Raw genomic sequence first — 54181 nt, forward strand, 5'->3', positions numbered from 1 at the left:
GGACAGAGAGAGAGAGACATAGAGAGACAGAGAGAGACAGACAGAGAGAGAGAGAGAGAGAGAGAGAGACAGAGAGAGACAGAGAGAGAGAGAGTCCCCACAGGAACAACTTTGACAAAACTGTCAACAAAAGCGGGCAGCAACTACTGCAGCTGTGCCGAACGCAGGGTCTGTACATTGTTAACGGTCGGCTTCGAGGGGACTCCTTTGGTCACTACACACACAGCTCTCTTCTTGGCAATAGTTCAGTAGATTATAGCATCACAGACCTCGACCCCTTCTGTCTGAGGGCATTCACAGTCAGCCCCCTAACACCCTTATCTGATCATAGTCAAATTACACTCTACATTAAAAAGACAGTAACAGACCCTCACGCAGCAGAACCCAGTAAACTGAACTATACAAAACAACCTTATAGATGGACAAACAATAGCAAGGACGACTACCAGAAAGCAATCAGACATCAAACAATTCAATCCCAATTAGACTATTTTCTATCCACCCCATATCCCCACAGTAATGATGGCCTGAATCAGGCTGTATGGGACATTAACAGCATCTTTGACAATGTGGCAGATTTATCCAATCTGAAAAAACCACAATATCATAAATCTAAAAAGTCAGCCAATGAAAAGTGATTTGATACAGACTGCAGACATCTGAGAAAAACCCTCAGAAGTTTATCAAATCAAAAACACAGACAACCTGACAATCCTGAGCTTCGCCTCCAATATTGGGAAACACTGAAACTATACAGAAGAACACTCAGAACTAAAAGGGAGCAACATGCGCAGCACCAACTTGAAATCATTGAAGAGTCCATTGACTCAAATCATTTCTGGAAGAGATGGCACTCTTTCAGCAAACCACACAAGGAAGAACTGGCTATTCAAAATGGGGACATTTGGAAAACACACTTTGAAAACCTGTATAGTAGCGTTACACTGAATTCGGCCCAAAATGATCTCAAACTACACATTCTAGAATCAGTCGTTAAAGACAACCAGAACCCTTTAGACTATGACATTACTGAGGAAGAGCTCCTGGCTAAAACCCAGGCCCTTCAACCAAGGAAGGCCAGCGGTCCTGATGGCATTTTAAATGAAATGCTGACATTTAGCAGCCATAAGTTCAACACTGCCATGTTGAAACTATTCAACCTGGTTCTGAGCATTGGACATTTCCCTGACATCTGGAGCAAAGGAATCATCACACCAATATTTAAAAATGGAAATAAATTTGACCCAAACAATTACCGAGGCATATGTGTCAGCAGCAACCTGGGGAAGTTATTCTGCACCATCCTAAACAGCCGACTGCAAGACTTCCTCAGTGAACATAATGTCCTGAGCAAGAGTCAGATTGGATTTACACCATCGGACTACAGACCATATATATACCCTCCACACCCTCATTCATAAACATGTCCACCAAAATAAGAAGATTTTCTCTTGTTTTGTAGATTTCAAAAAAGCATTCGACTCAATTTGGCATAACGGTCTGTTCCTGAAGTTGATTGAAAACGGTGTAGGGGGGAAACATATGATATCATTAAAACAATGTATACAAATAATAAATGTGCTGTGAAAATTGGCAATATGGAAACAGATTTCTTCCCCCAAATGTGAATGATTGAAATATATACAGTTCTGTTTCATCTGAGTGTTGAGAGCTGTATCCATACATCTCTTCATGTGGCCCTCAAAGTGCACCAGATTGATGCTTTAGCTTCAATGTAAAGAAACACATCAGGTTCACATGGAGAGGACACGAGATCAATCTGCACTCTCATCATATACACCACGACCCCTGTTTTGTGTCTTTATGACGTGTCTTCATTTGATCTTATCAAAGTTACAAACATTTAAAAAAACAACATGTACTTAAGCACATCACAACCACACCACACACACACATCAAGCACATCACAACCACACCACACACACACATCAAGCACATCACAACCACACCACACACACACACACACACACACACAGACACACACACACACACACACACACCACACACACACACACACACACACACACACACACACACACACACACACACACACACATCAAGCACATCACAACCACACCACACACACACACACACACACACACACACACACACACACACACACACACACACACACACACACACACACACACACACACACACACACATCACAATAAAATATGTATTTACTTATATTTATTCATCACTGCGTAGAGACACAGAAATAAAGAGCAGCATAGAAACCACGTTTGAAACACTGTGTGCACGGCAGCACGATCACTGGGAACACAGCACTCAGGAGCAAGGCACACATTCACAATAACTAAACATCTTTACTTGGGCCTTAAACTTGGGCAACCGCTGACCGAGCAGCAAACACAGAATACAGAGTAAGCACCAAGATGTTTATTCCACCTGCAAACCATCTCCCTGCTGCGTGATGCTTTTCAGGGTCCCACATTCTGCAGTGGAGACCCCGGAAGTTAAGGCAGACTTAAATGCCCCCATGACACTTGGCATGGCTACCAGGGTCTTGTGGAAGGTGGTGAGGAGTGTATTAATGGTCCATTTCCCATCACCTCGGGGCGTATAAAGCCTTCAATTGTGTGCAAAGAAACAGTTTGAACACAACATACTCGGCTTCTACAAGTTTAGTGCTGCTCAATTCCTGATTGGTCTGAATGTGGGCCAATCACAAATCACAAAAGTCTATTCAACACATGTAGAGTATTTGACGTAGGATATATTTAATACATTTGAATTACTATCTAAGATCACACACATCGTAGCATTAAAGTGCACCATGTCTGTGATGGTGCCGGGCCTGTGTGTGTGTGTGTGTGTGTGTGTGTGTGTGTGTGTGTGTGTGTGTGTGTGTGTGTGTGTGTGTGTGTGTGTGTGTGTGTGTGTGTGTGTGTGTGTGTGTGTGTGTATCTTGCTGTCAGTGTTTACGAGTAGTTTTTTCTTGACAGATCACAAAGATATTTGAATATAATAAATAATAAAGTGGATTATTACCTGAGCTACAGAGCAGTAGCATCAGCAGCAGCAGCAGGTGATCCATGTCTCTCTTCTGTCTCTCACGCTCTCTTTATTCTGAGCATCTCATGTTTTCTCCTCGCATTATATCAGCGTAAAGCGAGAGGTGGAGTCCCTCTGGAAACATATCTTATGGTATGTATATGGTATTGATATCTGATGGTATGTATATGGTATTGATATCTGATGGTATGTATATGGTATTGATATCTGATGGTATGTATATGGTATTGATATCTGATCGTCACTTCCCGCTCTCTTCTGTTTGTGATGTGATGTGTTTACATCCAATTGTTTGGTTGTGTTCATTTACAAACCCAGTAGCTCAGAGGGACTCCAGACCCCCGAACACCGGCTGAATAACAACGATATGAACGCCATCCAAGGGTTAAAGTGAACTCAGAGAAACAGGAACACTCTCAGGGGGCTCTAGAAGGTACAGCACCCCCCCCCTGTAGATACATATGTGCAAAGCGTGTAAATATAGAATGATGCAGCATATTTAACTGGTATTCTTAACCTGTATATAGCATGACATGTTGAAGCCTATATGATGATTGTATGTACGTGTCAGAGTCCTGTGAACAGTAAACTCAATCCTTTGAAACACTTCCTGCCTCCATAAGAAATGTGAGTGTGTCCTTAGAGAGTGTCTCAGTTGTGCAATACGCTGCATGTCCTTATCACTGGTGGTGTGTGTGTGAGTGTGAGTGTGAGTGTGAGTGTGAGTGTGTGTGTGTGTGTGTGTGTGTGTGTGTGTGTGTGTCTGTGTGTGTGTGTGTGTGTGTGTGTGTCTGTGTGTGTGTGTGTGTGTGTGTGTCTGTGTGTGTGTGTGTGTGTGTGTGTGTGTGTGTGTGTGTCTGTGTGTGTGTGTGTGTGTGTGTGTGTGTGTGTGTGTGTGTGTGTGTGTGTGTGTGTGTGTGTGTGATGAGCTTCTGCAGGCTTCTACAGTCTGCAAAAAGAATGGAAAATTACCAATCTGGTACCACTACATGTTTTTAAAGCTTGGTTGGATGCTACACAATCAGATGCTGTTGGTATGTGGATAGATATGTAAATTGTAATCCCTGTAATTGTTGCTGTATGGTGTCCTTTTGTAGTTCTGTTGTTTATGTTTTTATGTCTTCATGTGGAACCTACTGCTGCAGGTCTCCCTTGAAAAAGAGATCAATAATCTCAATGGGATTTCACCTGGATAAATAAAGGTTTTGAATTGAATTGAATTGAAGTACACCCTGTAGGGAGTAAAACTCTAACACAGAAAAGACCTGTCTATGCTGCCCCAGAACGCCTCGTTGAAGATTTTCTTTTTCTTCCTGGGTACAATGACGTATTTGGATATAGTGACGTAATGTAACTTAACGTAACGGCTCCGCGGATTGGTCCCAATCCGCGGACTTCCTCACACACACACACTCAATCTTTTCTCAGCTGCAGCTCCGCCGATTTCTCCGCCTGAGACGGTGGGACACGGCGAGGCTGGGAGTTTGTGTGTGAGCACACACACAAACTCCCAGCCAGGCTGCGGGTGTGTGTGTGTTCGGGCTGGTTTCGGGCTGGGTTTCGCAATGTCTCGCTGTCTCGCAGACGGCCACTGGGCTCATAGGGAGGGGGGGGCAGGATCTCCAACAAGCCGTGTAGGACAGAGAGTGAATACACGTAGTTTACAGAGATGCTGTATGAGAAACCAATGTGAGTTTGGAAAATTGCACAATATAAATATATTCTAGTAGACCTCAACAATTGAATTATGATCAGTAGAAATGGCCATGACATGGGACCTTTAAGGCAAGGCCGTATCCACCATTGTGGTCACTGAGGTCCGGACCTCGGTAATTTTCTCCGAGCTGTGCATATAACAAAACTTGTGAAATAATTGCACTAAACGGGGTTCTTTGTAGTACTTCCATTTACTGCCGATGGGGGCGCTGCATAACTACGTAGCCTCGATTAAAGCAAACAGAAGAAGACGACATGTATCAACAAACCACCGCAGCCCGGACTTGTATCGGAGCAGCGGAGGAGTGATGAGGTATCTAGAGATCTGAGTCCAGCGGGCTGCTTGTGTTTCTGTTCATCAGGACATCATATGACCAGCAGATCCTGTGTGAACGCTCTACGTTAGTCAGTGGACGTCCGACAACATGCACACTAACTTATATTGCAGCTATAGGCTATACTTTGGTTTAAATTGCGTGAATAAACTAGCTAGAGAGCTAAAGTTAATTACATTCATCCAATGTCAGAAGGATTACCTTTTAACAAACGTTTTAATGGTTTTCTTTCATTTCAATTTGAGTAAAACATTGAAGATATAACATTGTATTGTCTTCTTTTTACACTGACTCAGATATAATGAAAAGACTACGTCAGTCGAAGCTCAGCTTTGGTAAGGAAGAGACAGGACAGGCAGAGAGAAAGAGAGAGAGAGAAAGTGATGGAAGTCAGGGAGGAACTGCAGGTACAGTCACACAAAATAATGTAGGCTTAATAACCCCATCTATCTATATATCTATCTATCTATCTATCTATCTATCTATCTATAACAATAGTCTTCATTTACAATATAGACAATAGGCATAATTTTAAAACAACATATATCTATTGCAGTTATGATGTCATAATAACATACAATTGTATAAAACACAATTTGCTTACATTTTTGTTCTCTTTTGAGAATCAAACAAAACAGATTTAAATTAAAAAAATAATGCAAACTAGTGAAATGAACTAAATTGCTGAATTGCTTTTAATTCACTGGCAGGAGCGACAAGTGAGGAGGAGCTAAAAGTGAACAACGAGGGAGAGATTGAACAAAGAGAAAGAGTAGAGGAAAGAGAGAGTAATGAACAGGAAGAAGACGGAGAGACTAAAGAAGATGGAAGAGAGGCTGCAGGTTATGGAAAGGAGAGAGACATGGACAATGAATGTTGACAATGTTTTGTGATCATTTTAGCCTCTTCTGCATGTCCAGATCATTAATAATATCAATCAACTGATTCGTATGCATTACACTTTCAAAAATAATTTATGCTGCAGCCCACTGACATGGTTTGAAATCAATATATTATCCAATTTGTGACCCCCCACAGGACTTAAAAAGCACCTAACTAGATCATGAAAATCCCCAAAATCTCGGGGGGGTATACCCCCCGAACATGTTTGGACCTCGGTATTTAGGAAATCCTGGATACGGCCCTGCTTTAAGGTTTTTATTTTCAGAAGGAACCGATGTGCTGTGAAGTCAAAAAGCATTGGTAGACAGATATTTTTAAGAATTTTGAGAATACTATAAATACAGAACAACCCTAAAGTTTTAAAGCTGACATATTAATCAAACCAGTTTCTGCTTTCTGTCAGCCTCCATCATTCACCTGAGTGCATGCAGAGGTTCAGAGAGTGACCTGCAGCTGTGCTCTTTGGAAACACATTGTGTATTATATTTTTATTTTGAATTTGGGCGAAATGTTGTCAATACTTCATTGAATAATTCAAAAACGTTTATTTGATTCATCCACTATGAATGTTAAAGCCAGAGAATATTGTATTAAAAAAGTTCGGGAAGCACAGGCAGTCTTGTGATAGGTGACATAAGCTCCGGCTTCTGGCCAATCATCTATCCGCTGATGTCCTGCAGCATTCCCACTTAAATCAAGATACACACTGAGTTACGCTAGAAACTAACGGAAACCGTTCCGTTTGGCCTTCCAAGTAAAGTCGTTCGAGAAAAGGGCATTTCCTATGAAAGGAATTTATTTCATTTGCTGTAATTTTATTGAAGAATATTTAATGTTTCGCGCATAAAACAAGTTAAAAAAACACTAAATTCGACAGCACGGATATACTTCATGAGAATGTACCTCATAAATACAATACCGTATTATTTTGAAAATCCAAACCGGAAAAGGTTAGGATGACTTGGCACTCTTCACTTGTTCTCAGTGTCAACTCGTCATATATGATAATTAATTTAACAACGTTAACGCAGGGAAGGCTCATTTAACAAAAGGGGACATGTGCAGGTTTCCATGTGCTGCCACCATTGATGCATTTTACAGCGGCGTTTCAATGTGACTTGTATTCATTCTAAATATCATCGCATCCCTGAGTGTTCACGTTACCTTTCGGCCGCCCATAGTGTCAGGCTGAACTGTCCGACTGGTTGTCCGACTTTGACTGCAGAACTGTCCAGCCTCCAGCATCATGGCCTCTGCCACCTCCACCCCCGCTGCTGCCACCCCCGCTGCTGCCACTCCCGCTGCAGCTGCCTCCAGCGGCCGCTCCGCCGGCCGCCACAGCGCAGCCGGTGCTGGGCGCACGCAGCGCGGCCTGCCCGCCTCCAGCCCCAGCCCGACCCCGCCTGCTGCGCGGCCAGGAGAAGGAGGAGCTGCGACACCTCAACGATCGCCTCGCCAACTACATCCACCGGGTCCAAGAGCTGGAGAGTGAGAGGTCTTCAATACTGTTCCAGCTGGAGGAAAAGGATGAGTCGAAAAGCCGAGAGATGGGCAACGTGCGGCGGCTGTACGAGGAGGAGCTGGCCGATGTCCGGAAGTCCCTGGACGGCCTGGCCGGAGAGAGGGCCCGTCTGCAGATCGACTATGGAAATCTCTGCGTGGATTACAGAAAGATCCAAGCCAGGTAAAGCGTGAGAATGTAGGTGCACTCAGGTGCTGGAGCTGTATCAGCTCAGGATTCCACTCAGAAGTGATGTAATGCAGTCCTGATTGGAGTTGGAAGCAAGCAGCTGTAGAAAACAAATGAACATATTTCTACATGACTGTCCCTCTGTAGAATAAGATTCGGAAGCAGTGGTGTAACGTACTTTACTTGAGTATTTCATTATTTGCTACTTAATACTTCTACCCCCACTACAGTTCAGAGGTAAATTGTGTACTTTACTCCACTACATGTATTTAATACCTTTAGTTACTTTAGTTACTACAGATCTGGATTAATGATGTGAAATATAATCAAGTGTTAAATCAGACTTTAGTTCCACCTGGAGTAAATTCACAAGCTACCCTGCAGTATACAAAGTCATTCAAACTAGCTGCACCTTTACCAGCTTTGAGAACACTTTAATGATCAATCATTATAAAACATATCATATATATTATTCTCAAATGGACCAATCTGCACAATGACTACTTTACTTTTGCCACTTTAACTATATTTTGATGGGTACTTTTATAATGTGCTCCGCTGGGGGCCAAACATGTCGTTACACTTTACTAAGCTGAACATTGATCCTTAATCTGAATATGGTTTGAAATGTATACTTTGCTATTAGAGCAGATGCACAATACTTTAAGGCTATAACCATTTGTAAGGTACGTTTTGTTGAACATATTTTGTTTATCATATAAACTTTATATGGTCCAACACACACACGGAACTGAAGTTACGGAGCTGAAATTATGAAGCTTTTGACAGCGCGCTACTAGCATGGGGCCCCCTTAAGGGGGATTCATGTCATTGCAGTGTCTTGTACATGGCAAGAAATGAAAGGGGGTTTCATGTCGTCGTTGCTGTGTTGACCAATGTAATCAACCTTCTTTGTTCTCATGTTCTCCACCTTCAGGAACCAGAAGAAGGAGAGTGATCTGGCGAATGCGTTGGCCCAGTGGAGGAAAGTTGAAGCAACTTTAAGCTGCAAGGATGCAGAGTACAAGAATCTGCTGTCTGAGAACAGGAGACTCCACGACGACTTTGCTGATCTGCAGGGCCAGCTGGAAAACGTAGGAACTGATGCTAACTGACGTACAGGGCTAACTGCAGGTGTAATGATGTCCAAGTTTGAGTCCCAACTAGGATAATAAAAAAAAAAAAAGGTTTTACTCTTGGTAGTATAATCAAAATAACCTGCTTGTCTGTTTTCTAGAAAATGTTGTTGTCTGACCAGGTTACATTATGTTGATCGGTCAGCTAATTTGCCCTAAAAGGTATCCGAAATGATAAAATGCCCGAAGGATGATACTAGATGTCTGATGTGCTTAGCCTAGCGTTCCATAATGATTGAAATCAGAAAATAAATAGCTAGCTGGGCTCTGTTTAAAAATAAACAACTAAAAAAACACAAGAAACAAACAAACATAGTGGTATATCTCTGGAGCAGAGACAGGAGCTGTGGATTATTGTTATTGATGAATGCATCAGTGTTTCTTAGGGTCAAACACACTAAACTCACAACTTAAAATGAAAGTCAGTCGTTATCCGAGTCAAATCTGCAGGAAATAAACAAGTCAGACACTGAAACATGCACATCAATTGGATAAATAACATAAGTTTATTTAATAAAAGAGCACATGTTCAATGTGAAAAGTGACCGTACATAGATTACTTCAGTTGCAATTTGGTGCTATATATATATATATAAAAAACAACAAAAAAAACACATTGAATTTCAGGGGGGGTGCAGGGCTCCGTTGGCGGGGCGCTGCGCCTTAAAGGACAATGGTAGGGGAAACACTACCCATTTATCAGAATCTGTTGGATATGTATTCTCTCACTAAAATCATCTAAATTATGATTGAACAATTGTCTTAATACGCTTTGTAACCTTGGGTGAGAATTGTGGCACAGACTGACATGTCATCGGATTTTCAAAAGAAATGCTTAACTTAACTTGCTTAAAGGTAGGGTAGGTAAGTTTGAGAAACCGACTCGAGATTGCTAGAATTTGAAAATACACAACCGGAGAAAATCTGCCACTTCCTTACAGAGCCCCTCCTCCAACACACACGAACACGCACATGACCAATGAGGGCACGAGATAAGTTTGTGCACAGATGGAAGGCTGACAGGCAGGTAGGCCATCCAGTTATTTTAGCCGGGCCGGCTAAAATGATTGGTCGTACTTTTTACAGTACTACAGCTTCCACAGATGACATCTTTTTATGGATTTTTTGTCAAAGCACTTAAGATATTCATTGCTATCGGGATCTAAGAGCATTCCATGGAATATAACAAAAAGTGTATCTCGAGTCGGTTTTTCAAACTTACCTACCCTACCTTTAACATAGTAAACTATGATCCCTCCATTATAAATATTGGAGGTGGTGGTTGTTCCCATAAAGATACTGTTGGTTGGTTTAGACTCATTGTCAGTTTTGTAAGTTCAGTCAGACAATTCCCGTGTTTCTTTATATGTTTATTAGAAGCAGCATATAGTTTGAGTTTGGCATCTTGGCTCGGGCCTCATCACTCCACAGATTTACACAGAAAATTGAGTGATGATAATATAACGGCTCGGGGGATAGTAAGCTGGGGTGGTGGTGGGGCAGGCGAGCAGCAGCACTGCTGTTTCCTCTAAAACTTGAATGACCCATGCTTCTGACATGTATGCATTCAAGCACTATACTCCGGGAAACAAATGTGCATCACACCTTTTAAAAGCGATGACTTTAACAGAGATCAGGCTAATATTTCCAAATGTTCTAACTGTGTTTGTTGGGGGTGGGGGCTTTCACCAGGTAGAGGGGGTTCTGTCAGAGACAAAGAACCAGCTGAGCTCTGAGATCCTGTGGAGAGTGGACCTAGAAAACCAGATGCAGACACTCAAAGAACAGCTGGAGCTCCAGAGGAACATCACCGAGCTGGTAAGTAAAACACCTGCTGCTAAGCAGGCTAGCAATATTAAATTCCACCAATTCATGTCTTTCCTGATTTAATATGTTTATTTTTTGTATCAGCTCAGTTGTTAAGTGGATGTTTTGCAGGAGATCCTAGAGATCCGAAGCTGCCATGAGAGTCGTCTGGTGGAGGTGGACTCAGGCCGGCAGAGGGAGTTTGAGGGTAAACTGTCGGACACCATGCAGCAGCTCCGCCAGGACCATGAGACCCAGCTGCAGCAGTACAGAGAAGAGCTCCACCGGACCTTCACTTCCAAGGTTCAAAAACAGAAGCTAGGATGATGTGTTTCCAAAAGCTCCTTAATGACTTATATAGTATATATTCTGATATAGAATTCCGTCCTGTGCTACAGCTGCAGAATGCCCAGCAGGCTGCATTGGAGAAGAACAACATTGCGTCAGCCACTAAAGACGAGCTGGAAAGCAGCCGGCTCCGAGTGGAGAGCCTCAGTGCCCAGCTGCAGCAGGCCCAGAGAGACGTGGGTCAGAACACACACATCTGTTTACAGAACACACACATCTGTTTACAGAACACACGTCTGTTTACAGAACACACACAGAACACACACACATCTGTTTACAGCACACAAGTCTGTTTACAGAACACACACATCTGTTTACAGAAAACACGTCTGTTTACAGAACACACACAGAACACACACACATCTGTTTACAGAACACGCACATCTGTTTACAGAACACACGTCTGTTTACAGAACACGCACATTTGTTTACAGAACACACGTCTGTTTACAGAACATACACGTCTGTTTACAGAACACACACACATCTGTTTACAGAACACGCACATCTGTTTACAGAACACACACATCTGTTTACAGAACATACACATCTGTTTACAGAACACACGTCTGTTTACAGAACACACACATCTGTTTACAGAACACCATCTGTTTACAGAACACACGTCTGTTTACAGAACACACACAGAACACACACACATCTGTTTACAGAACACGCACATCTGTTTACAGAACACACACGTCTGTTTACAGAACACCATCTGTTTACAGAACACCATCTGTTTACAGAACACGCACATCTGTTTACAGAACACACACGTCTGTTTACAGAACACACGTCTGTTTACAGAACACACACATCTGTTTACAGAACACCATCTGTTTACAGAACACGCACATCTGTTTACAGAACACACACATCTGTTTACAGAACACCATCTGTTTACAGAACACACACATCTGTTTACAGAACACACACGTCTGTTTACAGAACACCATCTGTTTACAGAACACACACATCTGTTTACAGAACACACACGTCTGTTTACAGAACACCATCTGTTTACAGAACACACACATCTGTTTACAGAACACACGTCTGTTTACAGAACACACACGTCTGTTTACAGAACACACACATCTGTTTACAGAACACACGTCTGTTTACAGAACATACACGTCTGTTTACAGAACACACACGTCTGTTTACAGAACACACACGTCTGTTTACAGAACACACATGTCTGTTTACAGAACACACGTCTGTTTACAGAACACACATGTCTGTTTACAGAACACACACATCTGTTTACAGAACACGCACATCTGTTTACAGAACACACGTCTGTTTACAGAACACCATCTGTTTACAGAACACACATGTCTGTTTACAGAACACACACGTCTGTTTACAGAACACAGACGTCTGTTTACAGAACACACACGTCTGTTTACAGAACACACATGTCTGTTTACAGAACACACGTCTGTTTACAGAACACACATGTCTGTTTACAGAACACGCACATCTGTTTACAGAACACGCACATCTGTTTACAGAACACGCACATCTGTTTACAGAACCCGCACATCTGTTTACAGAACACACACATCTGTTTACAGAACACACATGTCTGTTTACAGAACACACGTCTGTTTACAGAACACACACATCTGTTTACAGAACACACACGTCTGTTTACAGAACACCATCTGTTTACAGAACACATGTCTGTTTATAGAACACACATCTGTTTACAGAACACGCACATCTGTTTACAGAACACGCACATCTGTTTACAGAACACGCACATCTGTTTACAGAACCCGCACGTCTGTTTACAGAACACACACGTCTGTTTACAGAACACCATCTGTTTACAGAACACACGTCTGTTTACAGAACACACACATCTGTTTACAGAACACACGTCTGTTTACAGAACACCATCTGTTTACAGAACACCATCTGTTTACAGAACACACACATCTGTTTACAGAACACCATCTGTTTACAGAACACACACATCTGTTTACAGAACACACACGTCTGTTTACAGAACACCATCTGTTTACAGAACACACACATCTGTTTACAGAACACGCACATCTGTTTACAGAACACACACGTCTGTTTACAGAACACACGTCTGTTTACAGAACACACACATCTGTTTACAGAACACACACGTCTGTTTACAGAACATACACGTCTGTTTACAGAACACCATCTGTTTACAGAACACACATGTCTGTTTACAGAACACACACGTCTGTTTACAGAACACACACATCTGTTTACAGAACACACGTCTGTTTACAGAACACACGTCTGTTTACAGAACACACACGTCTGTTTACAGAACACACATGTCTGTTTACAGAACACACACATCTGTTTACAGAACACACACATCTGTTTACAGAACACGCACATCTGTTTACAGAACACGCACATCTGTTTACAGAACCCGCACATCTGTTTACAGAACACACACATCTGTTTACAGAACACCATCTGTTTACAGAACACACACATCTGTTTACAGAACACACACGTCTGTTTACAGAACACCATCTGTTTACAGAACACACACATCTGTTTACAGAACACACGTCTGTTTACAGAACACACACGTCTGTTTACAGAACACACACATCTGTTTACAGAACACACGTCTGTTTACAGAACATACACGTCTGTTTACAGAACACCATCTGTTTACAGAACACACATGTCTGTTTACAGAACACACACGTCTGTTTACAGAACACAGACGTCTGTTTACAGAACACACACGTCTGTTTACAGAACACACATGTCTGTTTACAGAACACACACGTCTGTTTACAGAACACACACGTCTGTTTACAGAACACACGTCTGTTTACAGAACACACATGTCTGTTTACAGAACACACACATCTGTTTACAGAACACGCACATCTGTTTACAGAACACGCACATCTGTTTACAGAACACGCACATCTGTTTACAGAACCCGCACATCTGTTTACAGAACACACACGTCTGTTTACAGAACACACATGTCTGTTTACAGAACACACGTCTGTTTACAGAACACACACATCTGTTTACAGAACACACACGTCTGTTTACAGAACACCATCTGTTTACAGAACACATGTCTGTTTACAGAACACACATCTGTTTACAGAACACGCACATCTGTTTACAGAACACGCACATCTGTTTACAGAACACGCACATCTGTTTACAGAACCCGCACGTCTGTTTACAGAACACACACGTCTGTTTACAGAACACCATCTGTTTACAGAACACACGTCTGTTTACAGAACACACACATCTGTTTACAGAACACACACGTCTGTTTACAGAACACCATCTGTTTACAGAACACCATCTGTTTACAGAACACACACATCTGTTTACAGAACACACACGTCTGTTTACAGAACACCATCTGTTTACAGAACACACACATCTGTTTACAGAACACGCACATCTGTTTACAGAACACACACGTCTGTTTACAGAACACACGTCTGTTTACAGAACACACACATCTGTTTACAGAACACACATGTCTGTTTACAGAACACACGTCTGTTTACAGAACATACACGTCTGTTTACAGAACACCATCTGTTTACAGAACACACATGTCTGTTTACAGAACACACACGTCTGTTTACAGAACACACACGTCTGTTTACAGAACACACGTCTGTTTACAGAACACACGTCTGTTTACAGAACACACATGTCTGTTTACAGAACACACACATCTGTTTACAGAACACGCACATCTGTTTACAGAACACGCACATCTGTTTACAGAACACGCACATCTGTTTACAGAACCCGCACATCTGTTTACAGAACACACACATCTGTTTACAGAACACACATGTCTGTTTACAGAACACGCACATCTGTTTACAGAACCCGCACATCTGTTTACAGAACACGCACATCTGTTTACAGAACACGCACATCTGTTTACAGAACCCGCACATCTGTTTACAGAACACACACATCTGTTTACAGAACACACATGTCTGTTTACAGAACACACGTCTGTTTACAGAACACACACATCTGTTTACAGAACATACACATCTGTTTACAGAACACGCACGTCTGTTTACAGAACACGCACATCTGTTTACAGAACACGCACGTCTGTTTACAGAACACACGTCTGTTTACAGAACACACGTCTGTTTACAGAACACACGTCTGTTTACAGAACACACACGTCTGTTTACAGAACACGCACGTCTGTTTACAGAACACGCACGTCTGTTTACAGAACACACGTCTGTTTACAGAACACACGTCTGTTTACAGAACACACACGTCTGTTTACAGAACACACACGTCTGTTTACAGAACACCATCTGTTTACAGAACACGCACATCTGTTTACAGAACACGCACATCTGTTTACAGAACACACACGTCTGTTTACAGAACACACGTCTGTTTACAGAACACACACATCTGTTTACAGAACACACGTCTGTTTACAGAACATACACGTCTGTTTACAGAACACCATCTGTTTACAGAACACCATCTGTTTACAGAACACACATGTCTGTTTACAGAACACACACATCTGTTTACAGAACACACACGTCTGTTTACAGAACACACATCTGTTTACAGAACACACGTCTGTTTACAGAACACACGTCTGTTTACAGAACACACACATCTGTTTACAGAACACACACGTCTGTTTACAGAACACACACATCTGTTTACAGAACACACGTCTGTTTACAGAACACACATCTGTTTACAGAACACACACGTCTGTTTACAGAACACACATCTGTTTACAGAACACACGTCTGTTTACAGAACACACGTCTGTTTACAGAACACACACATCTGTTTACAGAACACACACGTCTGTTTACAGAACACGCACATCTGTTTACAGAACACGCACATCTGTTTACAGAACACGCACATCTGTTTACAGAACCCGCACATCTGTTTACAGAACACACACATCTGTTTACAGAACACACATGTCTGTTTACAGAACACACGTCTGTTTACAGAACACACACATCTGTTTACAGAACACAGACATCTGTTTACAGAACACACGTCTGTTTACAGAACACACACATCTGTTTACAGAACGCCATCTGTTTACAGAACACACGTCTGTTTACAGAACACACACATCGGTTTACAGAACACCATCTGTTTACAGAACACACACAGAACACACACACATCTGTTTACAGAACACGCACATCTGTTTACAGAACACACACGTCTGTTTACAGAACACACACGTCTGTTTACAGAACACACGTCTGTTTACAGAACACACATCTGTTTACAGAACACCATCTGTTTACAGAACACCATCTGTTTACAGAACACATGTCTGTTTACAGAACACACATCTGTTTACAGAACACGCACATCTGTTTACAGAACACGCACATCTGTTTACAGAACACGCACATCTGTTTACAGAACCCGCACGTCTGTTTACAGAACACACACGTCTGTTTACAGAACACCATCTGTTTACAGAACACACGTCTGTTTACAGAACACACACATCTGTTTACAGAACACACACGTCTGTTTACAGAACACCATCTGTTTACAGAACACCATCTGTTTACAGAACACACACATCTGTTTACAGAACACACACGTCTGTTTACAGAACACCATCTGTTTACAGAACACACACATCTGTTTACAGAACACGCACATCTGTTTACAGAACACACACGTCTGTTTACAGAACACACGTCTGTTTACAGAACACACACATCTGTTTACAGAACACACATGTCTGTTTACAGAACACACGTCTGTTTACAGAACATACACGTCTGTTTACAGAACACCATCTGTTTACAGAACACACATGTCTGTTTACAGAACACACATGTCTGTTTACAGAACACACACGTCTGTTTACAGAACACACACATCTGTTTACAGAACACACGTCTGTTTACAGAACACACACATCTGTTTACAGAACACACACGTCTGTTTACAGAACACACACGTCTGTTTACAGAACACACGTCTGTTTACAGAACACACACGTCTGTTTACAGAACACGCACATCTGTTTACAGAACCCGCACATCTGTTTACAGAAACACACACATCTTTTACAGAACACGCACATCTGTTTACAGAACACGCACAATCTGTTTACAGAACACCACACATCTGTTTACAGAACACGCACGTCTGTTTACAGAACACGCACATCTGTTTACAGAACACGCACGTCTGTTACAGAACACACGTCTGTTTACAGAACCACGTCTGTTTACAGAACACACGTCTGTTTACAGAAACACGCACGTCTGTTTACAGAACACGCACGTCTGTTTACAGAACACGCACATCTGTTTACAGAACACGCACGTCTGTTTACAGAACACACGTCTGTTTTACAGAACACACACGTCTGTTTACAGAACACACGTCTGTTTACAGAACACACACATCTGTTTACAGAACACACACATCTGTTTACAGAACACGCACGTCTGTTTACAGAACACGCACATCTGTTTACAGAACACGCACGTCTGTTTACAGAACACACGTCTGTTACAGAACACACGTCTGTTTACAGAACACGCACGTCTGTTTACAGAACACACGCACGTCTGTTTACAGAACACACGTCTGTTTACAGAACACACGTCTGTTTACAGAACACACGTCTGTTTACAGAACACACGTCTGTTTACAGAACACACACGTCTGTTTACAGAACACGCACATCTGTTTACAGAACACGCACGTCTGTTTACAGAACACACGTCTGTTTACAGAACACACGTCTGTTTACAGAACACACGTCTGTTTACAGAACACACGTCTGTTTACAGAACACACACGTCTGTTTGCAGAACACACACGTCTGTTTACAGAACACCATCTGTTTACAGAACACACATCTGTTTACAGAACACACGTCTGTTTACAGAACACACGTCTGTTTACAGAACACACACATCTGTTTACAGAACACACACGTCTGTTTACAGAACACGCACATCTGTTTACAGAACACGCACATCTGTTTACAGAACACGCACATCTGTTTACAGAACCCGCACATCTGTTTACAGAACACACACATCTGTTTACAGAACACACATGTCTGTTTACAGAACACACGTCTGTTTACAGAACACACACATCTGTTTACAGAACACAGACATCTGTTTACAGAACACACGTCTGTTTACAGAACACACACATCTGTTTACAGAACACCATCTGTTTACAGAACACACGTCTGTTTACAGAACACACACATCGGTTTACAGAACACCATCTGTTTACAGAACACACACAGAACACACACACATCTGTTTACAGAACACGCACATCTGTTTACAGAACACACACGTCTGTTTACAGAACACACACGTCTGTTTACAGAACACACGTCTGTTTACAGAACACACATCTGTTTACAGAACACCATCTGTTTACAGAACACCATCTGTTTACAGAACACATGTCTGTTTACAGAACACACATCTGTAAACAGAACACGCACATCTGTTTACAGAACACGCACATCTGTTTACAGAACACGCACATCTGTTTACAGAACCCGCACGTCTGTTTACAGAACACACACGTCTGTTTACAGAACACCATCTGTTTACAGAACACACGTCTGTTTACAGAACACACACATCTGTTTACAGAACACACACGTCTGTTTACAGAACACCATCTGTTTACAGAACACCATCTGTTTACAGAACACACACATCTGTTTACAGAACACACACGTCTGTTTACAGAACACCATCTGTTTACAGAACACACACATCTGTTTACAGAACACGCACATCTGTTTACAGAACACACACGTCTGTTTACAGAACACACGTCTGTTTACAGAACACACACATCTGTTTACAGAACACACATGTCTGTTTACAGAACACACGTCTGTTTACAGAACATACACGTCTGTTTACAGAACACCATCTGTTTACAGAACACACATGTCTGTTTACAGAACACACATGTCTGTTTACAGAACACACACGTCTGTTTACAGAACACACACATCTGTTTACAGAACACACGTCTGTTTACAGAACACACACATCTGTTTACAGAACACACACGTCTGTTTACAGAACACACACGTCTGTTTACAGAACACACGTCTGTTTACAGAACACACACGTCTGTTTACAGAACACGCACATCTGTTTACAGAACCCGCACATCTGTTTACAGAACACACACATCTGTTTACAGAACACGCACATCTGTTTACAGAACACGCACATCTGTTTACAGAACACACACATCTGTTTACAGAACACGCACGTCTGTTTACAGAACACGCACATCTGTTTACAGAACACGCACGTCTGTTTACAGAACACACGTCTGTTTACAGAACACACGTCTGTTTACAGAACACACGTCTGTTTACAGAACACGCACGTCTGTTTACAGAACACGCACATCTGTTTACAGAACACGCACGTCTGTTTACAGAACACACGTCTGTTTACAGAACACACATGTCTGTTTACAGAACACACGTCTGTTTACAGAACACACACATCTGTTTACAGAACACACACATCTGTTTACAGAACACGCACGTCTGTTTACAGAACACGCACATCTGTTTACAGAACACGCACGTCTGTTTACAGAACACACGTCTGTTTACAGAACACACGTCTGTTTACAGAACACGCACGTCTGTTTACAGAACACGCACGTCTGTTTACAGAACACACGTCTGTTTACAGAACACACGTCTGTTTACAGAACACACGTCTGTTTACAGAACACACGTCTGTTTACAGAACACACACGTCTGTTTACAGAACACGCACATCTGTTTACAGAACACGCACGTCTGTTTACAGAACACACGTCTGTTTACAGAACACACGTCTGTTTACAGAACACACGTCTGTTTACAGAACACACGTCTGTTTACAGAACACACACGTCTGTTTACAGAACACACACGTCTGTTTACAGAACACCATCTGTTTACAGAACACGCACATCTGTTTACAGAACACGCACATCTGTTTACAGAACACACACGTCTGTTTACAGAACACACGTCTGTTTACAGAACACACGTCTGTTTACAGAACACACACATCTGTTTACAGAACACACGTCTGTTTACAGAACATACACGTCTGTTTACAGAACACCATCTGTTTACAGAACACCATCTGTTTACAGAACACACATGTCTGTTTACAGAACACACACATCTGTTTACAGAACACACACGTCTGTTTACAGAACACACATCTGTTTACAGAACACACGTCTGTTTACAGAACACACGTCTGTTTACAGAACACACGTCTGTTTACAGAACACACGTCTGTTTACAGAACACACACATCTGTTTACAGAACACACACGTCTGTTTACAGAACACACACATCTGTTTACAGAACACACGTCTGTTTACAGAACACACATCTGTTTACAGAACACACACGTCTGTTTACAGAACACACATCTGTTTACAGAACACACGTCTGTTTACAGAACACACGTCTGTTTACAGAACACACACATCTGTTTACAGAACACACACGTCTGTTTACAGAACACGCACATCTGTTTACAGAACACGCACATCTGTTTACAGAACACGCACATCTGTTTACAGAACCCGCACATCTGTTTACAGAACACACACATCTGTTTACAGAACACACATGTCTGTTTACAGAACACACGTCTGTTTACAGAACACACACATCTGTTTACAGAACACAGACATCTGTTTACAGAACACACGTCTGTTTACAGAACACACACATCTGTTTACAGAACGCCATCTGTTTACAGAACACACGTCTGTTTACAGAACACACACATCTGTTTACAGAACACCATCTGTTTACAGAACACACACAGAACACACACACATCTGTTTACAGAACACGCACATCTGTTTACAGAACACACACGTCTGTTTACAGAACACACACGTCTGTTTACAGAACACACGTCTGTTTACAGAACACACATCTGTTTACAGAACACACGTCTGTTTACAGAACACACGTCTGTTTACAGAACACACATGTCTGTTTACAGAACGCCATCTGTTTACAGAACACACATGTCTGTTTACAGAACACACACATCTGTTTACAGAACACACACATCTGTTTACAGAACACGCACGTCTGTTTACAGAACACACACGTCTGTTTACAGAACACACGTCTGTTTACAGAACACACGTCTGTTTACAGAACACACGTCTGTTTACAGAACACACACGTCTGTTTACAGAACACCATCTGTTTACAGAACACACACATCTGTTTACAGAACACACACATCTGTTTACAGAACACGCACATCTGTTTACAGAACACACACGTCTGTTTACAGAACACACGTCTGTTTACAGAACACACACATCTGTTTACAGAACACACGTCTGTTTACAGAACATACACGTCTGTTTACAGAACACCATCTGTTTACAGAACACACGTCTGTTTACAGAACACACACGTCTGTTTACAGAACACCATCTGTTTACAGAACACACATGTCTGTTTACAGAACACACGTCTGTTTACAGAACACACACGTCTGTTTACAGAACACACACGTCTGTTTACAGAACACACACGTCTGTTTACAGAACACACACGTCTGTTTACAGAACACACACGTCTGTTTACAGAACACACATCTGTTTACAGAACACACGTCTGTTTACAGAACACACGTCTGTTTACAGAACACACGTCTGTTTACAGAACACACATGTCTGTTTACAGAACACACACGTCTGTTTACAGAACACACACGTCTGTTTACAGAACACACACGTCTGTTTACAGAACACACATCTGTTTACAGAACACACGTCTGTTTACAGAACACACACGTCTGTTTACAGAACACACACGTCTGTTTACAGAACACACGTCTGTTTACAGAACACACGTCTGTTTACAGAACACACGTCTGTTTACAGAACACACATGTCTGTTTACAGAACACACGTCTGTTTACAGAACACACACATCTGTTTACAGAACACACATGTCTGTTTACAGAACACACATCTGTTTACAGAACACACGTCTGTTTACAGAACACACACGTCTGTTTACAGAACACACACGTCTGTTTACAGAACACACGTCTGTTTACAGAACACACGTCTGTTTACAGAACACACGTCTGTTTACAGAACACACGTCTGTTTACAGAACACACACGTCTGTTTACAGAACACACACGTCTGTTTACAGAACACACACGTCTGTTTACAGAACACACACGTCTGTTTACAGAACACACATCTGTTTACAGAACACACGTCTGTTTACAGAACACACACGTCTGTTTACAGAACACACACGTCTGTTTACAGAACACACATCTGTTTACAGAACACACGTCTGTTTACAGAACACACGTCTGTTTACAGAACACACATGTCTGTTTACAGAACACACGTCTGTTTACAGAACACACACATCTGTTTACAGAACACACATGTCTGTTTACAGAACACACGTCTGTTTACAGAACACACATCTGTTTACAGAACACACATCTGTTTACAGAACACACGTCTGTTTACAGAACACACATGTCTGTTTACAGAACACACACATCTGTTTACAGAACACAGACATCTGTTTACAGAACACACGTCTGTTTACAGAACACACACATCTGTTTACAGAACACACATCTGTTTACAGAACACACATCTGTTTACAGAACACACGTCTGTTTACAGAACACACACGTCTGTTTACAGAACACACACATCTGTTTACAGAACACAGACATCTGTTTACAGAACACACGTCTGTTTACAGAACACACACATCTGTTTACAGAACACACACGTCTGTTTACAGAACACCATCTGTTTACAGAACACACACGTCTGTTTACAGAACACACACATCTGTTTACAGAACACCATCTGTTTACAGAACACCATCTGTTTACAGAACACACACATCTGTTTACAGAACACCATCTGTTTACAGAACACACACAGAACACACACACATCTGTTTACAGAACACGCACATCTGTTTACAGAACACACACGTCTGTTTACAGAACACCATCTGTTTACAGAACACGCACGTCTGTTTACAGAACACGCACATCTGTTTACAGAACACGCACATCTGTTTACAGAACACACACATCTGTTTACAGAACACACGTCTGTTTACAGAACACACACATCTGTTTACAGAACGCCATCTGTTTACAGAACACCATCTGTTTACAGAACACACACGTCTGTTTACAGAACACACACGTCTGTTTACAGAACACACACATCTGTTTACAGAACACCATCTGTTTACAGAACACACACATCTGTTTACAGAACACACGTCTGTTTACAGAACACCATCTGTTTACAGAACACACATGTCTGTTTACAGAACACCATCTGTTTACAGAACACACACGTCTGTTTACAGAACACACACATCTGTTTACAGAACACACACGTCTGTTTACAGAACACGCACGTCTGTTTACAGAACACGCACGTCTGTTTACAGAACACACACATCTGTTTACAGAACACACACACACACCTGTGTTTACAGAACACACACACACATCTGTTTACAGAACGCCAGGCTCAGGTCTCACCTGTGCAGCCACTAAACCTCAGGTTTGAACTTGAGGTAAAAATGTATTGGAAGATGATCCAAGCAGGGCAGCTGAAGTATGGGGCAACGGCAGTGGTGTAAAACCTGTTTGACTATAACCCGAAGATTCCCTTTGATTTGCTTTGTTGATTCTCTCTTGCCAGCATTTGTCGTCTTATTCTTTTTCCTTTCTCCGTCAGAAAATGTTGCTGGAGGGCAGCTTTCATGATCTGGAGAGGACTCTGGACAAGGAGCGTGAGGTGTGGCAGCAGAGACTGGGTCAGAAGGAGCAGGAGCTGCTGAACATCAGGAGCCAGATGTTTACCCAGCTGGTAGACTACGAGAACCTGCTGGATGTTAAGCTTGCGCTGGACATGGAGATCAATGCCTACAGGAAGATGCTGGAAGCTGAGGAGCAGAGGTACGGATGTCATCTTTGTACAATCTGCTGTCATACATCAGGAGCAGAGCCCGGCTGCTGCTCTGCTCCCAGTCCGGCTCAGGGGTCATGGCGGCGCCTGTTGATGTTGAAATAACTTAATGTTGCAGCTGCAAGGACTTTTTTTAATTTATTAATGAGGGCATATTTGTACTTTATGATATTAGGCTATATGGATTAAATGTGACTTGGTCTCTTTTAATCCAAATAAATCAGATTTTCTTCGCAGACTGCAGCTAACCCCCAGCCCCTCCCAGCACTCAGCCGTCCCTCGGACACATGAACACAGCAGCCGGCAGCTTAGAGGGAAGAAGCGGAAACACGAGGGAGCCTCGAGCAGCCATGCAACACAGCACGGCTCTGTGAGCGTGGCCGGAGTCGACATGGACGGGAAATATATCAGACTGAAGAACAACTCTGAGACGGTAAGACTGTAATGCCACTGGACAGTGGGGAACTTTATTCCCACTTTTTAGCATGAATTCTTAGCTCAAATGTCCCACACACCCGTTGCTTCAAGACACAAATACATATTTTCCATTGGCATCCCTGGCCGTGTTCTCAGGGTGTGTGCAGTTCAGCTGGCAGAGGTGTTCACAGACATCTTCAACAGGTCCCTGCTGCAGTCTGTAGTCCCCACATGCCTCAAACACTCCACCATCGTTCCTGTCCCTCAAAAATCAGCCTCAACGACTACCGCCCAGTGGCACTCACCTCCATCATCATGAAGTACTTTGAGCGGTTACGGCCCGTCCACACGGCGGCGTGCGTTGAAGCTTCAACGCAGCTTCCCATTCACTTTGAATGGGGTGACGTCACGCTTTGCCGAACTGCATTGTGGTTCCGTTGCTTGCTTCAAAAGTTGAGAAAAGTTCAACTTTTCAAGCTTCAACGGAAGCGTCAGCCAATCCAATCATATGCCAGTACAAGCTCGAGTCTAGCCAATCAAACCGCGTGCTTGTGTGTCCAGGGCGGGAGATTCATGTGATTGGTTGTTGGTCGAGCTTCAGACACGCCCGCCGGCAAGCTTCAACGCACACTGCCGTGTGGACTAGGGCTGTACCCGAATATTCTTTCGTTGGAGTACTATTCGGGTTTCAATTTCGTTATTCGGATATTCGTTTTGTTTGTTTTTTCGTTTATTTCCCATTTTTCTTCAAATTGAATTTATTGAAATCTCCAATATAAGAGCAACGTAAGAGCTTGTGCCTCTTCAGGGGGTGCTAACACTTAACCATAAACGTTATCGTTTACTTTCTCCGTCTTTATATGTAGATATTACTTTTCTCCGTTAATCTCCGTCACGTTGTTTCCAAAGCAACAACAACTTCCTGTCAACTGCACTAACTCTCCTTCAAAATAAAAGCATGTCCATAAATAGGAAGCCAAGCCAAATGACACTTAAGACATATACAACTGCAACAAAAGTAACAAACACAATGCGATATCCTTTTCAATTTCAAAGAACACAAATTGGGTTATTTACATTAACAAATAACTATAAAACAACAATACTGTAGAATAACAAAATGAATGCCGTGAATACACCAAAATACACGTGTTGAAGCGGTTCGCTGCTGATTACTACGCTGGGAGGAGACCGAGGGGTAGACCTAGGACCAGGTGGAGGGATTATATCTCTTCGTTGGCCTGGGAGCGCCTTGGGATCCCCCAGTCAGAGCTGGTTGATGTGGCCAGGGAAAGGAACGTTTGGGGCTCTCTGCTGGAACTGCTACCTCCGCAACCCGACCCCGGATAAGCGGGAGAAGATGGATGGATGGATGGTTTCACACTGGGAAATCACCCTTCACATCTAAAGGGCCTTGACAGTTAGACATTAAGCAACAAGTTGCCCATAGCTGATTGACAGAGCCTGAAAGGGTCAAAGGAAAGGTTGTGTCCCAGATATGATATTCCTTTACCCTTCTGATGGCCCTCTCCACCAAGATCCTTGGTCGGGCGATGCTCTGGGTTTTTTCAGTGTCCTCTCTGCTGAACCTGGTGCCTCTTTTGAATGGGGGGATTACGAGGGTTGCCCCAACTTCAGACAGCATCTGGTCAATGACAAAGCCTTTGTCAGCCATGCACGCATCTCCAGGCTCAAGTAGGCGGAGGATCCCTGACTGCCGTGTCAGACTAGAGGGTGACTGATGATGGTGCCTCACATCTGATCTCTGTGCAGTCTAGAATCACTCGCACATTTGGACAGTAACTAACACATTTTTGTGGCATTGTTGCTTGCACCCGTTCCCTTGTCATCCAAATTGGCACTGACCCCAAAACAATGTATAGATAATTAGTCCATGTAATTATCACTCTGCTCACTGTAGTGATACTGATGCCAAAGATGTCAGCAATCACTTTCTCGTTCATGCCAACGGCAACTTGACAGCAGTAGAGAAAGAGTTCATCCACAAGTGCTAGCCTCCTGTTAGGGCTCGGTTTCTCTAGTGCCATGGCATCACTTGTCCTCTGGGCTCTGCTCCAATACACTAATCTGGAAGCTGAGGGGGCGACGGATTCCCAAAACGACCAAAACACTTTCTCTGACGGAAATCGGGTGTAGAATCGGAATTCCTCGTCAGTCGCACAATACCTGTTGATGTTCAGTGTACAAGAAATGTCCCTCAGTTGACTTTCAAAACTCCTGATCTTAGCTTCCAGTTGCCTGTTGGTTTCAGTAGCAGCAGCATCCACTACACCAGAGGAGTTGCGGGCATAGTAGTTGTGGTCTGAGGCGGGTTCTCGGTCGTCTGAGGCGGTGGGCTGTTCGTGCAAGCCTGAAGCTCCTCACTTACTCCAGGGCGTGCATTAACGCAAAAACTGACTGGCGAAGAGTCCGATTCTCCCCCCAGCTATTCCAGGGAAACCGGCTTGGTGTAACATCGTTTTTAGCCTCTTCCGCCCACTTTTCGAGACGTATATGCTCTCCTTGTCAAAGTGCAAACTGCTGACAAAAGTGCTACCCCTGAGAACATTAAACGAGGGACCTTCATCCCTCCTTATCAGCCTCACCCAAGACTTGTGGAGGAGTTCGTTTTTCGGGAAATCGTGAAAACTGAGGTACAGCTGTCTTTGTTTTGACGTTGAGCAGCCCGGTACACTACAATAACAGCGACGAGAGGAGGCGTCCATAGTTTGTCACGTAACTATGGTAACTAACTACCGGAGGTATGTGTATACTGCTCGGCGATTTTTAACGTTCCGGAAGCAGGAAGTGTGACATAGGCCTATTCCTAATGTTTGTAGCCTTTATTTAACCAGGTTAAAAATCCCATTGAGATCAACGATCTCTTTTTCAAGGGAGACCTGCGGTACATTGGTTACACATAAAAACAACAGAAAACAAAAAGGACATCACAACATAATTACAGGGGTATAAATTAGCAACCTATTCACAATGACAGGTATCTAATAACATTTCATCCAGCCGCGCTTTAAAATGATGCAAGGGAACCAAAATGCTCAGTTTCAATGTTTTTTGCATAGTGTTCCAAGCTAGAGGAGCAGCGCACATAAAAGCTTTTTTACCTAAAACAGTCCTAGCACTTTGCACATGTAATAAAAACACATCCTGGGATCTCAGGCAATAGCTACTTGCCACTCTCCGTGAGATCAAAGAGCAGATATAAGTTGGTAGTTTACCCAGCATGGCTTTATAGATGAATATGTACCAATGACTGAGCCTCCGTACAGTAAGTGAAGGCAGACCTGCCTTGGCATACAGGGTACAGTGATGAGTAAGTGCTTTACAGTTAGTAACAAATCTCAGAGCACTGTGATAGGCGGCATCTAACTTGATCAGGCAATGGGCAGGTGCATTCATATAGATCAGATCACCATAGTCCAGCACAGGTAAAAAGGTCACAGAGACTAGCCTTTTTCTGGCTTCAAAAGAGAAACAGGACTTGTTTCTGAAAAAGAAACCTAGCCTAACCCTCAGCTTTTTAAGCAGGTTATTGACATGAAGTTTAAAAGTAAGACAATCATCAAGCCAGATACCAAGGTATTTATAACAGCTAACCACTTGGAGTACTTCTCCTTGCATAGTCACAATATCCAAAGCAGTCTCTGGAGTCTTTTTAGCTTTAGAAAAGAGCATTACCTTGGTTTTCTCAACAATGTCATTATGACACACAGCCCCCCCCCTTCTCAGACTGCTGTGCTTCACTCTCTCTCATGATGTGTTCAGATGGCTTTTTGAGTGGACTCAAAGTGGGACCCCCTGCAGAACATCACTATTATGCAACAAAATGACATGTATATATTAAACTGCTTGTTTGTCTCATGTCATCGTCTCCAGGAGCAACCGCTGGGGGGTTGGGTGGTCCGGAGATTATACCCCCACTCTGGAGACCTCTCATTCCACATCCCCCCCTCCTGCAGCCTTTCTGCTGGCCAGATGCTCACAGTGAGTGCTCACTGTTACTGTGTTCTCCACAGCTTCCCTGCAGACAAAGCAAACTATAATGTGTGTGTGTGTGTGTGTGTGTGTGTGTGTGTGTGTGTGTGTGTGTGTGTGTGTGTGTGTGTGTGTGTGTGTGTGTGTGTGTGTGTGTGTGTGTGTGTGTGTGTGTGTGTGTGTGTGTGTGTGTGTGTGTGTGTGTGTGTGTGTGTGTGTGTGTGTGTGTGTGTGTGTGTGTGTGTGTGTGTGTGTGTGTGTGTGTGTGTGTGTGTGTGTGTGTGTGTCAGATCTGGGCAGCAGGGGCTGAGGCGGAAGCTGATCCTGGGGACCTGGTTCTGCAGGGCCAGAATAGCTGGGTCCCTGTCACTGATGTCAGGGTGATTCTCCTCAACCAGGACCATGAGGTAGGTTGAGCAGTGTTTACATTCCGGGAGTTTGCTTTAATCACTGCAGTCAAAAGTCAGTTTTCACACATACTCATGGCAGTGTACTATACTGTGCTCATAAGGAGCCAAAAATTTTGACACACACTCACAAAAACTGCAGTATGGACAGTTTGACATGTTGACCCCAGGGGCTGGGGTTTAAACCATCGCCTTACCGATGGGTGAAAACTCCTCCTGAGCCACAGTGGCCTCAGAGAATCTGGGTCATACCCTCATCAGTGTTCTAGATCCATCAATCCATCCATTTGTAAGAATAATAAGATATACTTTTAGTGATCCCAGTTTGGGAAATTATTTACCGGGAACTGCTGCCACCTAGCACGCCGCCATCTTGGAGGGGTGTTTGTTTAGAGTACTACCTAAAATAATTTTGTCTCAGCTGTTAGTGTAGAATGGAACTCATCATCGGAGTCATGTGATCCCTTTTCCAGGAAATGGCAGAGCGCAGGGTGTGTATGCAGCACAGAGGGGATGAGGAAGCTGAACTGTTTGATGAAGAGTATGTTGCAGGCAGTGACATCCAGCACTTTCGGAGACAGGTAAACACACGGAGTTATAAAACAGGAGGTATTTTTATTTTATTTGTTTATTATTGCTTGGTTTCCCTCTGTCTCTTTCGGGGTGGAGCTTCATATTCAGTTTTCTCTGTATAGAAAGTCCTCAGTAAATGTCCACCAATACTAGCAATTTAGGAATCGCTCCTACTGGCTCACCTGTGAGGTTTGTACAGTAAGCTGGAACATTAAAGGCCCCTTGAAGAGATCCAGGGCATTTGCTCATCTGAAACGACTTAATGCAGACATAATGTTTCTACAAGAAACCCATATGCGCACCACAGACCAGGTCAGGCTTAAGTGTCCATGGGTTTCTGAGGTGTTCCATTCAAACTTCAACTCTAAGTCCAGAGGGGTTGACATTTTAATTGGTAAGTCTGTTAATTTCACATCTTCCAAGGGTATAGCGGATGACAATGGCAGATATTTAATTATCTCAGGCACACGTTCCTGTATTGTTAGTCAATATTTATGCCCCAAATTTTGATAACCCACACTTCATGAACAAGCTTTTTGAATGTCTCCCGTCATTGCATAAAAACCTGCTTATATTTGCAGGGGATATGAACCTCGTTGTCAATCCCAGGCTAGATCGTTCTTCTCCTAAAACGCTGACCGCATTACTCGTGTCAAAAACGCTTTCTGATTTCATGTCCAAGAACGGCTGCGTTGATCCCTGGAGATTCTATAACCCCTGCATTAAGGAATATTCCTTCTTTTCTCATTATGCACAAATCCTTTTCTCGAATTGATTATTTCTTCATCGATGCCAAACTTGTTTCCAAAGTGACAACTACTGATGCAGAGCACCTTCTTTTACGCTCGCGTTCAACGTATTATGAGCATGGTGATAAGGCGAGCCGCCTTTTGGCCCACCAATTGCGTCGTCAGGCAGCCTCACGTATGATCCTCCAGATAAAAGATGTATCAGGCACGGTGCATACCGATCCTAGTACCATTAACTCAGTCTTTGGCTCATTCTATTCTTCTCTATACAAGTCTGAATCGACACTTCTGAGATGGGCGCTTTCTTAGACAATCTCAATTTCCCTACCATAGGTCCTGATGTTTCAAAAGAACTTGATTCTCCATTAACCCTAGGCGAGATCATCCTCGCTATAAATAACATGCAAATTAAAAAAGCTTCTGGCCCTGATGGATTCCCAGTAGAATTTCTTTTAAGATGTAAATCTGAATTGGCCCCATTAATACACTCGGTGTATAAGGAATCTCTGCGGAATGGCTCTCTTCCTCCCACTTTAAGACAAGCCTTCATAAGTCTGCAGCTCTTATAGGCCACTTTCCTTAATATATGTGGATGCGAAAATAGTTGCTAAGGCTTTAGCACGTCGCTTGGAAAATATTCTCCCAACCATAGTTTCGGAAGAACAAACTGGAATTAGTTTCTCGAGGTATAAGTATCATCACTGTGCGACCAGAACTCAGGGCAGCGAAGGCAAACCCAGACAACACACAACGTAGCTTTACGTAGCCAAAACGGTAAATACCTCTTACCTTTGCTGTTTTCTGATCAAAAGTTGTGTTCAATGGCATTAAAACACTGCTGAAGGTTAATCCAATGTCTATGTGTCACTTTGAAATGATTACTGATAATCCATCATCATATTTATGGCAATAAGCCTAGTTTTCAGTTTTCAGAGCGTAACATAGCTTTCGGATTCATTTCTCAAAGGCACGACTGTCACAAATATATCCCACTGTTATTGACATCTGTGACAAATGTCAAGCCTCTCCCTGCAACCTATCCCATATGTTCTTCTCCTGCCCATTAGTATTATCCTTTTGGCAGAAGTTTTTTGAGGATATCTAAAAAATACTCTCACTCACTGTGAAAGTCTGTCCCCATATTTGGGTGCCCAGAAGATTACAACAGATACAACTCGGTGAAGGTGGTTTAAATATTGTATGCCTTCAAGTGAAAATCAACTATGTATGGCTTGTCAATTGATGCACAATAGTAGAGACTAAATGGTTACTAGTAGCTTTGAACTGTGGTCCCTATCAATGTACCAAATGTCTTTTCTATGTGTCTTCAATAAAAAAATAAAAAAACAGGAGGACGTTTTCTTACAGATACAAAGAGTTTGTACATGGAACTTAACGTCACTGTTTTTCTCTTCCCCGCATTGAAGCCAAAGAGAAAGAAGTGTTGTTCAGTCTCTTGAGAGCAGAGCAGACTGCGTGCTGTACAGTAGGTACCCCCCCCCCCCCCCCCCCCCCCTGTCTGCCTGTACCTGTACCTCTGTGTAGTCACACATGCATGGCTTGTTTCACATGATGGCTGCCTCTGTGTTGTACTAACAAACTGCTAAACGTGCTTGGTCAGACAGTGGGCTGCCTCACTGTTCTCAGGATGAACCATGGAGCGCTCATTCCGGTAATGTCATCTGTCTCAGTATACAGACTAGGGTTTGATACATGTGTATGGTTTTCTGTAACATGAATACGTAGCAGGGGCAGATCTACAGGGGGGCAAGGGGGGGCAGATGCCCCCCACTGTAGAGCAGCTGCCCCCTAACTTTTGTGTCCCTAAAACTGTACTTGTAGAAACAAACCTACACTATGTCCACAAGCTTCTCAAGCAACTAAACAAGCAGTACATTCATTCAAAGTGAATCATTTTAATATCATCTTAGGCCCGTTAAAAACGCAGCTACGGCCCTGCATTAAACTGCGGAGCGGCGTTCACACAGACCGCGGCTCACACAGCTGAAGAGAGACCGAGCTGTCTCAGCACCTGAAGGTGGATCAGATTCCCCTGGGAGCATTTCCCCTTCGACTAGTTTTGTTTTTACTAAAGACGAGAGCTTGAAACAAAATATTAATAAAACGTTCCTGTTTGAATCGATAGCGTTTAACAGACGGTCGCTGTTTGGGGCGTTAGGTTACAAAATACTACACAGACAGCGTTAGCTGGGAGATTGGTCACTTTTATTTGCTAAACTATGCGGTACTATTAAATCCACGTAAGTTACTCTCACACATCACAGCAATGAGGCCAGATAAATACATAACATAAATAAAAAACCAGGATACATCCTTTACCTGACGGTTCTAACTGGCTCTAAACACAGCTGCCTGTGTGCGTCACGTTTGATAAACCCTTTCTGGTTTTATATGTATTATAGGCTACTTATCAGACGGCTACATTGCCCTAACGTGTAAAGTAATACAATCATTTTTACCAGTGCTTTTCACAAGTAGACTCTTGCAGGCCAGAGTAGCTGGAGTGATTCAACAAAAGAAATCTGAGAAGTGATGAGGAAGAACAGAAAGAGGAAAAAGAAAAGAGAGAACACTGAAGAGATCAGTGGCCTGTACTACGAAGCAGGATTTGCGGGTAGCGAGGTAACTTCAGGGTTAACTCTGAGTTTTCGGTCCTACGACGCTGGTTCACTTCTTAACGGGGTAGAATAGAACAGAATATATCTTTATTGTCATCATACAAAGTACAACAAAATGTATTTGGCAACTCTCACTGCAGTAAAAAAATAGACACAAATAAATAAACGAGTGCAACGAGATAAAATTCAATGTCAATGTGCATATTTACACTTACAGTCTAAATGGTAGATCTCCATGCTGAACACTGATCCGGTGCAGGTTATGTTCCAGATAAGAGATCAACTCAGTGAAAGCACCGCTTGCTGACCAATCAGAGCTCAGTGTGCAGAGAGTAAAGCTATCAAGTCATATTCATGGGTAAAGGAAATACAGTTTAAACTGCTGTATGCAGGAAAGACGGCAGACAAAAATCACAGACTGTGTGAATATGACAATTAATAGAATGTCACTGCCCATCTTTAGAGCAATTTGACAATTATAATATTTGCGTTAAACAAGCTTACTTAAATATCTGCCACAACAAAAGTAACCGGAGCAAAGTAACTCTGACTGTTGCGTACACTGTGAGTGCAGACGCTGACGTGTCCTACTTATCATTCATAAGATCACAGCATCAATCATATCACATCACATTATAATATATCATATAAGACCTTATCTTTGTCAGCCTCAACGAGCCGTATCTGGCCGTGCAACACTTACATTGTTGCATACTGTATGCAGAAGTGTTATTTAAAACAACATTTTAAGTTGACGAAACACTCAAATGTTATTATAATAATATAATTGGGAGGGATGAAACCCTCTTTAATGGTCACACATGCAGAGCACACCGTACACACAGTGACATTTGTTCTCTGCTTTTAACCCATCCTAGTACCAGGAGTTTAGTACTATGAGTAGTGGAGTATTAAAGTCAGATCCACTCATGTCTTAGATGGGGCAGTGATATTATAAACCTGTCAATGTACACATTCAAACACTCGGTAGTTCTTTTTACCAGCTGTTCTTTCTGCACCTTGCAGGTGCAGCTATGTGGCTTTTATCCTGGATTATGTGTTTACGTCATGGATGTTTAAAGTTTAACTTTTTCATATTTGTCTACCGTGATAGTTTACTTTTCGTTCATGAAGTATGACGCTGCGCTGTCAGTACGCTTGACCATGTTTGTGATTGGTCAAATGTTGCTAACCCCGCCCCTTTCACGTGAACGCGCTCTCTGCCGGACAGAGAAACCCTGGGTTGATTTACAGAGTTGATAACCAGCGTAGTAGGACCGCTCAGCGAGATCTCATTTGTTAGGGTTAGTTAAGCCAGATAACTCAAACATATCCAGGGTCTGCTGACCGGGTTTTGTCGTACAGGCCACAGTAGTTTTGGAGTTGGGCCATATTAACTTCATTAATTACTTTTATATAGAGGAGTGCTCAGTGTTTGCTTACTTCCAGAGAGATATGCTTGTTTGTGATTCATTCTCTGCACAACAATGAACAGTGAATAATTACTTTTTTCTTAAACTATGAAGCCAAGTTAGTTTCATGGAGAAAATAACTTGTGCTCTTAATTCAATAATTAAGTGCTGCAGGCTCTTCTGCCATTTCTCTCACTAACTGCATGCTCAGCCAAACCAGGACCCAGCATGTGCCCCCCCCCACCCCCCGTTGGTCACTGATGAAATATGTTACCGCTGCTGCTTTGCTTTCAAGGATCTATCCAATGAGGCGAGCTGTGCCGTCATGTGACGCTGCGGAGCCTTGGAGTGCAAACCTCTGCTGCGGAGAGCGGAGAGCCTCGATGCCTCAGAGCTACACCATCAACCTCAGTATTCCTCAGTGCACAAGACAAGAGCTTTGCCTTGACTTGATCTTATTTAAATGAATGTGTGTGTGAAATAAAACTCAGTCATAATAAAGTTATATAAATGCACTCCGGTCACTTGGCTCTAATTATTAAAGAATGCAATTATATTTTAATTTGGTGGGAAATTCTAGAAGGTGCTCCCAGTGGTGAATGTCTCACAGTCTGAGAAACAGCAGGAAGGAAGCTGAAAGTCGGACAGAATTACTGTTATAGGCTTGCTTGGCAAAAAGTTTGCATGTTTTTAAACACATTTTAGTGGTTTGTAGCAATGCAGGTGGTTTTAGTTTTATTTGTTCACAGCATTGGAAAAACATGAAGCAATTTGAGGTAGTTAAAACTGACAATCCTGGACCAGGGTCAATGAAAACACTTCATCAGAATGCTTACTGATCATGTAACATGGTGTACATAGTTAGCGTTTTACCTGCATGCTGATATATTGGTGTGTTCCAGTTGTACTGGGAAATTTCAACTGGAGCGCCCCATGAGGTCGCACTCCCTACTTGGGAGCTGACAGACGCCTCGCCATACCCAAGATCATCATTCAACATGGAGTCTGCACATATGAACATTAAGAGAACACCTTGATAAGAGGACATTTTTAGCTCTTCTGTATTATTGGTGTCCCATGATATCAACTGTACAAATGGTACTGCTCATCTTCTATCTGTGTATATGATGCTACCATGTTTGTATTCACAAAATAAAGCGTAGTTATCAACCAGTATTGCTCACAATCCGTGACCATCTTTTTCCTGACGTCACTCCCAATTCTGAACTTCGGCTTCCAACGTAAATGGGACGAGCTCAAGCATTTTTTGCACTGCTGTATACTGAGAATGCTACAGAAGAAATGGTTCATGTCCTGCTGCCACTCACTGTTACATAACTCCACTTCACCAGAAAGAGGAAATTGCTCTATTGTCTCATCACCTTGCATACGTTCACATAAATGAATCTTTTTTTATGAACAGTGTTTGTAGGGACTATTTCTTCAGTAAGTAGTTTCACTGAACACTTCATGGTGAAGTCAAGATTCTTAGATCATTTACTCAGTTACAGTTTTTCTGAAATACTTCATTGCTTGAATTCTTTGTTAAAGTAGTTGGTCAGATTTTGTGAACCACATACAAAAGTCCAGTCAGCTCCCTTGTAGCAGGGTGTTCAGGTTCTAGGATGACTGCTCTGATTTGAAGAAAGGTACAGAACCTGTTCTCTTCTCAGGTTTAAAGGCTCCTTTGGTAATTGCTCCCTGAAGAGGTGTGGGAGGGCGGGGGAATCTGCAGCCGCACTCTGCTCCGTCTTCATCCACGTGTTAAACAGTTGCATGTGGTAGCGCACAGATACCTGAAAAACAAATGGCATGTGATCAAAGTTTCACATTTCATGATTATGTGATGACAACTGAGCAAACTCGCTGAGAGAAGACAGCCAGACAAAAGCTTGTAAACGGACCTGAACACAGATTGTTTCGTCTAACGGCTGTTCCCGAGATCAAGAATCCATGTTCCTTCATAGAGATCCAGTTGTGATTTTTTAGCTAATCATTGATTCAAAGTATTGATCTTAGTAGTTATTTGAAAGTTGAAGCTGCTAACTGACATGTGCACATTAAAATCTAAATCATTTGATGATGTGTTTTTACAGGGGCTGCACAGAAGTATCACCATGGTTACCTTTCCCCGTTGAGCTCTAATGCATTTGAACTACTTCCAGCTCGTTAATGTGATTTATTTTCTTTCTTTTTTTGTATCATTTTATTTTTACTGGATGAGTGGGGGTATAATAACATTACATTCAAGATTACAACATATATATATGTCACCATTCTCATGTTAAAACCCCCGCGCATTTCATGCACTTTTAAGCCTGATAGGAAATGTATGTCACCATTCTTCTCACGTTAAAACCCCCGCGCATTTCATGCACTTTTAAGCCCGGATACTCGTTCATGTGCCACCGTCTCACGTTAAAAACCCCTGTGCATTTCATGCACTTTTAAGCCTGATATGATATTGATGTGTCTCCAGCTCATGCTAAAACCCCACATGCATTTCATGCACTTACAGCCCGTTATATATATTCATGTGTCACGTGACTCCACACTAATGTAAACAGCAGCGCGCTGGTCTCGTGAGAAACGGAGTGGAACAACCAATCACATCTTCATTATTCTCCTGAAATTTAAATGTGCACATTCGCTCGTCTGACACATAGACTGTATATATATAACCAAACACCAGACCAAAATTATCCAACGATTTACAGACCACTCTTTCCCCATGTAAGTCAATGGGAAAAAGTGTTTCCAGGCCTGGCAACCAAACGGAAGTGTAGTACCGCCGTTTGGCCACCACGAATATTTTCATCTGAGTCCGGCGCACTTCCTGGGGGCTTGGGATCATGGATGTATAATAAGAACTGGATACAGCGTGGGAGGCGGGGCCTCATTCATTTCTATGAGAGTTGCTCATTCGCGCATGATGATAAAATGGCCCAACTTTTGAGAGAGCGAAACGTCACAGATTACCCGGCATGCCTGAGAAGTACCCGTATGTGCGCTCATAGCGCAACTTTAACCATGCCCCCCAAAATGCTCTTTCACATCAAGCACGTCAATTTGCGTACACGTAACAGCATCGCACGTTCATGACAGCATGGTAATGGGTGTTATTATGATAGATTTGATATTAACGAGGCAGCAGTTAGCAGCTAGCGGTTAGCCAGGGTTGCCAACTTTGGGTACCTGGCTGGAGTGAGATTTTGATATCATGGGTTTAATTCGGTTTAATTACACATATGCGCACGAAATGACTGCTATCGTGTCAGCAGCGGGACCTTAGCATATATATAGGATATATATAGTACAATATATACAAATACACAATAATGGACACAGACTATAAAGGGCACACAGTTTCATTCACTAGTGAAAGTCAAACATCTTTGTTTCCACTGTTTTATTGTATAAGCAATTAATTGACTTATCGTACGATAAATAAAAATGAACTCGATAACTTTTCTGACCTCGATAAATTGCCATTTACATGAGGATGTGACTAGCAGTTTGAAAGGATGTACTTGAATTATTATTATATATTATCATTATGTCAGTGGTCTAAAATGGTCATACAACGGTGCCGACAATATTATCGTTTATCGCAATAATTTCCGGGAAAATGTATCCAACAAAATTAATTATCGTGAGAAGCCTATACATGAAACACACACACACAAACAAATCTACAGACTTACTCCAAACTGCCAAATATATTAATTAACACACTCTCACTCTCATATACTCTTTGACTCTATTTTGGCCTAGTAGAACAATAAGCAGCAGACTTTTACTTTTTTATCATTTCTACTGGATCTTAGATCTGCGCATGCGCTCCAGAGTATTTTTGTTGGGTAATCTATGGTAGGGCTAACCCATACAGTGGTGGGGCTCAAGTCAGTATTTGCAATGTAATTACATACACGCTCCCCCCGACAGATTATTTCCCTGTCTCAATCCAAATTGAACTGTATGAAATAAAAAGGCACATTTGTCTTGTAGTAAATAAAAAGGGCGACCTGGAGCCAATCCTGCAATTTCCCCACAGGTGAAAGAGTTGACATGCTGAAAACCCAACCTCTGCAGGGGGGTCTGGGGGGATTCTCCCCCAGGAGATTTTTTAAAATACTAACATAAAATACACATTCTGGTACTCTCTTGAGAAGAAAAATAAATAAATCTATTACTACACGACATATTTAAAAAAATGAATGCCATTTTTGTTTTTTGTTACTTTGTTCTGAAAGCTGAACCTGCTGCAGCAGTGCTGCTCCTCACAGAGAGAAGAGGGAAGAGGCTGTGTGAATTACTTTACATTGTGGATAAGGGTGGATAGCCCCCATTGTTCTGTGTGTCAAAATGAAAGACAGCCCACACACCTATCAATCATCAAACCGTGGGGTCTTATTTCATCTCTATACATCGATACAACAATCGTAATGTTGTATCGATGTATAGAGATGTACTACCGCAAAAGTATTCTCCGTCGGGACTTCCTGCAACAACACCACGCCGTTATCGTGATTCTGATTGGCCAGAAAACATTATCAAAGATGTTCTATTGAGAAGACGATCACTACGTGACAAAAGTTTTCAAAACAGTTTCTAGTCTTCGAATTCTTGTTTTTGGCGTGAGAATAGTTTGGGCAGCGTGAGAGCGTAAGATTGAGAGTGAAAGCGTGTGTCACACGCCAGATGTGTGAGAGTTGGCAACCCTGGGTTTAATTATGCAAATTTACACATCAATCGTTATGTACTTTTATATTACGCTGTAACAGGATCTAGTGATATCCAAGCAACAGAGCTTCATTTAGCATGAAAGAATTATTGCACCGTATATATATGTATATGTATGTATATATATATATATATATATATATATATATATATATATATATATATATATATATATATATATATATATATATGTAGTGCCGAGAGAAGGGAGACGGAGGCGGTGCATCGAAGGTGCAAATCTCAGTTTATTGAGGAGCAGAAATCGACATGCTGTCGGGTCGCAGGCTGAGAAGAGAAGAGAAAATGAAAGAGGAGGACACACAGTAGGCACCCCGGAGGTACCGTCAACATATATGTCCGGGCGGAAACAATACCCCCAACCTGTAGTTCCTGGATTGAATTATGTAACCCCACTGTATGAATCAGTGATCACTACACAAGCCCCCCCAGAATTCAACCATGGACACAATCCTCGCGTCGGGAGGAAGCACCACAGGGGCCGAGGAGGGCGGGGCCGCCGGCGAGGGCCGGGCCATGGAACGGGCCGTCGGAAGGGGGCCGCAGGAGAGGGCAGGGGCCCCAACGAGGGCGAGGGCATCCCCACCGGAGGGTGGGGGGTGGGCCGGAACGGGCCGTCGTCAGGGGGCCGCAGAAAGCAGGGCAGGGGCCCCAACGAGGGCGAGGGCATCCCCACCGGGGGGTGGGGGGCGGGCCGGAACAGGCCGTCGTCAGGGGGCCGCAGAAAGCAGGGTCGGCAGGGAGGAGCGCTGCCCGGCCGCAGGCGAAGGCACAGCGGCGGCGGGCACGAAGTCCCCGGGAGGAAGGAGCCGTGTCCCCGGGAGGAGGGAGACGTGGACAGGGGAGAGGCCAGACGGGGCGCCGTCGAGGCGAACCGTGAGCCGCGGTTAGAGGAGAGGCCAGGCAGGGTCCCGAAGCGCGCCACCCGCGGGCCGATGAAGGCACGGGCGACGTCCGAAACCGCCGAGGCGAGGGAAGAGGCGAGACGGGGTCCAGAAGCGCGTCACCCACGGGCCGAAGCAGACGTGTGTGACGTCCGAAACCGCCGTCGAGGTGGTGAAACAGCGAGAGGGTCCACACGAGGCCGACCAGACATGGTCGAACCTCCTCTCAGGCACCAGAAAAAGCTCAAAAATGGTCGTCCCGTCCACGAACAAAAACAGGTGGGCGAAATAGCGAGAGGATCCACGCGAGGCCGACCAGACTTGATCGAACCTCCTCTCAGGCACCACAAAAAAAACAAACAAAAAAAAAACAGTCGGATGTCGATAGCCGCTAGCTGCTGTGGCTAGCCGTCGTTAGCTGTTGCCAGCTGCTAGCCGTTAGCAGTCGTGGCTAGCTGTTCTCGGCGGCCGTCAGTCGCTGGCCGGACATGCAGCCGCATGTCCCGAACAAACCCGGCACGGTCGCGTACCGGCCCCATGCAAGGCTTGCCGTCCCCCAGAGCCGAAAAGCCGTGGAAATGGCGAGCGTCGTCCGCGTCCATTCCGTGGGGCGCACCGAGCCACAAAAATCCCCGGCATTTCGAGAAAAGCTGCGCTTTTTGCCGTGTTCGATTCAGTCTCGGATCCTTCGCGAGACTTATGTCAGGGTCACCAATGTAGTGCCGAGAGAAGGGAGACGGAGGCGGTGCATCGAATGTGCAAATCTCAGTTTATTGAGGAGCAGAAATCGACATGCTGTCGGGTCGCAGGCTGAGAAGAGAAGAGAAGATGAAAGAGGAGGACACACAGTAGGTACCCCGGAGGTACCGTCAACATATATGTCCGGGCGGAAACAATACCCCCAACCTGTAGTTCCTGGATTGAATTATGTAACCCCAGTGTATGAATCAGTGATCACTACAATATATATATATATATATATATATATATATATATATATATATATATATATATATATATACAGTGTAATAAGCTTCTTAGTGCAATAAGAAGCTACAGGGACGTTAATCTACGTCGGTAATATTAACTTTATTTAATACAACATTTACGGTACAAGATTTAATCATACAGCCCATGTAGTATAATATTTTACAAATGATGAATTACAGCAAACATGTGCAATATATCCATTATTACAGCTCCGTGGGCTGGCAGTAAGGCGATATGGGTCCGTTCTTATTGTGCATCCATGGGTAAAGATAAACGCATGTAGTGCTGAACACGTAACATGAACGTGCCGGGCGGCGCGGTCCCGTGGGTTAGATGCGCGTTCATAATGCAGAGGGAAATAACTCACAGAATAACGTTATTAGCACATTTTTACAACTTGAGGAACGAATGTTTTTAATAAGGGCTATACAAGTGTTCATACTGGGTAGTTTATTTAGTTTAAAAAAATTATCCAACGATTTACAGACCACTCTTTCCCCATGTAAGTCAATGGGAAAAAGTGTTTCCGGGCCTGGCAACCAAAAGGAAGTGTAGTACCGCCGTTTGGCCACCACGAATATTTTCATCTGAGTCCGGCGCACTTCCTGGGGGCTTGCTTGGGATAGAGTGGCGAAGTCACGCCCATCTACTTCCGCCCCATGGGACCTTATTTCGGAAAAATAATGTATTGAAGTCAGAGAGAGAAAACTTATCTTTCGATCCCGTTTGAATTGTGCCATGAATTACACATATGATGTTTGTCAATCTTAAAAAATCATTTCCATGTCAAAAAAGTCACAGTTTGTCGTAAAACTGTTGAAATATAAGACTATGAAAAATACGCAACTAGAAAGACTACAAATCCCAGAGTCGCGTAAGTGATGTCACAATTGTTTTCCTCCACTAAGATCAGCGCCATATAGATAGAATCTATCTATATGGCGCTGGCTAAGATAAGATAACTTTAACAAGATGCCTGTGTGCTTAGTACCAGGTTGTTCATACCAGCAATGGGTCTTGCTCGTTCTTTCGCTTCCCGTCTGATGAAAGGACTAGGAGTGTCTGGATCAAGCTAACTAGTAGCTAGCACGTTAGTTAGCATTACAGCCTTGTCATTTGTATTAGCCTTAACATGAAGTAACATTAAGTAACCCAAAATGTTAAACAGTAAGAGTAGTAGTCATATTTCGTGAACCCTTTGAAGAGTACTGTCACACCGGTGTGATCATTCTATAATACACAATTTAAGCCCGGGGGAGAAATGCTAACGCTAACGCTAGCGATCTTCTCTACTTCATGCTATCTGCACAAATGGTTGACATTAAACATTAAAACGACCAGGCAGTTCAGAGAGAATCAAAGGAAGGCAGGCAGGCAGTTTTGCATGACATTCTTCAGGACGTGTTTCATTGTGGTGATAGTGAGGGTAGTCAATCGTTTTGTTGACAAGACAGTAGTGACGGCCATCTTGGTGACGTGTGTTGTTGACCAGAGATGTAGTTCATTGAGCGTTTCACACAAACAAATGTGCTACTTCACAGTTTTACGACACATTTTTTTTTTTTTGACTTGCAAAATTATCTTTTAAATTGACAAACAACATATGTGTAATTCGTGGCACAATTCAAACGGGATCGAAAGATAATCTTTCTCTCTCCATTGACTTCAATACATAATTTTTCCGAAATAAGGTCCCATGGAGGTCCACCGGAAGGGGAGGGACTTCGCCACTCTCTACACGAGAGCAGACTACGCGGAAGTGTTTTCACTACTCGCGTATAAAAGCCCCGCCCCCACCTTCACAGCTGGTCGATTTCAACACAGGAAAACGGAGAACTGGAAGAATGAGTGGAAAAGCGTCACATAAATGTATAAGTGCTGAAGTAAAAAGATATGATTCTACACTGTATTGAAGTAAACATGTATTGTTTTAACTGTTTTATGTAATCACAACGGTTTGGGTAATTATATATAGAATAGGAATGTTATTCTTACTTTCCAAACTCACTGATCCAGAGATTCTGTGTATACACACACCTTGCCTGGGTTTCACCCCTAAAAGCAGATGTCGTCATTAAGTCGTTAAAAGACATCGTTAAATAGGTGGAGAAGAGTTTAAATGTCTGAAGGAGGATAGTTTAGGTGAAAATATCCCCTGGGAAAGGAATGTAGAGTAAGATAAGGTAAAGATAAACATTGACTTTTGACCTGGTGTGGCTTGGGATCTCACTCTCTGTTCGGAACTCTGATTGACCTCGGCCCGAAGCGAATCCAGCCAATCAGGACACTTGGAGGAGGTGAGCAGTTTAAACAGCTCCTCCCCAGGGGTTCTCTAATTCGCTTGGGAGAAAAGTGGGAAGGAAGAATCGACAAATCTCCGCCTCCAAAATAGATAGAAATACTGATGTTTGTAGGGTGACCAGATGTCCCGCTTTGCGCGGGACTGCACAGCATTTTCACGACTTTTGGTGCGTCCCGCAAATTGAGACGATGTCCCGCATATTTCATTTTGATTGGCCAAAACGCTTTTCTGCGGAGAAAGGCCGGCTCGGTTCGCTGACGGCCGGTGTTATGCCGTAGATTGAAGCCTTGCCGTAGATTGAAGCCCTGTCCGCGGGGACGCGCACAGGTGACGTCATCGCCTGTATTGAGTTTCGCCGAGTTTTCAAAGCTTTTTTCTCTCTTTTGAATGATATATTTCACATCAGATTAAACAGCAAACGGCTGAATAAATAATGTGCATACAATTGCAAGGTTGCTCGTTTTAAGGAAAGGCAATGAAAGGATAAGATGTCATTTGTCAGTATAGTCCTATTTCTTAAAACCTTCGCTGTTGTTTAAGTGTCTGATACTTGATAACCACGAATAGTAAGCAATGATATAACAGTAATGATATAACATATATGATAATGTAAGACACTGTGTTATTTTCAATCAAGCCTAAAAGATAATTTGTTCAAACTAGCTCCACTCGCTTTGAATGTAATTTTCCTCTGTGGTTTCCTACTCAACACATTTTTGTATTGTAATGCCACTCATATTTTATTTTTTATTTTATTTTAAGGTGACATTGAATGTTTTGAAAGGTGCCCTAAAATAAAGTTTATTATTGATTAGTGCCTATATCACACTATTAATGTTCCTTATTTTAGACTAGGTTAATCCTGGTGTCAATAGGGAAGATCTGCACTGTTCTCTACATAACATGTTCAGCAGAGCAGGTATTTCTCCTGCCAGATTTGGAAGCCCCCCTATCATTTTGTCCAGGATGGTCACAATTTCACCAAAATCACACTGGTGTTGCCTGTTCCCCTCTAGTTTGTGCTCACCAAAGCATTTTACTCTGGGCCCAGCAAGTGAAAAACTAAAGAGGGGCTTCCAAATCCGGCAGACCAGGTGTTGGAGCTGCCGGATTTGGAAGCCCCCCTATATCTTTGTCCAGGATAGTCACAATTTCACCAAAATCACACTGGTGTTGCCTGTTCCCCTCTAGTTTGTGCTCACCAAAGCATTTTACTCTGGGCCCAGCAAGTGAAAAACTAAAGAGGGGCTTCCAAATCCGGCAGCTACAACACCTGGTCTCAACACCTGGTCTTTCCGAGTAGGAAACCACAGAGGAACATTACATTCAAAGGAGCAATTAAAGCGAGTGAAGCCAGTTTGAACACATTATAATCTTTTAGGCTTGATTGAAAATAACAGTGTCTGACATATGTTATATAATTACTGTTATATCATTGCTTATATTCGTGGTTATCAGACACTTAAACAACAGAGAAGGTTTTAAAAAATAGGACTATACTGACAAATGACATATTATCCTGTCATTGTCTGTTCTGTAGGAAGGAGGAACATAACAGAGTGGACTCAAAAACGGAAGTTTTTTCCAATACGAAGATTGTGACAGATCTGAAAAGTGTCCTTAAAACGAGCCTCCACGCAATTGTATGCACATTATTTATTCAGCCGTTTGCTGTTTAATCTGATGGGAAATATATCATTCAAAAGAGAGAAAGTAAATAGTATCTTTCGTTTTTCCGCTTAGAAAACGAGGCGAACGCTCAATACAGGCGATGACGTCACTTTGCTCGTCCCCGCGAACAGGGCTTCAATCTACGGCAAGGCTTCAATCTACGGCATAACACCGGCACCGCCCATTATTATATGTTTTAAACGGCATTATGTAAGTTGCGCTGACAGGCGACAGAGGTCCAAAGTGTACCCAACCCCCCCCCCCCCCCCCCCCCCCCGTTGACAGTTCATGCGTCAACATTACATTTACATGTCCCACATTGTCCCACACAAACATACTCTCTGTCCCACTTGTGGCTTTCTGGCACCTGGTCACCCTAGTCTCATCCAACGAACGGCGCGTAGCAGAGGTGTTCTGCTCCAACAGTGCTCACAGCTCCGTGGGAATTATTATGTGCAATTCATTTCTTAAGGTTATACTAACAATTTAAGTCATGTTTAATGATCTTGAACGTCACTAAAACATAGCTATTAAGAAAGCTATTTCATAAATGGCTAGATCTTGATAAATAACAATTATTTGTTTTGTTTTGTGTTAAAATATTGAGTAGTTAAATTATTTAAAATGCACAGTCCTGAATGTGGGTTTGTGGTGAATGTGGGGATCTACAGGACACACTCAGAGTAAAGGCTTTCACATTATTATAATTTTATTGAAATGTACATTTTACACCAAAACGGAACACAAAAGCAGGACCAACCATCATACATTGAATTCCTTGACTAACAAGAGAAAGATTCATAATTTAAATACATATTTAACAACAAATGGGCCGGTTCTAAAGGGTTATCCAGTTAAGCCCGATGAGAGGGGATACAGCTGTGCACATGTCATCATTAACAGACGTCGTTTAAGAGTGACGTTTGAGTGAACGAGGACATCCCAATTAATACCTGAGGACTCCTCTGTCCTCGCGTCACCTCCTCGTGTCTCTCGCTCGCATCCTACGGAGGCGGAGCTAAGATGCAAGGAAGGGACGCGAGTGAGGGAAAGGAGGAGTCGAGGAGGGGTATTGAGATGAGGCTACAGACACACACCTTGAGGGAGGGAGGGACAGCTGATCGCCGTGCAGCAATCAGCTGTTCCCGAGCAGAGAGAGAGAGAGAGAGAGAGAGCTGCTAGACACAACTCTTATTAATCCCTGTACCGGACAATTGTTATTTGTTCCAAATCAGAACCGGATTTCGGTTCCCGACCCTCATCACATCCCCAGCCACAGCCGTGGTCTTAACCGGTCTTGACATAACATCTCGAGTCCTATAGGTACAGACACTATACGAAACCAAATGCAGTCGATTCTGAGACAATACGTTAAAAAGTGGTCTGGAGACCGGTCTCGAGTACAACACCAGCAAATATTCTCATACTAATGATTATTAATTAGTATTCCCCTCTCTTCTGATACCAATACTGTGCCGATGAGAAAGTGTACCTGTAACACTCTCCAAACTACTGTAGGAGCGGAATCATTTGAAAAATATAATATAGGATAATGCTATACAATGCTAACGGGGGCGAGACGTACGTTATTCACGTGCTTATCCACACGTACGTTATCAACACGCATATCTAAGATAGCGCTTTCTAACCTACGCCACCGCTACGTGAGCGCATACTTTGAGCGCATACTTTGAGCGCATACTTTGAGCGCATACTTTGAGCGCACCTATGGTACGTCGCCGTGACGTCTGACATCGTCGTGACGTCGCCTGTATTCTACGTCAACCCATTCAAAATTGATGGAGGCGTTGGCGCACGTTGACACGTCAGTTCTCCGCTCAGTTAGCTTAGTTATCTGTTCTTTGGCACAAATCACACCTCATAACGCAGCGCCGTTTCACTCCCACAGCTCACACACAGTCCTTGTAGAGGACCTTCACGGCCTCCTCTGCTGCCAGCTTGCGGGCTTCCTTTTTGTTCCGCCCCCTGGCTTCGGGGTAGGGCACGCCCCCCACTTCGACCCTGCACCTGAAACTGGGGTTGTAGAGTGGGCCGTCCTTCCTGATGGAAGTGAAGTTGATCCTGACTTTGGCTAGCTGACCGAAATTATTCAGCCACATTACCGGATGCTCCCCATCAGGCAGAGAGCTGGGCAGAGAGCTGGGCAGAGAGCTGGGCAGAGAGCTGGGCAGAGAGCTGGGCAGAGAGCTGGGCAGAGAGCTGGAGCTATCATGGCATACCTGCCGGCCATCTCTGTTTCCAGGTTCTCCACCTGTTTGGTCAGCGGCATTAAGGTGATGGTCCGCCTGATTTTGGCAGGTGGCTGGTCCTCTGCCTCCATCTGCTGTTTCAGGTCGTTGATCTTCTGGGCCAACACCTTTCTGTCATCCAGCAGGTGGTTGAGGTGGCGCCGGGCCTCCTCTGTGCTCACCATCACCTTCACTTCTTTGAGAAGCCGATTCTGAGCATGAGCCTGAGCGTCCGAGTCCGAGGCTTCTGCTTGGGTTGGGGTTGGGGTATGTGTATCCTCCATGTTCAGTGCTCATGCTGTGTGTTATGTAAAGCCTGCATACTTATATGTGTTTTATTTCTGTATTGTTACAGTTTTACAAAGTAAAAGAAGAACAGTAAAGTCAAGAAAGAAAACCTTGCATCTTTATTGGAGGACTTTTAAATGTTAGCTAACTGTCTAGCTAGCGCATAGGGATACACGCTGTAAGGGCAGAACAGGGACCATACTGACCTGTAATTATAGAAGGAACATTATTTACCATGACACGAGATACAGAGTGAGCCGAATAGGACACTTAAAATGATGTACCGTGAATACACGAAGACAGAGTGAGCCGATTAGGACACTCCCACATCTCTATTAAGAGCCCGCTGCCTCCCTCTCCCGCTCAGTCCTCTCTGACGCTGCACTGAGCACAGACATAGTTGGGAAGAAAAAGAACAGGCAACATGATTACAAATACACAATGCTAGAACTGATCATTCTATGCAGGACCCACCTTAAGTGAGAATGTCTAGTGAAGGGTCGAAACATTCAATGATCTAAGGAACCACTACTGATGATGTGTATAATATAAGGCAGGTTGTATGTACCACTACACTAAAAACAACTTTGACGGCACAGGAAGCCCCAACTCTAACACCGATGTCGGTCCCCGGATGGCCAGAGCTCTATGTGTAACCAGATTCTGTCTGGTTACCGGATTATTTCACCCAACCTACCCGGCCAGTGCCTCCGTGGACTGCTTGGCGCCTTATACCCTCGTAGATGGCCTCCTCTAGTCACTATCTGACGCTCATCCTACTGTAAACCTAACCTGGTCCCTTTAAAATCTGACACTCACTTGCCTCTAATTACAGAAGTAAAATGATTTATCGTGAACACACGAGGTACTAAAAATATGGGATTCCAAAGCAACGCTCACTGGGACAATACTTACCTGTAATGACAGAGGATTTGCCGTGAAAAACACGAGGTACTAAGATATTGGATTCCACAGCAACGCTCACTGGGACTGTGCTGCCTATTTCTATGTTTATAGAGTTGGGACATGTTTTTTGGCTGATTGATAGGCCCCCGATCTCCGTAGGCCCCTCGTTGAGTTTGTGCGGATGGCTTCTGGCTCCCTGGTACCCCGAGTCCCCCGCTGAGAGAGCATTACTGGTGCTCGGGGTGGAGGTGGCACTGAAGGGGGATCGCGGGGTGACGGAGCAACGCAGCTATGAGGTGTGATTTGTGCCAAAGAACGAACTCACTGAGCAGACAATCGTGTCGATCGTCGCCTACCATGCCGTGAACTATGACGCGAGAGAAGTAACGTGACACTCTCGTCGCCACCCCTCTCGTCTGAGAAGCTACGTGACGTCTGCGTCTGAAGTTACTTTACTTTGGTAGTTATCACCAAATAACCCAGTAATGTTACAGCTACGTTGCTGTTCAAGCTCTCTATTTCAATATAGTTTTGGTATTAAAATAATGTTACACCTCTTGTATGCCCTGAATGCAAAAAGAACCACAGACAACAATATATATTTGTAATTATCAAAATGATAACAAAGGCTGAAAAAACAGGAGAAGCCTGTCTTCCCTTGGTCTCCTGGAGAAAACGCCACTGTATATCACCACGTTTTCATATAGTTTTGTGTGTGAAATAGATCGCTGCAGTGAACACGACTTTATGTATTTGTTTATGGTTTATTTGATTTGGAGGGATGCAGTATACATATAAGAAGAAGCAACCCCTATATATTGTTTATTTTATTTCATTTCATTTTGACACCATGGCAAATATAGAGTTAATGTGCAGAGATTATAATGTCCCGTTTACTCAAATATGTATTGTTTTATGATGTTTAGTTGACAAAATAGTCACTGTGCTACATTTTGCTGCACTCAAGCATACTTCTGAAGACAAGAGTTGTGTCCCCCTTTGGCCACAAGGGGGAGTATATATATATTGTATATATATATATTTTGTATAGATGTTGCAACTATACAGAGCTTTGGCAATACTATATGTAACTGAGGTCATGCTAATAAAGCTATTGAATTGAATTGAGTATACCTTTAAGTGAACTGTCAGGAGGAAACAAAGGTTCGCCAACACATTGCACTTTAATGCTGAGAAAGGCTGTACAAAGACGTGAAACGATGTGCTGCAATGTCTGTGTATTTTTGAAGAATGCCAAGTAAAGGAAGAAAGTAATAACTCGCACTGAGTCTTAATACATTACTTTATTTCTATTATATAGAAACACTATCCAATGATTTATTATGTTTGTGTTACACACACACCATTACTGAATTCATTCTAAAACCAAGAATAACCTATACAACAATAGGGAGCCCTGGCTCAAGGACGGACAAAACAAGGACACCGCACATGATTATTTTCCAATTACAGTATATTTATTTAAAGAGAGTAACTCAATTGTGATATCAGTTTAATCAGTTATGTGTGTAGTGTATGGGTGTGTGATGTGTCAGCAGGGCCGGACTGGGACCATAGGTCAGGCCGGGAATTATACACCCAGCCAGGCCACTACCAGTTTTTTTTGGGGGCGTTTTGCTGGATGTATCGTCAATATTTACAACGCTGCTGCCCTTAGTGATAGCCCTGTGTGCATATGTATTTGGGAACCTTTCCATGTGAACATGTTTTATTTGGGGGTGGACCTCAAATGGATTAAACTCTGATCAATAACTATAGTAACTTATTGAGAGAACATGAACATAGCTTGCTTATACTGTTGTCATTACATTTCCTTTGTTTTGTTCATAGACATAGCCTATTGAAACAGTTTCCTCTGGACCTGCCAGTTCTGTCCACTGAGCTCTGCCTGCATCTCTCCCTCAGGGTCATCACCATCAGCATCATCTGATAGTGGAACTGAATAAGGAGAACATGTAATCATTACATTAACAACTATTTATGAAATAACATTATTCAAGAACATACATTATGCAACACTTATTTTATCACTTAGTTGACCCTGTATTTGCATGGCCTAATACCATAATGATTGTCTCCCCTTTAGACAACATAACCATCTCAAGTGATTCACTCACAGAGTGAGGGGTTTGTAGCCCCACAGTTAGCTGCAGTCTAACGGTTATATTACATATATTTGCCTTGAGTAACATTAAGGACATGTTTGGGTTTTTTGTAGCCTTACAGTCTCCAGTCACACAGGGCCTGCCACTAACTTAGCATTGGACTGAGAAACTGTTTTGTTGACAGTCGATGTGCACATCAGGCTACAATATAGAAAGAAATGTGGCTCATAATGTTCGCTCACTTACTTTCTGCTTCGTCATTCTATACCATACGGGGGTTCTGAATAAATCAGTGATTTTAGCACATTTCGCTGCCTTTTTTTGTTGCAGGATGGGGGTCCATCCTTCCACAATAATTAACCTTGCCGTCAGTTTCAGTCGGTCCAGTCCTCACGTCCCTTTGCTAACTACTCATTTGACCCAGGGCACGGGTCTGTGTCTCGGTTTGGCGTCGAGTCAGGCTATAATTCATGTGTCATCGTTGACAACAACACATTAGCATTAACCAAGTTAGCTCAACTGCCGGTTTAACGGCAGATAACGGTTAAAAGTTATCGTTTGTAAACGTTTTTTTCTTGTCAGAGTTGGTATGCCAAAGGAAATGGAAGAGTTTGAGGGACACCTATGTCAAGGAAAAGAAGAGGGAGAAGGATAGGAGGAGTGGGTCAGCAGCAGGGACCAATACAAAATGGAAATACTCTGCGGTCCTGTCCTTCCTCGACCCATTTGTTACCCCGAGAAAAACTACCAGCAATATGGTGTCGGGGGTCGAGGAAGACAGGACCTCAGAGTACGGAGGTGAAGCGCAGGGAGCAGACGGGAGAGGTTGGTTGACAAGAGGAGACACTCATTCTCACTGCATAGGAAAGTCATACAGAATATCTACATAGCTAGTCATACAGAGAAAAATGTATATAATGTCTATCTTTACATTTAGTAGTCACTACTGTGATGGGCTGTGTAAACATCTAAGTTTAAGAGAATATCAAGGCTATAACTGCTTAATTTATCAATAAGTAATTATAATAATACAAGTGCAATTGTAAAAAGTTGTATTCACACAAAATCATTACCTGTTCCATTTTATTATCTCATTGTTATATTTGCCTCAATGGAATACAAAATACATCTTTCTTATATTTTCAATATTTACAGATGAACAACATCAGTTTTCAGAGGGCAGTGAGGCAGAGGAGGCAGAGGATCACCACAATGCCCCTGCCGATGCCCCGGTGCTGTCCCTGCTGATGCCCCTGCAGGACCTAGTGGTGAAGGGTATGTAAATGACAGTTTTGATTGCATTTTATTGTATTGATGCATTGCTGTACCTTCACAAAAAATATGCTATTGGTTTTTGTCATGCAGGAAGAAAAAGGCCCAGAAACAGCGAGAGAGAGAAGGAAAGGGAGGTGCATGAACGCCTCCTTGAGGCCTTGGCAGTGTGGGGATCCGGTGCTCTGCCTGCTGCCCCACTATCAGAGGATGAACTATTCTTACAAAGCCTGCTTCCTTCCCTTCAAAAACTGCCAACGCAGCAAAAGAACTTCGTGAAGTTTGAAATACATAAATTAATTTATGAAGCAAGCACAGTTGTGCTAAATTTGGAATTTGAATAGATTACCTGCCATGGGTTGACAATCTTTGAAGGGAACAAACCAGGCTTTTTAAAAAATGTAATCACTAATGTATGCACTAAGAGAGCTTCAGGGGAGGCGCAGCGTGAGAAAAAAAGAACGAGAAAAAGACAAGTAAAGTGTCACTTGCACACTTTTGGCTGTGGAGACCGAGTTCCCCCAACTCGCCAAAAAGGCTGTAAAAGTGCTCATTCCCTTCACCTCCACTACCTGTGTGAGTGCAGGTTTTTTTTTTTTAAATACCACCCGCGAATCACTTTTTTTGCGGGTCACCCGTCGGGTACCCGACCCGATGCAGGACTCTGATCCCCGCATCATCCACATCATCCGCATCAAAGACGCAGACTCATTGTTCCCACTAAAGTAGGGCTGAGTGTAATAAGGAGGCAAAGTTGACGTTCAGTGTGTTGCCGGGAGCATATAAGGATTTATCCACGATGTTGAACATTTTAATTTAAAAAAAAAAAAAAAACGTTTAAAACATAAAGATAAAAAGGTTTAAAAAAGTTATTGTTTAATGTTTTAAGGAGGTGACGGTACTCAGCCAATCAAATCGGTGCAGTTAACACACACACAGAGACGAGACAAGAAGAGAGAAACAGTCGGAGTCATTTCAAATGGCGTGCTCAAAAAAGAGAAAGGTAGAAAAACAGCACAGCGAAAACAGAGCATTTAATGACATGTTCTCTTAGAAATGCAATTCAATACCCCTGCATTATAGCAACAACAACAACAATAATAATAATAGCAATAATAATTGGGAGGGGGGGCGCGGCTGTTCTTATGTTCTCTGAGGGGAGTCTCACCTTCCCACACTTTGAAAACCCCTGGTGTAAAGTTACTAACTTTTACTTGTAACAGAGTATTCCTAGTAACATATAATCCTTTCTAGAAATATAAGTGTTACAGCCCGGCTCTTGGGCTATAACAAAAACCTGAGAGTCGAGACGAGGTGCGACAATATAACAATAATTTATTTATATTTAAAGTGGACCTATCATGCTATATTTAAATGATATATTGTAGGGCCATACCTATATAAGGTATATTTATACGTTTCTGTTTTCAAAATACCAAACAGATCATGATTTTAAGCCATGCCTCATTTCGCTCTATTTGTTGTTCTCCAGCCCTGTTTTTGCAGGGGGCTGATCTCTGTGAGCTGCAGCTGACCACGCCCCCCTGCAGGAGAGGGGAGCTTGCTCTGATCAGCTGCTGGGCTGTCAGAAGAGGGGGAGAAAAATAGATCTCCGTCTTCCGTGTTTTATTATAGCCTATTATTATATAGAGTTGTTATTCATTTGTTTTAAAGCTCAATAAATAACAAAGAAGACCTTTGACCGGCACTTTTCTAATTTTGTCCGGAAGATTTAAACTTTAACGGACATCTTGACCGGCGAAAGAAACTGAAACTGAAACTCTGCCGCACGGTCCCCTCGTTCCTTGGAAGAGGCGGAGAGGTGGGTGTTTGTCATCTGCTGGTGGACTAACCGGAGAGAATTACAGTGCTTGCATTGAATTAAAGCAGCGGGAGCAAACGCTTGCCTCGGGGAGGGAGAAAAAAAGCCACAGCGGAGAATAAACAGAAGGGTAACCATGGTAACTATGCGCGGGAGGTCTTCTTCGCTGCTTTTGTGGCAGACTACAGCGCCACTTACAGGCCTGGCATATGTACTACAGCGTCTCCAGCGCTTTCGAGCGGCAATGGCCGGCCGTGGCTCAACCCCACATTCCCCTGATAGGTGGAGAGTTGGCTCAATAGCCGTAGCGCCACTTCTGTGACGTCAGTGAAGTGTTCAAATCTGGATCAGTTTTTATCAGATCCGTTGCAGCCCCTTTTTTAGAGATTTGGGTATGGAGGAAAATAGAGAGGGTTGTGTTTTCTGACACTTGGTGAGTTCCCTGGAACACCGGGGACACATATTCATGTATAAAAGACGTACAAAAGTGCATTTTGCATGATAGGTCCCCTTTAAACAAATAAACGAAGCCAGCAATAGGTCCCCCGAGGCTGGCACGGAGAGTGCCTAGAGGAATGAGAGCGAGGGACGAATACGGTTGGGCTCTAGTAGGCTCCCCGACCCAGGTGCAGCTCA

The 54181-nt window shown here is 43.0% G+C and overlaps 2 protein-coding genes across 3 annotated transcripts in view; one reads left to right on the forward strand and one right to left on the reverse strand.

The window, feature by feature from the left end:
* The window catches only part of LOC117491142 (CD5 antigen-like), an 18206-nt gene extending 15119 nt beyond the window's left edge, over positions 1-3087 (reverse strand). For both annotated transcript variants that reach the window (XM_034141007.1, XM_034141006.1), the window contains exon 1: positions 3037-3087. In XM_034141007.1, the coding sequence (XP_033996898.1) occupies positions 3037-3082 (46 nt within the window). In that variant the 5' untranslated portion in view covers positions 3083-3087. The remainder of the gene's footprint in view (positions 1-3036) is intronic.
* A 3998-nt stretch (positions 3088-7085) lies between these two features.
* LOC117491141 (lamin-L(III)-like) lies at positions 7086-34783 on the forward strand. Its single transcript, XM_034141003.1, is given in 12 exon segments — positions 7086-7413; positions 7415-7698; positions 8642-8798; positions 10533-10658; positions 10779-10949; positions 11045-11170; positions 23854-24074; positions 24322-24517; positions 28396-28503; positions 28785-28901; positions 29375-29482; positions 34570-34783. Coding segments are annotated over 12 exon segments (1803 nt in total). The 5' UTR covers positions 7086-7260; the 3' UTR covers positions 34606-34783.
* The last annotated feature ends 19398 nt before the right edge of the window (positions 34784-54181 follow it).

The sequence above is a fragment of the Trematomus bernacchii genome, unplaced genomic scaffold (assembly GCF_902827165.1).
Source record: "Trematomus bernacchii unplaced genomic scaffold, fTreBer1.1, whole genome shotgun sequence".
Lineage (NCBI taxonomy): Eukaryota > Metazoa > Chordata > Actinopteri > Perciformes > Nototheniidae > Trematomus > Trematomus bernacchii.